The sequence below is a fragment of the Akebia trifoliata genome, chromosome 13 (assembly GCF_017979445.1).
Source record: "Akebia trifoliata isolate Shusen 1 chromosome 13, ASM1797944v1, whole genome shotgun sequence".
Classification (NCBI taxonomy): domain Eukaryota; kingdom Viridiplantae; phylum Streptophyta; class Magnoliopsida; order Ranunculales; family Lardizabalaceae; genus Akebia; species Akebia trifoliata.
Genome location: NC_141387.1, coordinates 10,057,836 through 10,129,924, shown reverse-complemented (window position 1 = coordinate 10,129,924; position 72,089 = coordinate 10,057,836). Strand labels below are relative to the sequence as shown.

The 72,089-nt window shown below is 35.7% G+C and overlaps 3 protein-coding genes across 5 annotated transcripts; 2 read left to right on the top strand and 1 right to left on the bottom strand.

The window, feature by feature from the left end:
• The first annotated feature begins 24,161 nt into the window (after window positions 1-24,161).
• Window positions 24,162-47,197, top strand: LOC147387789 (binding protein). Its single transcript, XM_086420344.1, has 13 exons — window positions 24,162-24,456; window positions 25,180-25,349; window positions 25,426-25,640; window positions 26,211-26,419; window positions 26,558-26,660; window positions 28,144-28,307; window positions 32,736-32,874; window positions 35,455-35,628; window positions 35,721-35,857; window positions 43,201-43,521; window positions 44,588-44,727; window positions 44,922-45,019; window positions 46,500-47,197. The coding sequence occupies exons 1-13, from the start codon at window positions 24,302-24,304 to the stop codon at window positions 46,977-46,979; spliced, it is 2,505 nt and encodes an 834-aa protein (XP_086276470.1). The 5' UTR covers window positions 24,162-24,301; the 3' UTR covers window positions 46,980-47,197.
• Window positions 47,198-51,750: 4,553 nt separating this feature from the next.
• LOC147387788 (O-fucosyltransferase 8-like) lies at window positions 51,751-60,569 on the top strand. 3 transcript variants are annotated; one of them, XM_086420194.1, is made up of 11 exons: window positions 51,751-52,240; window positions 53,765-53,854; window positions 54,473-54,572; window positions 54,975-55,045; window positions 55,505-55,593; window positions 57,475-57,595; window positions 57,683-57,826; window positions 58,956-59,290; window positions 59,480-59,720; window positions 59,824-59,866; window positions 59,974-60,110. In XM_086420194.1, the coding sequence occupies exons 1-10, from the start codon at window positions 51,860-51,862 to the stop codon at window positions 59,827-59,829; spliced, it is 1,578 nt and encodes a 525-aa protein (XP_086276320.1). In that variant the 5' UTR covers window positions 51,751-51,859; the 3' UTR covers window positions 59,830-59,866; window positions 59,974-60,110. The 3 variants fall into 3 exon arrangements, with proteins under 3 accessions (XP_086276320.1, XP_086276319.1, XP_086276318.1); XM_086420193.1 differs by lacking the exon at window positions 59,824-59,866 and having other exon boundaries at window positions 51,755-52,240; window positions 54,978-55,045; window positions 59,974-60,569; XM_086420192.1 differs by lacking the exon at window positions 59,824-59,866 and having other exon boundaries at window positions 51,756-52,240; window positions 59,974-60,569.
• Window positions 60,570-60,810: 241 nt separating this feature from the next.
• LOC147387787 (nucleobase-ascorbate transporter 2) lies at window positions 60,811-67,291 on the bottom strand. The gene is made up of 14 exons (XM_086420195.1): window positions 66,989-67,291; window positions 66,782-66,879; window positions 66,203-66,379; window positions 65,118-65,218; window positions 64,345-64,420; window positions 63,997-64,056; window positions 62,929-63,113; window positions 62,739-62,835; window positions 62,560-62,646; window positions 61,982-62,040; window positions 61,765-61,856; window positions 61,595-61,672; window positions 61,342-61,502; window positions 60,811-61,251 (listed from the first exon to the last, which is right to left on the bottom strand). Exons 1-14 carry the CDS (start codon window positions 67,077-67,079, stop codon window positions 61,039-61,041), a joined length of 1,575 nt encoding a protein of 524 aa, XP_086276321.1. The 5' UTR covers window positions 67,080-67,291; the 3' UTR covers window positions 60,811-61,038.
• Between the last annotated feature and the right edge of the window lie 4,798 nt (window positions 67,292-72,089).

Here is a 72,089-nt window from a genome sequence, read left to right as displayed (position 1 = left end):
GTTCAGTCGTTAGGCCTCCCAAAGTTAAGCCATCTTCAATCGAAAGGAAAGATACGCAACTCCCTGTGTTGATATTAGAGGAAGTAGCCCTCGACATGAAGGATATATAAGAAACACCTACTTATCTACTAGCGTAATATACGAGTAATTGACTAGATTATTGATATAAAGACTAGCGTATCAATTGAACGTCACTTGTCTTTTCACACTTTACAATTATTCTAATACCTATTTTGCAAGTTCTTAAATGATCTTCCAAAAATCTTATTCTTTCTTCGCAAGGCTTCCCAATGGTATAAATAATTTCATTATTCGATTCGTGTCAGTAGTTTCTAACTTTAGCAAGTGTGCAAACTCTTAGTGGAATTATATGATCTGGAGGAACTAGTGTTGAATATAACTCCACTTTTTAATATTATAATTAAAAATCATTACTTCCAAAACTTCGTCGGAGATAGGTACTTTCTCCTAGGTCATAGCTCTTACTTGCACCTGTGATAAAGGACATTCTTTTTTGATATGTCCCACCTGATCAAACGCGTAACAATGTCAATGATTTTGTCTTCGTAGATCTCTGTGGAGTAGGTAGTTGGAAGACTAAGGTCTGTAGGCTCTGAACCTGCTTTGTTGATTCCTTTGGCCCTGTTGGTATCATTGGAGCTTCAACTGCTCTCTAACTCAGTGATGGGAAAACTCTACAACTCAGTAATGGAGGAGTTCTATATTATGAATACCTTGATTCGGAGGAGATTGGCCTTGAATACATCGACCTCTTGGTCATATTTGATTTGGGAGGAAAAGAAGTCTAAGGTCGACTAATTTGTCCTCTAGAGGTCTGTAACTCCATATCTTCTTGTTTTATCCTTTAAGCTCGATTCATCGTATCTCTATAATTGGTAATCTCAATCATTGACCTCTTGGCCCTTAGGTAGGGTTATAATCTTCAAAAAAATCTACGAGCCTTCTGCAAATCTGTCAGGATAAGCTCGGGCGCATATCGTGACAACCTAATGAATATCATATCTTAGTCTCTATAATTGATAGATTACCTTGCATTAATCTCAAAAACTCCTAGTGTTTGACTTCTTGAGAAGTCTCAAATATAAATCAATTAACAAATATCCTCTCGAATTCTACCCACTCAAACGATCCATCTCCCAATATATTCCTCTCAAACGTTACTAATGATTGGCATCCTCGTTCAACTGGAATGTAATCACCGTCACCCATTGATCTCTTGGGTATTACATGGTACTCAAAATCTTTCAGGTCTTCAAAATCCACTCATTGACCTCAATCGGATCAGAAAAACCCCCAAATCTTGGTGGATGTAATCGTTGAAAATTCTACAATCACATTATTGGATTTACCTATCATTTGGGCTGGGGAATTCTCTCATTCTTCAAAGGCACGACCTTGTGGTAATGGTCTCTAAGGTTGAATAGTATTTCTCTTGAGAATAAGTCCAGCGATTCCTCATTTCTTGGATTTAATGGTACACCTTACAATTGTGGTAAGTCTTGTACCATCTCTCACTTCCGATCGCTAGTCTTGTATGTTCGAGATGGCATGAATACGTTATCAACTTTAGTAATTATCTCATACATTGGCTTGTCTAGCATCTTTCGAAGCCACACATCCTTAATCAACTAACATTGACCCAAATATTGTTTTCATTTATGTCCCGATTTGCTACATTCATAACATACCACAACATTTTTCTTTCGATGGATTTAGTAGTATATGTTGTTTCTTATAAAATTCTTCCATCCATTGAGTTGGTATGTCTATAATATCACACCTCACGTATGGTTATTTTTCCTATGAATTTGCTAGTTTCGTAATTATTTGTCTCTAATTAAATATTAATTGCCTTCTTTCCATTTGGCTTCGGGGTGGTGATGGTTGTATTATTCATATTTCCTCTCAAGACTTAACATGAGACTCATCCACCTATCTCATGAATGACATTAGTTATAATATCGGGTTAGATGTCTGATCCAGAACCTATCTTGTCTCTATTGCGTTTTGGCCTCTACCTTGTCCACTCCTCTCGTTTGTGTTTATCCGTAACAAGGCACTTATTAGAATAAGGCCAAAATCACTTTTACGTAATTATGAATTCCTATAATAGCTTGGAACTTAGTAATGGACTCCATTTCCATTACTAATAGAATAAATCAAGAATCATATCCAAGGCTTACTAAGCTCTATAGACTTCTAGACACGGAAGAACTTGTAATTCCAATACGGAACTATTGTTGAGCTCGGATACCGAATTCCTAATGACACTCTATGATTGTCGATCTAATATCTATGGTATCAACAAATTCTCTAAAACATAGCAGATCTGTATCCCATACGGATCTAATGCTATGCTCTGATACCATCTGTGGCGCCCCGCCGAACGCTAACACAAATCCTCATGTCAGATTTCAAGGTACGAGGTGGCACCTCGAAATTTCGGCATGGTCTCCTCTGTTTATGTTAGCATTCCAAGGCTATTCAACCTGCACCTGATAAACGACATACAATCATGCATATAACAAACAAAATATAATACTAGCGGAAGCCTATATACGTCTAATAATGTCCGATAGATCAGAGTGCGGAAGAAGAAAAATTATATACAGGATTATACAAAATTCCTCACTCTAACAGAATTCCTAACACTCAAAACAGAATCCATAAGACTACCTGGAGAAACTGACAACATTAGGGGGTATAGCCTTAGTACTTACCAGGTGACGGACTCTGATTGTCTATCTGACCAACCAGATGATCCTCGTTCATTTTCTACACTTGTTTCGCCAAGCTTCAGATCTGAAACTAAAAAATGGAGAAGGAAAGGGTGAGTAACAATGGTTACCTAGTAGGGAAACAAACAATTTCTGCCAATAACCCTTCCTAACATGAACGAATAAGCATACTGAATCATTTTAAAATAATCAAAGTTTTACAGAAGAAATTACGATTAACTGGTACATATAGTCAGGGATGAGCAACTAAACGTTTTAAAATTCACATTACATTAATCAGCATTACTCACTATAACATTCTCTTTTTATACAAATCTAATTGATCAAATGAAAACATTAAACGTGCATTTCATTTTATATATCAAAATAAGCAACAGATACACAATACACAATTGTGGAGTATTGGAATTAGAGAGTTGGGATTCACGACTGGATCGCTTCCAGTCGGGACATGATGTTACAATTCTTCTCTGGTTTTTAGTTCCTGATTTTGTGGCCGGTCGCTGCACTTACCACGTTTGGTTGACCATTTATCCGACTCAGGCTGGCCGTTTGACGTGACCGTAAGAAATGGGTCTCTTTTCCATATGTCAGAACGTTCGACTACTATAGATTGTTAGTGATCACTGACTAATCATCTTCGTCTATGCCTATCACGCGTGCATGTGATTCCCAAATATACAAACCATTCGTATACGACCACCTTTACATTACAAGTTCACTGGTAAAGATAAAGAGGAATAACCCGGATTCTAGTTGTGACTCCACTTTCATACGCGTCCCATACGACGTATGAGCTTGGTGGTCCCTACCGTACATCCCAGGATAGTACACCACTCCGGATGATATGACGCACTATCCCTTCAGGCATTCTTAGACTCTTTAACAGCTCACAAAATAGCTACATATATAGATTATTTTCATTTGAAAACAAAAGAAAAATTAACAATACAAGGTTGAGAATGGATATCCAGTTTCCTACCATGCAAGTGTGGCCACCCGGCCTAAAATAAATAACAAAACAGAAACGTAAACAGCGCCTCGCGCTAACAGAAATTTAAATAAACATGCAACCAACAATATTATCCCTGGATATCTGTTCACCAACCTGCACACAACACAACAACGTAAAATGCAGACATCACCCCTCGGTGTGACTCAGATATTTTACCGTTTCATACCCTTTTTCCCTTTTTTTTTTTGAATTTTACAATTTTCAATCTCTCAAATAAAATATCCACTTTCTGATATTCATCAACTCAATATGAGTTAATTGAATAATAAATTGTTTTTCTAACTATGAAGTTCATTTTAATCAAAAACCTTGAAAAAATACAAAACTTATATTAAAACGGGGTCCGAGCAGTGCACAGGACCCAACTGATAGAAATAACCCGATAAAATATCCTACCCACGTATAATTTGTTAAAAAATACAATTAAACATATCAAACATGCAATTTCTGGCGTGAATTTTTAAATAACAAAAGAATTCTATATTTTGGAAACTCACCACAAAATTTTAATAAAATTCAAAATGCAATTTTCTCCCTTCTGCGTCAGAAGACGGTTTGACCCCGAAACGGACGAAATCCGAGGTCAAAGTTTCAAATTTTTCGTATACAAATACGGCTGATTTTTGACGATATTGGATGTAAAAGAAAGTGAAATGAAAAAAGGTTGGGTGGATTTTTTAGAGAACGTAGCTGCGGACATTTCTCCCTTCTACGTCGGTCGTCGACGGCGAGCCGTTTGCACAAGTTCTGAGGTGGAAGTTTGAAAGAAAAATATTTTTTTTTCGTATATGTCTCGGCTGTATGACGAGTTGGGGAAGATGAGATATTAAAAAAAAAATTAAAATATTATTTATATGAAATTTGGGACGAATTTGGTATTTCGCCTATTGTTTTGATCGACGATAACTTGGCCATTCGGACTCCAAAACTGACAAATGAATACTCTATTTCGCCTAATTTTTCATTCCGGATCTAATGGTGAAGTCAATTTCTACAAATTATGTCTCTATCAAAATTTTACATTTTTTGCTTGAGGTGACCCCTAAACTTGATGTCGTTTTCATTTTTTAAAGATAATTTGACTTCCTGATCTCAAAAAATGACAAATAAATAGTCCACGTTCAATAATTTTTCGTTACGAATCCAATGGTGTAATCGAATCTTAAAAATTCTTGCTCTAGCAAAAGGTCACTATTTTAGCCCGATCCGACTCGATAATCGAAGATTTACAACTTTTCTATTCGGACTCGCACTTGAGCGTGCTTACAGGCTAAACTATGTTTTATGATCATTTTGAATCCAATGGTGAAGTCAGATTCCATTAAAAATAATCAGAAATATTCTAAAATTTTATCTCTAAGTCCCACTTTCAAGATTTTTCTCAAAATTTCACTATTTATTTCCTCGAGATACAAATCAGAAATTCGAGGTTTTACAATAAGAATTTATGAAAATTTTCCGAATAAAAAAATTATGAATGTGAAATTTCAAAACTGACAATTTATGAAGTTTCTAAATTAGAAATTTAAGAATATATGATAAATTTTCAAATTAAAATTTTATAAAAATAAAATTTTCAAAATAGAAAATTACAAAAAAATTAGAAATTTCTAAATAAGAAACAAAACTCCTAACTTGGAAAATTACAATCAAAAGAAATTCTGAAATTATAAATTGAGGAATATGAATTTTCCAAGATAGAAAATTATGAAATTTTCAAAATAGAAACTTATGAACATGAATTTTCCAAATCAGTAAAATTTTCGAATTAGGAGAATCCGCGGCATGCAAGATTGTCAAATTGATAGAATCTGAATAGAAGTGAACCTTCCAAATCAAGAGAATTTAAATCATGCATAACTGCCAAATGGGTAAAATATGAACATAGAAAATTTCCAAATTGACAGCATATGAAAAGATGTAAAAAATTTACATTAAAAGAATTTCATATGCATCCAACTTCTAAATTAATAGAATGATGATATGCGCATAATTTTCAAATTTCCAAAATAATCATCATCTGAAGCATGCACATTTACCAAGTTATTCAACGATGTATTGCAAGCATAAGAACTTATCAAAACGATATGTTTTTTGTCCAAGCAATAATATTTGTTAAACTAATAAATATATCATATTTTGAAAATTTTAAATTAGAAAATAATATCCTAACATACAAATCGATTCCCAACGTGATAATTAAATCATGAATATTTTTCAATTTGACAAATATAATATCACCTAGAATAATTCTCAAACCGTCAACAAATATGTCACATGTTAGAACCTATTGAATTGAATGTTACTTATTCCTAAACATGAGTAATTGGGAAAGTAGTTCGAGTCACTCTAGTCACCAAAAGAATTTAAACACCTCAATTTCATCATATCAACTTAAGCATTGTGATCATGAATTTCACAAAAATAATACAATTCCTAATTTTATAAAAAAAAATAATGAGAAAGAATGAAAGAACAAAAAAAAACTCTATACTCCAAGTCACATGATGAATATAATTTTAAAATAATAGAAAACACTAATACAATGATCGAAAAAAATGAATATATAAGAATAAAGAATAAAACATGAGGAGAAAGAGAAGAAAAAATAAAAATATAAAATATAACTATATCAAACTTACCTTGATGATGGAATGGTGGCTGTTGTGATTCCTTCAAATAAAACTCAAAATAACGTGAGACGTCGATGAAGGTAGGAAGACAATGGGATGATGGCTGTTGTGGGTGGTTTAAGAGAATTAAAAAAATCATAGACAATGGTTGTTGTAGAAGTTGTTATTGCACTGTCAATCAAGAGGAAAAAAATCGTTAATTGTGTTGTTGTGACGCCTCGCCAAACGCTAACACAAATCCCAAGGCCGCCTCGAGGCACTAGGTGATGCCTCAAAATTTCGGCATGGTCTCCTCTGTTTATGCTAGCGTTTCAAGGAACTCAAACCTGATAAACAAATTCCAAACAATCCTGTATAAAGCAACATATCTACAATGAGTAAAAAATGAAAGATGATAAACTTTATGAACAACAAAAAACAAGGTCAGAGTTGCGCAAAGTTTTCCTCACTCTAACATAGACCTAGCACTCGGTCCCAAAACACTATGTACACCTTCTAGGACGAACAAACTCCTAGTAGGAGTAGTCATGTTGCTCACCGGGTAACGGGCTCTGGTCTTCGATCTGACCGACCAGATGCTCCTCAACGGATGGCCCAACACTCGCCTCCCCAAGCACAGGCTCTGCAACTAAAAAAATGGAAGGAAAGGGTGAGTAACAATGGTTACCCAGTAGGTCCACAAATAATTTCCACTAATAACCTAACCTAACTTGATCGAATAAATCATACTGCATCATTTCAAAACATGTAAGTTTTACAATTGAAGCTACGATTAACTGGTACATATAGCTAGGGATGAGCAACTAAATAGTTTAAAAATTACACATAGCATCAATCATCCATACTCATTATACATTTTCCATTTATACAAATATAGTTGACAACATTGAAATAATAGACATGCTTTTCAATTTATAATTCGAAATATAACGACAGTTACATAATACAAGTGGTGGAGTAATGGAATTTGAGCGTTGTGATTCATGATTGGATCGTTCCCAGTCGGGACATGATGTTACAACATAGATATGGCTTTTAGTTCCTGATTTTGTGGCCGGTCGCTGCGCTTACCACACTGATGACCATTTATCCGGCTCAGGTGGGCCGTTTGACGTGACCGTAAGCAATGGGTCTCTTTTCGATTTGTCAGAACGTTCGACTACTACTAGATTGTTAGTGATCACTGACCAATCATCTTCGTCTATGCCTATCAGGCGTACATGTGATTCCCAAATGACACTCCACTCGTATACGACCACATTTACAATACACGTTCACTGGTAAAGATAAGAAAGGAATGAACCCGGATTCCAGTTGTGACTCCACTCTCATACGCGTCCTATATCACGTATGAGCTTGGTGGTCCCTACCGTACATCCCAGGATAGTGCACCCCTCCGGATGATGTGACGCACTATCCCTTCAGGCATTCACAAACCCTTTAACAGCTCACAAAATAGCTACATATATATCATGTTTTTCATTTAAAACTAAAGAGAAATTAACAGAACAGGGTTGAGAATGGATATCCAGTTCCTACCATGCAACCGTGGTCACCCGGCCTAAAAATAAATAACAGTACTCAGCGCACGCGCTAACATAATCGGAAATAAACATGCAACCATTTCATTAATAACCTGGATATCCTTTCACCAACCTACATACAACATACAATGTAAAATGCAGACGTCACCCCTCGGGTATGACTCTGACATTTTATCGATTCATTCATTTTTCCATTCACTCGACATTCTCAATTTTCGTCTCTGCAAGTCAAACCATTCATTTCCAATCTTTCGAAGTCATTTTCGATCTTTACATCTAAATCCATCAAGTTTTATTCAAAACAAGGTCCCGGCGATGCACGTGACCAAAGCTGTTAAAAACAAGAAAAACTGATGAAAATTTGGCTAAGTGTTGGAAATTCAATTTTTCAAAGTTCTCGAAATTGAAAATGGGTTTTTCGAAATGAAAGTCTCGATCACAAGATTCGACACCATATAGTTTTTGTAATCTAATTCAAAGTAATGTGAAAGTTATTACATTTTGAAAACTTGCCGAAAACGTCGAAATCTACGTTTTCTTCATGAAACTAAAATTTGGATTTTTATCCTTAGAGATTCGGATCTCGAAATCATTTTTATTGTTCTGAAATGGGGGGTAAAACCTTAATTTCATTAAAGAACTTAAAGTAAATGGAAAGTAAAAATTAAAGATGACATTTACTTTAATGTTTTTAATGAAATGAAGGGTGGGAATTCAAGTATAAGCAATGGGGAGGTCAAGAGAAAAGTCAGAACACAGTTCTGAAGAGAACTGTTTCTGTCGGTGGAACCGACAGAATACTCATCGGCAGGTGTCGGTGGGACTGACGGCATCTGCCGACAGAATTAAAATTTCTCGCAGTTCTTGGTTTCATTGGTGGCAGGAACCTCATTCTGTCGGTGGGACCTACAGAATGCCTTCGGCAGGTGTCGGTGGCACCGACCCTTCCCGCCTACAGCCTGAACCTCACTCGAACCTTCGAGTTTTCGATCCCCTTTTCGATTTCTTCTTCCATTCTTCGAATCATTTGACCCATCCCACGAGTTTGTAGTTAAAACTTGATAAAACATCATCAAAACATCTACTTCTACCATGAATTTGAAACCAAACACAAATTTCTACGATTTAAATGCAAACAATAAGTTTTGTTTCGAAACCTAAATGCACATTTCGAAAATCTAAAGTTACCAATAGGAATTGAAAGTCCCCTACTTGATTTGTGGACGTCGAAAGTGATGAACTCGTATAAGGATCAAAGTTGGTGGTGAAAGAGTTGATGTTGAGCTGAGTTTGATGCAAAGAGGACGAGGGTTTGCAACTCCTTCGACAACGACACTCTCCTCCACTTTTACCTTAGAAGACAAGTCTCTACTAACATGGTGAAGTTTCGAGTGTGACGATACCCTAAGTTACTCGCTGATTTCTGATGGAGGGTGAGGAAACGGACGTGAATGGGTTAACAAAGAGGGTGAGGTTGTAACTATCGTCGTAGTCAACAACTTTGTCTTCTTCGTCGGGCTTCAACGGTCATTCCTTCTCAATGAATCTTGAGGTGAAGAGAAGAAACCCTAGGTTGAGGAAAATGGCTAATGTTTTGGTTCTTTAGAGAAGAAGAGAAATGAAATGAAATGAAAGAAAGTCATATTTTTCTTTTATAACAAAGCTGATGGCATACTTGTAATTTCTTTACTATTTCTAGTTTCGACCGTAACTTAGCTATTCGGACTCGAAAAATGACAAACGAGTATACCATTTCGAATAATTTTTCGTTGCGGTCCTAATGGTATGATCGAATCTTTTTGATTTTTGCTCTAACGAAATTCCACTATTTTGGAGTCCCACTTAACACGAAATTCGAGGATTTGTTAACTTTTCTACCCGAACTTGAATTCAAGCTTGCTTACAGGCTAAAGTATATATTTCGATCATTTTGAAACTAATGGCGAAGTTGATTTTTAATAAAAACGAACATAGCATAATCCAGGTACTTTACTCTAAGTTATTCTTTTTAGAATATTCTTTAAATAAATACTATCTGACCTCCTTGAGATACGAGTTAAAAACACGGTGTGTTACAGTTGTTGAGGCGTTGTGAAGTAAAAGAAAAAAATAATGATTGTGATATCGAGGCATTAGGAAGTAAAAGAAGAACAAAAAAGTGGTTGATAGATGTGCTGGTAGGGGCGTTCAAGTAGAAAAAGAAAACAAAGATAATGTACTGGTTTAGGACTTGGTGAAGAGGGAATGGGGCAGAGAAGGGGTTGAGGACGTGTGTGAAAGAGAGAATGAGACTATTGTTGTGGATAGTTGGTGAAGAGAGAATAGGGCCTGTTGCTGTGGAAAGTTAGAGAAGAAGGTGGAGATGTAGAGAGATTGTCTAACAGCCAAAAATGTGGGAGAGATAGAGTGTGTAGGCTGCTGTGTGGAATGAAAATAGGAGTAGAAAAAGGTCCTGTAGGTATTGTAATGGAGTGAAAGAGAGGTCATACATGAGTTGTTATGATGGAGTAAAAGATATGAAAAGAGATGTCATTACGTTAAAAGGATGGACTATGGAGAAGAAGAAAATGATGTTGATGTTGGGGCATTCAAAAGGAGAAAAAGAAAAATGGTTGGGGTTGTGCTGTTGGGGCGTTTAAAAGGAGAAAAAGATTGAGGACATTATTGTGCTGTCGGGTCTTCCTCAATTCCCTTTTTTCTCATCTTCTTTTCTACTTGTTATTTTTTTCTCTTAAGGTTTTCTTCTTACAAGATTAGTTCAACAGAGAAAGAGATAAAAAAAATGTTCCAACCCCCCTTCTCTAGAATAACAAGGATCTGTTATAATTTTTTAGTTGCCCCTTTCTTTTTTCTATTTTATATTTCTACCTATTTTGTTTCCTTTTTTTTTAATTACTTGGAATGTCCAATATAGACGATTTTCTCTTCTTTTTTTTTTCTTTTTCTTCTCATCTCTCTCATGTTTCTCTTAAAAGAATAAGGGTAGGGATCCCATGTTACTCGTACCTTGATAGTTCTCCATTGATTAAATCGTGATTGGTCAATTTAAATTTTATTTTTTGATTCTAAATGGTTGTTTTGATTTTAATTGGAATTTTATTGGTCGATTGAATTTTAATTTGAAATTTTATTGGTTGATTAAATTTTAGTTTTGACTTTTATTGATCAGTCGAATTTTTATTTGATTTTGATTAAATTTTGGTTTGAATTTGAATTTTAATTGGTTGATTAAGTTTTAATTTGATTTTGAATTTTAATTGGTTGATCAACTTTAACTTTATTTTTAATTTGATTAAATTTTAATTTAAAATTTAATTGTTTGATTGATTTTAACTTGAATTTTTAATTAGATTTTGATAAAATTTTAATTTTAATTTGATTTTGTATCTCAATTGGTCGATTAATTTTTAATTTTAATTTGATTTTGATTAGTCAAGAATTTTTCAAATTATAAATTTTTTATCATGTTTTCCTAAGAATCAAGGTCTCTTGGTAAAAAAATCGAACATCGAGAGACATGTCAGTTATTTTTATGATTTATCGTAAATTTCTTCCTTTTTGTCGATTTGGGTCCCATTAGACTCAAAATCATATTCTGAATGTAATGAAGGTACTTTCGAGATTTTTTGGAGGTTCAAGATTCATAAGGGGTATTTTCGTCATTTTATTATTTTCTCTAGTTTTTATGAATTTTGGCGTGAGATTTCTTTCAGTTCTAACATGATTATTTCTATGTTTTGAGGTCATATTTTTCAAGCGTCGTAATGTCTCTAAGTTATCGAAATATGTAGCGAATTTAAGCGTACATACTTGTTAAATTGAGTATGAGGTGTAACGATCTTAAGTGTGCTTAATTTTCTATGTTGAGTCGTAACGAGTAAGAAAAATTGAATGACTAAAAATAGAAAGATTGGGGATAATACTATCAAATCTTCAAGTTCTTTGCGTCCATCATTAGAAGTTCACCACAATCGGGAAACGAATTGTCGAATTAGATATATGCAAAAATAGGGTGTTTACAATACAAAAAAAAAATGGGATGAAATGAGCCCGATGGGTGATATATGCATTTTACATTGTGGTGATATGTGTGAGTTGATAAACAGACATCTAGGGGTAATTTACTTTCTGTTGTCACGAGATGACTTGTATATTTATTTATTTTCTGTTAGCGTGAGGCATTATTTAAATTTATGTACTGTTATTTAATTTAACCTGGGGAACACAGTTACATGGTAAGAAACTGGATATCCATTCTCAACTCTATAATGTTAATTTCTTATTTGTTTTAAAGAAAAAAATGATATGTATATGTAGTTACTTTGTGAATTGTTAAAAAGTTTATGAATACCTAAAGGGATAATCCGTCATATCATCCGGAGTGATATATTATCTTGGGATGTATGGTTGAAACAACCAAACTCATACGTGGTATGAGACACGTATAAGAGTGATGTTACAACTGGAATCCGGGTTTATTTTATTTTTTATCTTTTTTAGTAAATATGCAATGTAAAGGTGATCATACACGAGTGGAGATGTATGATGGGAGTCACATGTACGCCTAATAGGCATAAATGAAGATGGCTAGTTAGTGATCACTAATAGTTTAGTAGTCGAACGTCTTGACACGTCGAGAAGAGACCATCTAGTATGGTCACGTCAAATGATCAACTTGAACCGGATAAATGGTCACCCAAGTGTGATAAGTTGCACCAACCGATCACCAAACTAGGAACTAATGGTGCGATGTCACACTCGTGAATCATTGGAAAATGATGTCCCAACTAGGAGTTATCTAGTCGTAGAATCTCAACTCTCTAATTCCACTACTCCACCATTGTGTATTATGTATCTGTTGTATTATTTTGAATTATAAAATAAAAATAATGTTTACTATTTCAAAATTATCAATTAAAATTATATATAAAAAAATAATATAATATGAGTACTGTTGATTGATGTAATGTGGATTTTAACTGTTTAGTTGCTCATTCATGGCTATATGTACCAGTTAATTGTAGTTTATTTCGTAAAATTTTATATGTATTGAAATGATTACTGTTCATGCTAGGAGAGGTTATTATTCAGAATTGTTTATTTACCTATTGAGTAACCTTTGTTACTCACACTTTCGTTCACATTTTTTAGTTTCAGGTTCTGTACTTGACGAGATTGGTATAGAACATGCTAGTGAGGATTATATGATGGGTCAAATAGATGACCAGAGTCCTTTGACTAGTGAGCACTGTAAAATCTCGAGTTTTTTATTCGTATCTCGAGGAAAAATAAATAATGAAATTTTGAGAAAATCCTAAAAGTGGGACTTAGGGGTAAAACTTTGGGATGTTTCTGATTATTTTTAATGAAATCTAATCTCACCATTTGATTCAAAATGATCAAAAAAACATATTTTACCTATAAACACACTAAAATGTGAGTTCGAATAGAAAAATTACAAAATTCTCAATTACCGAGTCGGATCAAATCAGGCTAAAATAATGACTTTTTGTTCGAGTAAGAATTTTTAAAATTTGATCATACAATTGGGTTCATAACAAAAAATTATTGAACATAAACTATTTATTTGTCATTTTTGGATATCAGAAAGTTGAATTATCATCAAAAATGAAAATGATATCAATTTTAGGGGTCACCTCAGGCTAAAAATGTAAATTTTTGTTAGAGATAGAATTTGTAGAAATTAACCATACCATTAGATCATGAATGAAAAATTAGACGAAATAAAGTATTCATTCGTCATTTTTGAAGTTCGGACAGTCAAGTTATCGTCGATTGAAACAATAGGTAAAATATCGATTTCGTCCCAAGATATATATAAATAATTTTTTTAAAATTTTTCACTATTTACCTTCGTTTTAAACGACCCAAAACCAGCCAACCCATTTAAAAAAAATTCATTTTTTCTTCAATTTTCAACCTCGGATTCGTCACAAATCGCTCGCCGTCAACTTCCGGCATAGAAGGGAGAAATGTCCGCAGCCTCGACATCTACAAAACCCACCCAAGATCTTTTCATTTCGTCTTCTTTTTCACCCGGTATCGTCAAAACTTAGCCGTATATATATACGGGGGTTTCGAAACTTCGACCTCGGATTTTGCCTATTTAGGGGTCAAATTGTCTTACGTCGCAGAAGGGAGAAATGACGATGACATCGAAATCTTCAAAACTATCAGGTCAGATTCAAAAATCAATTACTTTGAAATTCGATCCGTCTTGATTTTTGTGTCGTTCACCTCGATTTTCGCGCAAACGTTTCGATCATCTCACACAAAGATTGTAAGGAACTCTTAATTTCTATTAGTAATCGTAGATTGTGAAAATTGCATTTAGGATTTTATTAAAAATCTGTGGTGTGTTTCAAAAAATGTAGAATTTAATTGATTATTTCAAATTCACGTCAGAACTTGCATATTTGATATGTTTAATTGTATTTTATAACAAGTTATACGTGGGTAGGATATTTCACCGGTTTTATGTTGGCTAGTTGGGTTCTGTGCACTGCTCGAACCCTATGTTGATAAAAGTTTTGTAATTTTTCAAGTTAATTGAAAAAAATGAATTTTGAGATTTGAAAAATGATTTAATATTCAATGAACTCATGTTGAGTTGATGAATATCAGAAAGTAGATATTTTGTTTGAAAGATTCAAAACTGTAAAAATCAAAAAAAGGAAAAAAGGGTATGAAACGGTAAAATGTCAGAGTCACACCCGAGGGGTAATGTCTGTATTTTACATTGTTGTGTTGTGTGTAGGTTGGTGAACGGATATCTAAGGATAATATTACTAGTTGCATGTTTATTTACTTCTATTAGCGTGAGACGCTGTTTACGTTTTCGTTCCGTTATTTATTTTAGGCCGGTTAGCTACAGTTGCATAGTAAGAAACTGGATATCCATTCTCAACCTTGTATTGTTAATTTCTCTTTTGTTTTCAAATGAAAATAATATATGTATGTAGTTATTTTGTGAACTGTTAAAGAGTCTGTGAATGCCTGAAGGGATAATGCATCATATCATCCGGAGTGGTGTATTATCCTGGGATGTACGGTAGGGATCACCAAGCTCATACATGGATGAGACGCGTATGAAAGTGGAGTCACAATTGGAATTCGGGTTTATTCCTTTCTATCTTTACCAGTGAACTTGTAATGTAAAGGTGGTCGTATACGAATGGTTTGTATATTTGGGAATCACATGCACGCCTGATAGGCATAGACGAAAATGATTAATCTATAGTAGTTGAACATTCTGACACATCAAAAAAAGACCAATTACTTACGGTCACGTCAAACGGTTAGCCTGAACTGGATAAATGGTCACACAAGTATGGTAAATAGCGATCAGCCACAAAATCAAGAACTAATACTTTATTAAGAAACATCATGTCCCGATTAGGAGCGATCTAGTCGTAAATCTCAACTCTCTAATTCCACTACTCCGCCATTGTGTATTATGTATATGTTGCCTTATTTTGATATATAAACTGAAACGCATGTTTAATGTTTCCATTTGATCAATTAGATTTGTATAAAAAGATAATGTTATAGTGAGCACTGCTGATCGATGTATTGTGAGTTTTAAAATATTTAGTTGCTAATCCTTGGCTATATGTACTAGTTAATCGTAGTTTCTTCTGTAAAATTTTGTATATTTTAAAATGATTCAGTATGTTCATTCGTTCATGTTAGGAGAAGTTATTGGTAGAAATTGTTTTCTTCCTTACTGGGTAACCATTGTTACTCACCATTTTCTTCTCCATTTTTTTAGTTTTAGATCTGAAGCTTGTCGAGGCAGGTATAGAGCACGAGTGAGAATCATTTGGTGGGTCAGATAGACAGTCAGACTTTGTCACTTGGTGAGTATTAGAGTTATAGCCCCTAGTGGAGTCGATTGTCCAAAAGTAATAGATTTTGTTCTGAGCATTAGGACTTTTGTTAGAGTGAGAAATATTTGTATAATCCTGTATTCTGGTTATTCTTCCGCACTCTGATCTTTTGTACGTTATTAAATGTATACAGGTTTTCGCTAGTATTATATTTTGTATGTATATATGCAGGATTGTATGTTGTTTATTAGGTGTAGGTTGAATCGCTTTGGAATGCCAACATAAACAGAAGAGACAATGCCAAAATTTTGAGGTGCCACCTAGTACCTCGAGATCTAACATGGGGATTTGTGTTAGTGTTTGGCGGGGCACCACAAGCACTAAGACTATACCCACTAGTAAGGTTAGTTCGTCTAGGTTGTATTATAGATTTCAGTTGAACGTTGGGATTTTGTTAAATAAATGAGTTTCTATAAAATCTTGTATATTATTTAGTTTTTCCGCACTCTAATCTATCTTATGTTGTTAGATGTATATAAACTTCCGTTGTTATTCTATTTTTGTATATATATATATGTACTATTTATCAAGTAAAATAAGTATTTGAGTGTCTTGGATTGCTAACATAAACAAAGAAAACCGCCACTTAATACTTCAAGATTTGACATGGGGTTTTGTGTTAATGTTTGGAGGCACCACAATATACGAGCCCGTCTACAAGGATACCCCATTATCAATATATAGAGGTTATAATTACACGTTTACATTATAATTTATAGAGTCGAGAAGATGAAGCCACGAAAATGTGAATAAGCTTTGAACCCTATGTCATTGTAATGAAGTGGAATTAGTAGGTTAAAATAGAGGTGATAATTATTTTTTCAAGGTTTGTGTGCAGCCAACAACTAGTGGTATGCTACTAGTTGGTTCCTTTATTTTAAAGGAGATTTACTCAAGTCATTGTTAAACGATATGACTCAAATAAATTGGAAAATTTGTCTAAGACGACTCGGTCTAGCTTATAGACGTGATGAAATGTTAAAACGAATTTTAATATCATCTTTACAAGTCGAAAGTTGTTTAGACTTCTAATTTGACCATATTTTAAAAAATGATTACTTTGAATCAAGATTTACTACATTGTTGTCTTAAATAATCACATCAAGAATTTTGATATGATTATATGAATTTTTAAATATAGCAAAATATTAGTATACCATATTTCGATGATAAGATTGTAGAATAACTATGGATACATCATATTGACATATACATCTCTAAGTGTTGATAAGGCTATCACGTAATATTGACAAATCTTTTTTTAGGGGTTATAGTATTAGTGATTTTTAATTTTGTCTTGACATAATTTTCAATCGTTAAATTGCTCAAAATATGTTTCAAATATTGTTACTATTTTTTTGGATGAAGGCAAAACAATGTGTACCTCAATAAAATTAGATAGTTCTCAAATCAAGTCACAAAATCGCATTATTGTCAAATTTTTTGATAAATGTGTGTATAGACAAATGTTTTTAGTAACTTTTTCATTTTTGTAGTTTTCGTTACATTTAAAAGTTATTTTATTATTTAAAAAATTAAATGTTTATGCATATCCCAAGAAAATTTGATAGTTCTTAAAGCAAACAACAAGCCACGTTACCCAACAAAAGTCTTGTTAAATGTGTTGAAGTAAAATGCTTTATAGTTACTTTAGAGAGTTACTCTACCACACCAATTTTTATTAGCACTACACCAATTGTGTGCAATTCTTTGGTGGTTTACAGAGGAATTGGTATGGCATTAGTAAAAGTTGGTGTGGCAATAACAACCCCCTTACTTTATGATGGTAACATTGTAAATGTTAGAGGAAGAAAAGGCTTTTATAGACAAATGTTCATTTTGATAACATAGATTTTTTATATTAATTGATTAAATTTATGGATATGGATATGAGTTTAGGCTTAGGTAGCTGTTTGATTTATAATGGACTTTTGTATGTTGGGCTTAGGATTAGTTTATGGTCTAAGTTATATTGCATTGGAGTTGGCTTAGGTTTAGGGTTAGATTAGGTTGAGACATTTTTTAAGAATCGGATGGGTTGGTTGGCTTAGGTTCAGGGTTAGATTAGGTTGAGACATTTTTTAAGAATTGGATGGGTTGGTTGGCTTAGGGGTTTGATAGATTTTTTTCGAGGAAAAATGTTTTTTTTTTTAAATGACCTCATAGGTTCATTGGAACCTTAGAGTTTTTATTTGAATTGAAAAACAACAATTTTAAAGATTTGGACCCTTACGCCCTTTTAGTTTTAAAAACACTAATTTTTTTTTTACCTTTTTGCACAACCACAACTCATCTTCTAAAATCAATCTACTTAACCTCATCATCATTCTAAAAAACTAATCAACTAACACCATGTCATAACATATCCCATCATTTTCTTCAAACCTTCATCACAAATAATCTCCACACCCCTTCTTTTTAATCCCCTCACCTAATCCATTATAAAATTACACATGTCTACCATTTTATAACACATGTTACAATACCCTTCACCCTCCTAAAATCAAAATACCTACCTCCTTACATAACAATTTTTTAACCCAACACCCACACCCCTCAACCTCAATCAATTCTCTATCCAATATATGTATTGTCTAACAAATTCAATTGGATTTTATCTATGGGTTTGAGTCAAAAGCAACCTATCAGGCCCTTTTAACTCACTTACCCCTTTCCAATCCAAAATATCAAATCTTTTAGTTAAAAAATCATGCTATTCTTTTCCATTTTCTACCTTTGACCCTTTTAACCCTAAAAATAACCCCTCAACACCTACAAAAGCTCCCCTTTCTTCACATACTCCCCACGCTTGAATTTTCCCTCTCAAGCTTCATCTCTCCCACCTTTCTTAATTTGTCATCTCTTTCAACCTCTGAAGAAATCTCTTAACTCACTATTTCAAATCACTCAACCCTTAACCTAAAAGTTCAACAACCTTCAAACGCTACAGTATAAACCACTTAAGTTAATACTAAGAAACACTCCAAAAATAAAAAAGAAGAAGAAACAGGAACACATAGAGTAAGGACAAAAAGAAATACATCATCCCCTTTTCTCATCTCCATTTGTTCTTCTATTTCTCCCTTTTTATTTATTATTTATTATTTTTAATTTAGATCAACCCTAAGACGTAGTGTGCACCCTCTCCTATACCCAGTAGATTGGGCTTCGGCTCGATCGAAAGGGTAAGAGTTGAAGACATTTTCAAAATGATTTTTTTTTTAAATCCCTAAACATTTGCACCTAACACAAAACGTTTTTAAGGCTAAGACATTGTGCCAATTTCTTATGAAAATGAGCCATTGACTAATAAATCTACATTTTTCAAAACTTGTATTTTCAAGGCACAGACATAGATAAAGCACTTTCCTCAATAAGGAAGTCCTCATAATCCAAGTCAAAATTAAAGTCTCTCGAACTTGAGGGTACAAAATCAGATTTATCGACTTTCTATTTATTTTCGAAAAATGATCGAATTTAAGGTTATCACCTAAGGTGGAGGAAATAAGGTATTCAATACGTTCCTTATTTTTTAAAATGGATCCTGTTACTTAGATTTTAAGTAGATTAGTATTGAATTCGTACAAGAATCACTACAAAAAAAATATTTTTTTTAAAATTATCTTTTGGGTGCACATTCACACCATTTTCTAAAAAAAATTTGATGGCGACTCCAAATCCACGTAGTTTTGATGTTTCGTACCTGAAAATCGCAGAACTACAACTTATATGTCATAAAGTAATGAAATAATAAATTCAAAAGTGCAGTAAAATATTTTGATAATAAATGAAAATACAGGTAATTATTTAGTAAATTACTGTTTTATTCATTGGGAATTTCCATTCTTAAAAAAGAGAGTTGCCATTGTGTAACGGCCACATCATCTGTCACCTAGAGTTAGATGTAAGCTCGTCCCGGAGCTACCCGGGAGCACTCATGTAACAATATGTAAGGCTCGTTATGAAGCCATGTCAGCCCCCGTACCAGGGCATATCTGTTAGCTTAGGGTACGTGTCAGCCCCGTGCCAGGGCACACTTGTTAGCTTAGTGGCATTTTCGTAATAAGGGAGTATGACCGGCCTCTACTTTTGATGTTTCCTTCTGGAAACCTAGTAAAGACTTAGCATACACTTTGTAGGAAGGGTGTCAGTGCTATCCTAATCCCCGGCCTACACCCACGTTGTTGAAGCCTTGAAGCCCAGCTCCGTGGAAGTCCCGCATGTCATAGGATCATCATTTGCTTGTAACGCATCTATTGCTTTTATATTGTGTTACCCCGTGTAATTACTATTATATCAACAAAGTTGCCTCCGGGCTTTGCCTCGTGTTGCCTCGTTTACTTGTTTGCTAGCTACGTGTGTGTGGTGTACGATCATTTTACAGGCTTGCAAGTGGATTTGACCCCCTTGCGCCGCACGACCCCGCTTCGAAAGAATAGGGCCGTGACAGTTGGTATCAGAGCAGCAGTTGTTTGAGCACAGTTGGTATTCCCCCGAGATTCCATTTAGTTCACGCGAACGATGGTAAGAGGAACTACTAGTACCGCAGATCTACCCGCTCCAAACACACCAGCACCACGTACAAACAAGGAACGCATCGAGGTATTGGAAGAAAAGATAGGTATGCTATCCGGTATTGTTGATGGTATTGCGCGAATAGATGATCGCCAGAGCACGCTGGAGGAAAAATCCGAGACATTAAGAGCTAGAGTGACAGCCCTTGAGGAAGATACCCGAGACAACCTAGCCGTCTTACAGGAACAGATTACAGAACTCACTACGAAAGTAGGTCTCCTGGTCCGTGCCATCAGTAACGAACGGCCTACTAGTAGTGATGCTTCTCCCTCGCGCTTGCGAGTACCCGAGCTACGTACCTTCGATGGTGTTCGCGATGCGAAAGAGCTCGAGAATTTCCTGTTCGACATGGAGCAGTACTTCCGTGCAGCTCGTCCGGATTCCGAAGAGGTAAAAGTAACAACTGCTTCTATGTATCTTGCAGGTGACGCCAAGCTATGGTGGCGGACAAAGTACACCTGATGGAAAGTGGCCAATGTTCCATCGATACATGGGAGGACCTCAAGAAAGAATTGAAGCACCAGTTCTTACCAGAGAACGTGGAGTTCATTGCCCGCAGAAAGTTGAGGCAACTCCAACATACAGGTACAGTTCACGAGTACGTCAAACAGTTTTCCGTCTTGATGCTTGATATCCGTGATATGTCAGAGAAAGACAAGCTGTTCTCATTCCAAGAAGGACTCAAGCCTTGGGTTCAGACAGAACTTCAACGACAACGTGTGGAAGATCTCGCGTCTGCAATTGCAGCAGCCGAGCGGTTGACTGATTATACTCCCGCGGGAGGGAGCCAACAGTATGTACATCCTCAATCGAAGGGTTACTACCAGCAACCTGAGTACACAAAGAAGTCTTCGAATGGTAAGAATGGAAAGCATAGGAAGAGTTCCAGTCCGGGATCATCACGGAACTCCTCTCTTTCACAGAGCAGAAGTACCTCGCCAGTCAAGCGTCGTCACAAGCATGGATGTGTTTTGTGTGGTAGGCCTCACAAGACATTCAAGTGCCCACAACGAGCCAAACTGACTGCACTATTAGCTTCCCAGAGTGACCCTAGTCACGAGAGTACGAGTGGGCGAGATTATGAAGATTCTCCTCACATAGGAGCCTTGCATCTTTTGAATGCAATGAAGCAGACATCTGAGACTCAGAATAGCCAGAAACGGAAGGGTCTTATGTATGTCGATATTGAAGTTGGTGGGAAGACCACCCAGGCAATGGTTGATACCGGAGCTACTCACAGTTTCATTACCCCTGCAGAGGCGAAGCGTCTCAATATCCGGCTCGATAAGGGTTCAAGCCGTATGAAAGCTGTAAACTCCCAAGCCACTCCTATCCAAGGTTCGGCCAAGTCAGTGTCCGTCAAGATAGGTACATGGAAGGGTAAGCTTGATTTACTCGCAGTTCCGGTCGATGAGTTCAGAGTTGTCATTGGGATGGATTTCATGCGACAGAACAGGATTGTACCGATGCCATTCGCCAACACCTTGGGCATGCTAGGTGAATGTCCAAGCTTTGTTCCCGTCTCCACAGGCAAGGAAGAGGGAAATTTAATTTCAGCCATTCAGGTAAAGAAAGGGTTGAAGAAAGGAAAGCAACCGTACATTGCTTCCTTGAGAGTTGAAGCCGAAGAAAAGGACCATAGTTCAACTCCCACACAGGTTTTAGCAGAAATTGATGATGAGATAGCGAATTTGCTTCCGAAGACACTACAGCCACGTAGGTCGAATGATCATCAGAATGAATTGCTACCTGTTGCCACACCTCTTATAGAGAGGCCTTACAGGATGAATCATCCAAGACTAGCTGAGTTGAGCAAGCAGCAGTATGGGTCTTCGAGACGTTGTATCGGTTATCGAGCAGTGAAGAAGATCACCATCAAGAACAAGTATCCTATCCAACAGAGTGCCGACTTGTTTGATAAGCTTGGGACAGCCAAGTGTTTTTCAGAGTTAGGTCAGAGATCAGGTTACTGTAAGATTCAAGTTGCAGAAGAAGCCCCTCAGCCACTTAGTCAGAGTGTCAGCAAGAATTGTGATGTACCTCAAAGTGTTGTCAGCGTCAGAGATTCAAGAGTCACAGGGAAGTTATGGAACGAACCGTGCAGACTACTTAGATTCTAGCTTGATTTTCTAGGCAGTGTACATCATCAATCAGTTTGGCCAACGGAGAGATTCAGTTCTGCGTTGGAGTATTTTAGGCATCTTGCCAATGCCGATCATCAGAATTGGGCGAATTTGTTCAATTCCACCATTCAAAAGAACTCTTCCTCCAACAAGAGCACTTTTGAACTTATATCAGGCCAACAGTGTTTAACTTCTCACACTATTGTTTCAGGCTACAGGAGACACAGTCCAAGGACGTACAGGTTTGCTAAACTCTGGTTACCGTACAGGTTACACAGCATCTACTCTGTCATCCATGCAAGAAGTCTCAAGCTGTACCAAGCAGATCAAGGAGATCCCGCACGCAGCATTCCAACACGTACCACTTCTCATTCAGCTTTTCAGCCAGAGCGTGTTGTCGACAAAGTTCTTGAAGACGTCATTTCAGCAGCAGTTCCATTCAGCAACAGCAGCAGCAGCACGTGGAGTACTTCGTCACACAGGACATGCCAGAATTTGAAGCCACACAGGAGAGTGCAGAGAACCTACAACCTTTCAAGCAGCCGATTGAAGAGTTTACCAGGTCAATGCGACGAGGACGTCTGCAGAATAGGTGGGGGAGACTGTAACAACCACATCATCTGTCACCTAGAGTTAGATGTAAGCTCGCCCCGGAGCTACCCGGGAGCACTCGTGTAACAGTATGTAAGGCTCGTTATGAAGCCATGTCAGCCCCCGTACCAGGGCATATCTGTTAGTTTAGGGTACGTGTCAGCCCCGTGCCAGGGCACACTTGTTAGCTTAGTGGCATTTTCGTAATAAGGGAGTATGACCGGCCTCTACTTTTGATGTTTCCTTCTGGAAACCTAGTAAAGACTTAGCATACACTTTGTAGGAAGGGTGTCAGTGCTATCCCAATCCCCGGCCTACACCCACGTTGTTGAAGCCTTGAAGCCCAGCTCCGTGGAAGTCCCGCGTGTCATAGGATCATCATTTGCTTGTAACGCATCTATTGCTTTTATATTGCGTTACCCCGTGTAATTACTATTATATCAACAAAGTTGCCTCCGGGCTTTGCCTCGTGTTGCCTCGTTTACTTGTTTGCTAGCTACGTGTGTGTGGTGTACGATCATTTTACAGGCTTGCAAGTGGATTTGACCCCCTTGCGCCGCACGACCCCGCTTCGAAAGAATAGGGCCGTGACACATTGGCACCCCAACTTTTACTTATTACACTCCAATTAACTGAATGATTGAGAACAAGTAAATGTTTGACTCCGAATAGAAGCTCTCTCTCTCTTTCTCAAATTTTTTTTTTTGTGTGCTAAATTTCTATTTTTTGTGTTTAAGATTTTGTACAAGCCTAATAAAAAATGTAAACAACTATTGAAATTGTTTTAACAAGTGTTATAATGTTGAGATTATAATTTGCACCAAACTTTTTTAATGTTTGAAGAGTATTTTTTAATCTTTAATTCGGTGTAATAAATAATTTAAGAAATTAGGGTGCAATGAGTAAAAGTTGGGGTGTACTAGCAGCTTTAAAAAAATCGACTCTCCTCGGACTGGTCGATGAGTCGACTCACAATCCTGTTTTAAGTTTCCAAACCATTGGCCTTCCCAAGACTTGTGGGTCTGCTAGACTCGAAGTGTAGTGGCTCACCTGCATAAACCCTAAACCCTAGAAGTAATTTCCAACATTGCTGCTTGCACAAAACCATCACTGTAAACCCTAAAAAACCCAAATCAAAGGATCTGCTCCAGATGGGGAAGAAGAAGAAGATAATTCTCCCGCCTCAGCTTCCACCAGATGTTGCAGAGGACGAAATCGAAGTCTCTGATGAGGATTTGTTGTTTGTCAAGGATAATCGAGACTACGCTGGATTCCTTAAGACTCTTGACACCCAATCGATTACCAAGTATGAAATCTAGAACCCAAATCTCTCTCTCTCGTTGTTCTTGTTCTTCTCATGGTGGCGGTTTTTTTTTTCCTTTGAAACTTATAATCTGTAGTTCAAAATCCAATTTTTTTTAGGGTAACACGAACAAAAAATATGATTTCTCATAATTAGAAAAATCTGAACTTTTAAATTAAGGCTCTTTTGTTATTGTTGGGAAGCCTTTTTTAAAAAAATAAACAAATTATAAACCATAGTTCAAAATCCCTTTTTTAGGGTAACATGATAACAAATAGGATTTTTCATAATTAAAAATTTGAAACTAAAGCATTGTTGTTGTTGTTGGAAAGCATTGAATTTGAGGGTCTGCCAATTTTTGGAAAAAATAAGATATTTTTCAAGCAAATATTTGGAAAAAGGCACTTTTGTTATTGTTGGGAAACCATCTAAAAAAAAAAAAAACACTAATTCATTGTAGTTCAAAATTCCTTTTTAGGGTAACATGACGACAAAAAGGATTTCTCATAATCAAAATTTTAAAGTAAATCATTTTTGCTTATGTTGTTGGAACCGTTGCATTTGAATTTTTGCACCAAATAATAAGATATTTTTTCAAGCAAATATATACTTAATTTGATAACCTTATTTTCTGATCATCAGTTCTCAATCTAATTTGGTTTTAATTTCATTTTTAAGTGGAATTTTATTATAGTTTTAATTTATTGTATCTCTATTTTTATATAGGCAGGTAACTCGTGTGGCTGATCAGAAAGAGGATGCTTTAGAGGCATTGTACGAGAAGCGGAATAAAAAGAAGTCATTGGAGAAAGATCCGGTGAAGAATGGGCTTGAAGTCGATCCTGTAGATGCCCTTCCCGTCAAAACCTTAGATGGCAAACTGTATTACAGAAATGGTACTTTCTCTCTATATCTTTTTCTTTGTTCTGTACTAAAAATTACTGTTTTTGCTGAGAAATTTGATTGATACAGCTTCCCAGGAGTCTAAAAGATCTGAAAATGCATCTAAGGGAAACAAAGGTGTGACGGATGATGATAAAGATGATGGTGTCCATGAGAGTGTTGTGAAGCTTACGAAAGTAGAAAGGAGAGCGAAGCTGAAGAAAAGTAAAAAAGAGGCAAAGAAGCAAGGAAAGGAGCCTGTTGAGACAGAGGAAGTTCAAGGAAATCTTCAAGCGGAAGTGCTGGTATTCTTCATTATATAGTGACAAAAATCTGTGATCTTTTGAAAAAATCGTGATTAAATCACGATTTTTTTTCTTTCAAAAAATCATGCAGTTTTGAAAAAGGTCTTTGATTTTTCAAAAAATCACGATTTATCATGACTTAATAGTTGATTTTTTTTTTAAAATCACAGATTATTTTTAATTTTTAGATTTTTTTAAGTGTTTTTATCATTTAACATATGAAATACATATTTATTATTTTTATTTTTTAATTTACCCATGTTTTCCTGACTTCATCTACTTTTTCTGAAGCTTTCTCTTGCTGAATTATTCCCGAACCCTGACTTTGTACCTGAATACCATTTGTGATTGTCTTCTAGCTTTTTAAATTTTTTTGCTAATATTTAATGCTTCTGAGCAATGAGATTTTAAGGGTGAAGTAGAATCGACTCTGTAGGGTTGGGTTGTATTCTTTGCTGGTCATCCCAACCAGTTTGAGTTAATTAAATTTCTTTTTTTTTTTTCGCTCCACTAATTTCTTATTTAGCTGTAACAGCTTCAGTGACTCTCTTGAGGTTTTGTTGTCTTTAGGCTGAGGTGAAGGAAGACCTTTCAGCTGAAGAAATAGTCGCAAGAAAGAAGAGTAAATTGGCAGATTTGGGAATGACTCTACTTGCTGATCCTGAGTCAAATATTAAATCCCTAAAGGAGATTTTGGAGATTTGTAAAGATGGGGATCATAATATTGTTAAACTTGGGCTGCTGTCTTTGTTGACTGTTTTTAAAGACATAATTCCTGGGTATTTTTCTAGCTTTATCCTGTCATTAGTTTGTTCCGATAGTGCTCGTCCTGACTTCTTGGCACAGGGACTATTTTTTATTTTCATGGGTGGGATACTTTCGTGGTTTCTGATCCTTCTTTTGAATATATGCAACAGTTATCGTATTAGGCTCCCCACGGAAAAGGAGATGGAGATGATCGTTTCTAAGGAAGTTAAAAAAATGCGATTCTACGAGTCTACGCTCCTTTCCTCATACAAGGTTTGACTTGGTTTTTGGTAGAATGAAAAATATTTCAATAGACAAATGAAGTCTTGATGTCAACTAGGTATCAGGAGTCAAATGTGGTTTCGACTATTTCCTGCCATGATATCTGCTTTTACTCTCAAAATTTTCTTTCTATAGTTATTTTTAATATAAATTCTTATTAATTTCAATTCTAGGTGATACAGTTTGTTGACAAATGAAATTAAATATGAAAATTCTGACTACTCACTGTAAAACAGGTGGGCGTTAGGCTAGTAAATAAAAGCATTAAAAGTTGTAATTTTTGGTACTCTTAAGAGCTCTTACAAATAAGTAGGGCTGCAACTCGGATGGGCTGGGGATCAATCCACGCCCAACCCATACTTGACAAACACCAACCCATGCCCACACCCAACCTGACCTTGGGCATGAAATGCTCAACCCAAGTCTGGTTGACTCATACCTCATTAAAACAATATAAAACCTACAATTATTTGTCCCAAAAATATATTTCGAAGTTCACATACATGAAGTTGTAAGCAAATGTTAAGAAAAAGAAGATGATGATTAACTAAAGTTTGAAATGTGAATTGTGAAAGAAAGAAATTAAGATATTTAAAAATATTTTAAAATTATAACCATATTAAGTTCGGGTTCAGGCAAATTGGAAAATTTGATGTCTATTCCCGAACCCATCGAGTTCGGGTTTGGCCCGCCCAAGTTGCAGCCCTACAAATAAGTAATACACTAACTACATGTTAACTTTGGGAAGATGAAAATTGAGGTTTTGAGAGTTTATTTATTTTTATTTAGATAGAAAAGCATGAAAGAAATGATCCGAGAAATAAATTTTGTTTTTTAGACCATGGTAACTCTGTTCCTAATATCAAGTGATGGTCCTGCTGATTCCTTCTTTTCAAGAAAATCTGCTACCTTGTTTGCCTCTCCAAGAACATGATGCACTAAAGATATGTGCTCGAACACGATATTATTGATTTTAATATACAAACATCCGAGAATTGGCACTCTATTGTTTGTTTATGTACCTTGGTCAAGTATTTTCCTCCATGACTGTTAAAGTACAAACTGAATGACTGAATAAGTAGTTGAATAGAAATGCCGGAAAGAAAGAAAAATAAAAATGTGAAAACTTAAATGTTGGGCGTCGTTTGCCCCTCCAAGATTGGTTGCTCATGATAAGTAGAATCATTATAGGTCATTCATCTCGAGCAGAATTCTTTAAGTGTTTGGTTTTACAGTACTTTGCTCACCTCCAGTATGGAGAAATGAGATTGTTCAGCAGATCATGAATTTTTGGGAATAAGCTTTGATTATGACGATGAATGCACTCTCTGAAGTCAAAGTTCATCATTCTCTTTTGCTCAAAGAGTAGTGCTTAGTGTGTTACCATTCTTGGATTTCACGTCTGTTGACTAGGATAATTACTTACTGTATAGGATCACTAATTAACTTCTGTTTCTTGTGTGTATTTTTTCAGGCATACCTGCAGAAGCTTATAGTTTTAGGAAAAAAATCTTCTTTTCAACATGTTTCTGTTCGTTGTATGTGCACTTTGCTAGAAGCAGTTCCCCACTTTAACTTCCGTGAGAGCTTGCTAGCTGCCGTCATCAATAACATAAGCTCCACTGATGATGCCATAAGGTTCTGCAAATGTGTGTGTGTGTGTGTATGTGTGTCTATATCCATATATTATGCCATGCTTTGAAATTGAAAATTTTCTTTGGGAATTGAATAAGACCATTCAGTTGTTGTTGCTAAATGGTCATTTGCTATCTATATATATATATATATATATTCTAATTCTCTACTTATTTTGGCACAACCCTACATGTAGGCCGTATAAGAATGACAGTCTATATATTAAAACGCAACGTTTGTCTTCCCCCAATGTTTATCCCGCATAAAGAGTGGTTTAGATACTATCTCACATGCCTCTCAATGAACAATTTCAACTTTATTCCCTTTTCAACTTTATTGTCTTTTCTCTTGTACCCCTTTTCGAATAATACCCCTCCAATTCCTTCTCTTCATTTTCCTAACTTTATTACCTTTACCCTTCTACTCCTTTTCCAGTAATACCCCTACAACTTTATTGTCTTTCTTACTTTTATCCCCATAACTCCAAAGAGGATGACTGTGCCGTAGGCACCGGATAACTTTGGTTGGAGAACAAACATGCATTATGGAAACAAGCAAAGGGACTATACATATCAAATCACAATCGATGCCGGATTATTATCATTATCATCGGAACCTTATCTCAAAATTGGTGCTGGATTACCAACTTTAATATTTGATTCTCTATAATATTAGTGGGCTTATTCCAACAATTGAACTAGGTTGTCAGTGAAAAATTTAGTCTGGGGAAAGTAGGTTAATCATTTATGGTAAGGGTAGATTGTGGGATCTTATCATTGAGAGAGTTGGGAAGAAACTAAGTACTTGGATTCCAAGAGTGAAAAATTGACTTTTATTGAGAACTCTTTGGCAAGCATCCCTAATTACTTCCTTTATTTGTTCTCCTGTGGAAAAGAAGCTTGACAAAATTTGCAGAGATTTCTTTTGGAACGATAGAGATGAATCGAGAAAATTTCACTTTGTAAGATGGAAGAAAATGTGCAAATAAAAAAACTAGGGTGTTTTGGGTTTCGAAGTTGGGATAGGGTTTGTAATCTATAGTAGTAGTTTTCTTTTGTTTCTGGTGGTGGTTGTTTTGGCGGTTTTTTATTCTTTCGGATTGGGTATCTCGTCGTCCCTTTTGTACATTCTCTCTCTTTAATAAATTGTCTATTTGCCTATAAAAAAGGATTTTAAAGGTCTAAAATTGGGTCTGAGATTTAACTTGCTATAATAGTAGTTTAGGAAATTTTTGATGAAGAAATTTGCACTGGATTGGTTATGAGTAGGATGGTTTAGTCAAACATATTCTAAAAGGAGTGTAGATCTTGTACTCATAGAGTTGGTTTAACATTATTCCACATCTCATTTGCCATGTGCCACACTCTTTTTGGGTCCGATCACTAAGGAGGGATAAAATCCTCTCTTATTTGGACTGTTCATTCCCACCATCAACACACATATCGAGGTAGGCATGTGGAATCGTTTGATGACGACTCTATCTAATTAGGGAAGAATACCAATTTAAGAGGATTCTTCTTTTTTAGACGATTATTAATTTGGATAAATGGTAAAATGATCAATTGTAATTTAACTAAGATTATGATTTATTTTTAGGGTTTTTTTATTTAAGGGCCAAAGGCCATTGGAAAAGGGGGGACCGAGGAGGAGCGGAGGAAGGGGAAGAAGAAGAGGAGAGGTCAAGTAACCGTGAGATTTATAGTGGAACGATTCCTCGAGCTTGTGGACGTAGGCATGTTTGTCGAACCACGTAAAACAACCCTTGTTTCCTTTTCTTTTTCTATACTTTGGTTAGTTTAATGATGGAATTGTGATTGAGGTTGATTTATCACAAAATCAACATCTATAATTGGCGCCATTCGTGGGAACAAAATATGGAACCAGGAGAAACCACATGGGAGTTGGGGGCTACCACCAAAATGGATTTTCGATGAGGTTTTGCTGAGGGACGGATCATGCTTAGATCGGAGGGGACACACATACAATATCAAAAAAAAAAAAAAAAACTCTTACACAACATTGGAAAATCTTAGAGATTCCTGGGTGAGGTTTCAATATATATATAGGGTCGGGATCTAAAGACGCATAAAGCGGCTTACATCTTCACAAACAAGCTCGTTTGTCAGATTAAACTTAGATTCAACGGTTTAGATCTGAACATTTCTAAAAATGAGCACGTGTTCTATGTTCACTTAAAATTATCGGTATTTGGTAATACCTCCCCGCGTGATCAACAACCATAAACAAAAAGAAAAATCCAAATTTGTCTGATGCCCTAAACGAAACCAGATTCATCTTCTCCTTCCTCCATTTTCCTCCTTTCCATCAATCTCACAAGCAGCTGTAGCCGCACCAACATAACAACTAAATTTGTGGGTAGATTGAATTGAACCTCTTGTGTGAGAAAACCTGAAGATCAAGTGGATGATTTCGAAGATACTAAATATGTCGATCGTTGGCCTTTTGTCCACGAGTTCAGTTTGAAGAAGCAAATGAAAAAGAGGATGAAGAAGATGGCTAGCGCATCAAATCGTACCTCTTGTCTAAGAAAACCTAAAGATTGAGTGGCTGATTTCAAAGCTACTAAATATGCCGATTGTTGGCCTTTTGTGCACGAGTTCAGTTTGAAGAGTTAGATGAAGAAGAGGGCTAGGGCATTTACTTTAGGTGTGTTTTATTTGGTTAAGGGAGGTGGAACCAAATAGAATAAATTTGAAGGAGGGTGGACTAAATAAGTCATAATTTTGTCACTTAAACGAAAAATAGATTTAAGCCGTTAGATCGACGTGATCTAATGGTTGAAATCATTTGTGAAGATGTAAGTCGTTTTATGCGTCTTTGGATCCCAACCCTTTATATACATATATAAAAGGAGATCACTCACAAGGTTTAGAAGATCAAACAAAAAGAAGAGAGAAAGATTGTTGTGTTCTAACACAATAAAAAAATCTAAGGGGAGGAGCTCATGAGTCTTTACAGTTGCATAAAAGAGAGATAAAGAAGCGGGGGTGAGGAAACGAAGCCATTAATGGCAGTTTTGGAGTGCTAGTGTGAAGAGGTTACCCGAAGAAGAAGGAACCGTGTTGCACAAGTTGTGCATGTGTGCGGAAAACGTGTACGTTGCGTGAGGAAATAGGAAAGAATAAAAGGGGTTACATTGGGTGCTCAACCGATACATCATACTAGATGTATGATGTAACAACGGTACTGTTAAGGGTGTAACAATAAAGGGGAAGGGAGGAATTGTTGTATTTATGCAGGGTGGGGGGGGGAGGGGTAAAAAACAAATCAAAAGAAAGAGATACCTACCTGGGTAGACCTACTCTTGCAAAAACTCCCTTATTTAATCAAGTTCGTTACACAACAAACTTGGATTGGAGCCCAAATCCTTCAGAAAATAGACCTTACCAAAAGAAAAGAACAAAAGGGTTTTTTACGTTGTTTGGCAAACGTGCCTACATTCACGGGCTCGGGGAGCCGTTCCACTATGAATCTCACGGTTACATGATCTCTCCTCCTCGGTCTTCCCTTCCTCCTCTGCTCCTCGGTCCCTCTTTTTACAATGGCCTTTGACCCTTTAAATAGAAAAATCCTAAAAAGAAATTCTAATCTTAGTTAAATTACAAATGATCCTTTTACCCCTTATCCAAATTAATAATCGTCTAAAAAGGGAAGAATATTCTTAAATGGGGTTTCTTTCCTAATTAAATAGAGTCCTCATCAAATGATGACATGTTCCCACCTCGAGATATGTATTGATGGTGCGAATGAGCAATTTAGATGGGAGACGATTTTATCCCTCCACATGGATCTTAATATCAGTCTTTGTCCTCATAGAAAACTCTTACAGTTGCTAAGGTGAATCAAACATCTTTCCAAAATATTGATGTGCAGTAGAGAATTTTTAATGGAGTTTGACTGCTTGATCAGATGTGCAATAAAGAAAAACCATTTTAATTGGAAAGTCAACTTGTTTATCAAAAAAACAATATAGGAAAGTTGACTAGGTATTTTTTCCCACTTTAAAGTAAACTGATTTAAATTTATTTCGATCTTTAAATATATTGTAAATATTTTATTTTCATATGGGAAGTGCAAGTTTCTTATCTTCTAACTGTAAATAAACATGATAGTTGCACACATGGTCAACATGCAGAGGATGGCAGAAAGAAATGAAATGATCATATTGAAATGGTCTGGTCTGTTACATGTTTTTTGAATATTATGAAATGGGGGAACAATCTTCTAACTTGGTTTATTATTATTTTGGATAGAATTTAGTAGATTTGTGAGTTTTTAGGGTTCATCAAAGGGACACATAATTGAATGACTACTGTTTATAAATTGCAGTTATGAAGGTCTTGAATTATTTAATTTATGTTGAGTGGGGGGTGGGTAGGGTAATTAAGATGCTTCTAATTTTTTTTACAGGAAACTTTGTTGTACAACTATAAAGTCACTCATTACTAATGAGGGAAAACATGGTGGTGAAGTAACTGTGGGGGCTGTTCAATTGATTGCAGATCATGTAAAAATTCACGATTGTCAATTACATCCTGATTCAGTTGAGGTGGGGTCTTGATATTTCATTATTACTCATGGACTGTTCTTTTATTTGCATCTTCCCCATCCTTGGCTAATTTATTTGACATTGCTGGCTTTTGGATGAACATAAATTTAGAGAGCTTCTATTGCCACACCAACTTTTGCTAACACCGTCCCAAGATGTGTGCTAATTCTTTGGTGATTTACATATGAATTGGGGGCTGTGGTAATAGAATCTCTCTGAATTTATTAGAGTACAAACTAGTTTATACTCCGAATTGGAGTTTTTTGAATGAAGGAAGAAAGTTGCAGATTGAAGAGTATACTTCTCATTATAGTTTTAACTTCAACTGTCAAATCATCCAAAGAGAAGCAATCTAACATGAAGTAAGATAACAATAACTGATTGCTGAAGAATGGATAGTGAAAGAGTCTCAAAATATTCCTACAAAAACTATCAATAATAATTTGGAAAAGTTATGATCCTGTTCGGTTGTAGAGATTGTCCTTTTTAATGTTCAGTAGGTACATTTTGATGAATAAAAAAATTGGGAAAACACCACCACTATGCAAGAAAAGGAAATGATGAGAGGTATGAAGAAGACCATCCCTAACTGCACGAGGGTGGCAAAAGTAGGTTCTAAATAGTCATCCCACATACAACTTCTTGGCATTTGAACATAAAGTTTCCAAAGTGTATCCCCTTGTTCTTAAGTCCTGATGACCAGCAAAAGACCATAGTTTTAATCTTCAAGGTGGCTGAATAAAGATCCGGTTTAATGATCTAATAAAGTTTCCTTTCCTTGCCCTCAAATTTACAGTCGCACTGATTGTGCTAACCCAACCATATGTGAAAGGGACACATTATCCAAAGAAATTTCATGGAAGCACATAAGAACAGACTACAGGTAAGAGAAAAACAATAAAGCTTAAGAAACAACACCTAAACTAGCTACACCAATTACAAAATCTGACTTGAATAAAACATACCACTAAATTCTTCGAAGAACTTGCACAGTTGCACTGAAAGAAAAATGATGCCTAAAATACTGATGATGACTTCGTAACCTGATGCTCCTTGTCAAAGACCATTTTGTTCCTCCTTTTCCAAGGCCCCAAATTGGTTTCTATTTTCTCATGTTTTCTTTGTTATGGTTTTTTCATCTTTATTACAGAGACCTCTCACATTCCACTTCTATAATGTAGGGTCCTACTAGGACCCTTCCATTCTTATCTCTTTAAAGTGGACCAGACATGCTGTTAGCAAGCATTAAGCCTATTTGCACAATTGGTGCTCTACGAGACGCAGATAAGCCTTGGTCTCGACTATAGTTTCTGGAACCTTCTACTCTAGTTAGTTTTTGCTACTGGAGCATTCAAGATCTCTAGGTTAAAACCATATGCAATAGCCGTTTGCCCCTCTGATTTCTCTTTTTTACATCCGCTCCTTCATGCAATTAAGGTTCCTACTTAGGTCCATCAATAAAGATGAAAGCCTCAAGAATGTTTCCTTGTCATTTGATCTCATTTCCACTGTAACAACTGAACCTTCTCCCTCAGCTTTCTAATGAACAAGCTTCTAGACTTGCCAGCTTCCTCAAAGACATTATGCAACCAAGAAAAACAACCGCAGGCAGATAAACCGTTGTCCAGAAGCCATCATTCTTATAGATAAAACAACATGGTTCTTTTCTCTTACAAGAGTGAAACTCATATGCTTGATCACCACCGTTCATTGGAGAGCCATGAACTTCACTATATGCAATCATTATCAAATGCTCGGAGATATCCAGATATAGTAATTACATGTGGATTGCAAGAGAATGACAACTTGAAATTTTAATAAGGAAAAAACTTAAAATCTTCAAAATTTCTGTAATCCTCGCTACAATCCATGGATTTTAGAATTAAGAAGCCTTTTTTTTTTGTGGGTAACCTAGATGTGTGCTCGACCTCAAAGTCACATTGCAATATGTCAACCAACCAAACTATTTTACTCACCATTTGAAGGAAATGTAGAGCTATTCACCTCTAATTGCAAAATTCTAACTTCACACTTACAATCTCAATCCTAAAAACTTCACTTCATTGTTTTATTTTTTAAATTATTTTTTGCATGATTTTAAAAGAATTAAGACAAAATGTGTGGCATAAGGAGTTTCAGAGGTTTTGGAGGTGGTTTTAGACAAATGAAAAAGCCGAATTTTGCCTAAAAGCGCGTTGTGACATATAGAAGCACAACCAGTCACACAAATACTATACAAAGGTGATCCTATGTGATTTAGGAATGACACATGGATCTTTGCTCGGTCTCAAGCAAGATCGATGCTTAACGAGCGATACATCTTGGTGTTGTTCAAGAATAAGAACCATTTGTCTGGAAGAACATAGGTATTTATTAGAGAGTTCCTTATGTGGTATCTTGGATTGGTATTTTCACTTCTCAGCCATTCAAAGGCAGGATTAGTGGAGAAGATATTCTTCTTTCAGCAATAACTAATGCAAAATATTACTTGTGTTGTCCTCTTACTCCTTTTTAATATTTTATTTTGTTATTTCTATAAGTAAGATTTATCTTCTTTGTTGTCTGTGTGTGCTCCTTCAGGTTTTCTTGTCCTTGTCTTTTTATGAGGATCTTGGGAAGTCTGAATCGAAGGATGACAAAAGAGTAAAAACCAATGGAAAAAAAAGAAAAAAAAATTCTGAAGAGCCAAATAAATTGCAAGTGAGCGACAAAAAGAGAAGTAGGCGTGATTTGCTGGTAAAGACAAGGGAAGAGGTATGTTTCATCCATAAGAACCTTGCCCTTGATGATGTTGACTCTCCACCTCTTTTGATCTTTGTGACAAGGGTTTTTAATGTTTCTTGTAGGTTGATGCCGATTTGAAAGCTGCTTCCTTTGCCCCAGATGTGTTGGAGCGAAGAAGTATGCAATCGGAGACGCTTTCGGCCGTATTTGAGACATACTTCCGCATATTGAAGCATACCATGCGGTCGACTGCAACCAGGTTTGCTTATACCGAAACATACATTTTTTTTTTCTTCCAAATGTTATGGTCATTGGTTTACCAATATCACTTATGTTGCATTTTTTGTTGGGAAAATGATTGTAAAATTTTCCTGTTCACAGTTCAGATTATCTTGCTATATAAAAGACCTTTTCTCAATATAAAAATCAAAATCATGTATCATTAGATTAAGTTTCCATCTCTCATGAGTAGTCTTACTTCTCAATCTTTCAATTTGTGTGCATTGACACGTATTTCTTGTCATACGGGTTAGGTGATGCTGGTTAACTAGTGAAATTACTCTAATTATTTTTTGGGTAGTGTTTATGGTTTATAAAAACGAACAAAATTATGAGTGCTTTTCCCACCTGTGAATGTGCCTCATTCTTTTGTTAACATCTTACGACTTGATAAATTGTAGGATTTGAATTGTGAATTGAACTTAAATAATAATTTGACTCAAAATTCCTAAGGTTATTATCCAGAGAGATTCCATTCATAAGATTCAAATCATTTGGGTTAATATTTGAATCATACCCTTCAAAATGAGAAAAAACCTTGAAGTAAGGAAGCGCGATCCAATGCCAAGCTTTCTTCGACCTTAAGCCAAAAGATGAGAGTAAGAGGGACGTTTTGCGAGCCGAGCAACTCGAGATGAGGCTCTTTCGCGTAGTCGAATGATCAAATGGTTAGGTGGCTAGTAGATATGTTCGGGTGGCAAGCTAGGCAAGTGGAGTGTCTACTACACGAGCCTTGGAGCCTTCATAGCTTGATTCCACTGGCTTCTAAGTAGAATTGACCAAGAAGAATTTGAGAAGAATAAAGTCAAGTCTCTTTGTGAGAGCTTGACAGGAGTTTATATTAATTAAAAGAGTCAAAAGATAGAAAAGTCCTTACAAATTAGAAATAAATGAAAAACCATCACTAAATAATTATGACTAAAATAACAACTAGATTATTTCTAATACTCACCCTCAAACTGGGGTGAATATATCAATTAAACCCAGCTTGACAAGGTGAACATTAGTGATAGACGGACCAACATACTTCTTAAGTATATTTGCAAGTTGATCTGAAGAAGGAATGAAGACTGTCTGAAAATCACCAGATTAAACTTTTTCCCTGAGAAAGTGAATATCAACCTCAATATGCTTAGTTCTTTTATGAAGAACTGACTTAGAAGCAAGCATAATAGCAAATTTGTTATTACAGAATAAAGTAGAAGAACCAGAAACAGGAAAATTCAACTGTCAGCAAAGATTAAAGCCAAATTAGTTTACATATACCAAGGGCCATAGCACGATACTCAGCTTCAGTAGAAGAATGAGATACTATATTCTGTTTCTTACTTTTCCACGAGATAAGATTATTGTTATAAAAAGTACAAAAATCAGAGGTAAATCTCCTATATGTGAGAGAACCAACATAATCAGCATCTGTAAAACAAAACAAATGCGGTTGAGCAGTGGAAGAGTAGAAAAACCCAAGACTAGGACGTGACTTCAAGTAGCGAAGAATGCAATAAACTGCATCAAAATGAGAAGCACGCGGTGTATGCATAAACTGGCTAACCACACTAATCGCAAATGACAAGTCTGGTCTAGTGTTAGTTAGATTAATCAGACGACCTACAAATCTTTAATAAGAAGGATCCATAAAAGATTGTCAGAATTAGTTTGAAGATGATGATTCTGATCTACAAGAGAGGAAGCATGATGACAACTAAGTATCCTAATGTCCTGAAGAAGATCTAATGTGTATTTACACTGAGATAATGAAATACCACGGCGAAAGCAAGCCACTTTTATCCTCAAGAAGTACTTGAGTGGACCCAAGTCCTTAATTTCAAAAGTACGACTCAATAACGCCTTAATCCTATCAATCTACTGTGCATCATCTCCAGTTACAATGATGTCATTCATATAGATCAAAACAATGGTGCAACTACTATCCATTCCTTGACGAACAAAGCAAGTATGATCTGAGTGACATCTAGAAAATTCCATAGATATAATAATCTAAAAAAATCATTGAAACCAGGCTCGCGAGGATTGCTTCAGTCTATAAAGAGATTTAAGAAAGTGGCATACCTTTCTAGAATACTCCTCATGAAGACGAAACTTGGAGGAGAGTCTATATAAATAATCTTAGTCAAATCACCATTCAGAAAGGCGTTCTTCACATCAAGTTAGTGAAGTGGCCAAGAGTTACACGCAACTAGAGAGATAAGAAGTTGAATAGTAGAGAGTTTGGTGACAAGAGCAAACGTGGCACCAAAGTCTTTTCCTGGGGTCTGTGTAAACCCCTTAGCAACTAAGCGTGTTTTATACTAATCAACAGTACCATCTACGAGGTATTTGACAGTGAAGACCCATTTACAACCAATGGTCTGTTCTCTATATGGAAGAGTAACAAGCTCCTAGGTATTATTGTTTTGTAAAGTATCAATTTTAACAGTCATAACTTTAGTCCACTAAAGGTCCCGCAAAGCCTCTGATACAAATCGAGGAATTTGAATAGAATCAGTGGTTACAAGGTAGGCCTGGTAAGAGGAAGAAAGTCCTTGATAGGAAACAAACTGGGCAATAGGATGATTAGTAACACACCTCCGCTTACCTTTGCGAAGGGCAATAGGTAAGTGAGAGTGAGAAATAGAAGGGATAAGAACATGTATATATGTGGAGGTAAAAAATGGAATATACCTGAATCCAAGAAGGAGGTTGGCAAGGGTGTAGAGGGGTGAGGGCAACGAGTGTAGACCTTAAGTGACGGTGAATATGGAGGAAAAACTGGAGAATATATCACTATAGGAGATGGGTCCTACAAAGTAGATGTGGCATGAAAGTATGGAACATTTTAAAAAAAAGTAACATCAAGAGAGTGGATGACACTTTGAGAAACTGGATTATAACACCGATACCCCTTGGACATAAATGAGTAATCTAAGAAAACGCATCAAATGACTTTGTCATCCCATTTGTACGATTGGGTGTCTTGTCCTGAACAAAGCACGTGCACCCAAAGACTCGAGGTGTAATAGGGAAGAGAATACTATCAAGTTGAAGGACATGAAGAGACACCTGTCCCTCTAAAGTGTGACTCAGAATACGATTAAGAAGAAAAGCTATAGTGAGGATTACCATATTTCAATATGCCTTTAGAATATGCATTCCACTAAGAAAAAAACAGACAATGTTCATAAGGTGGCTATTCTTACGTTCCGCCACTCCGTTCTGCTCAAGAGTATAAGGACAAGTCAACTGGTGAAGTATATCATGCTCATGAAGATGGGAGCGAATCCCATCAGATATATATTCCCCTCATTATCAGACGGAAGGATTTAACAGTTATATTGTACTGAGTCCGAATCATTTTAAGAAAGTTAATACAAATTGGGAGCACCTCAGAGCGAAAACGCATTAGATAAATCCAAGTGCAATGAGAATAGTCATCTATAAATATAACATAATATCGATGACTATAAAAGGTAGTAACAGGGGAAGGCCCTCACACATTAGAATGAACTAAATCAAATATTGCATTAAATTGATGCATACGAAGAATATAAGTCCGTATGTGTTTAGAAAGTTTACACACAGCACTAAAATTTATATCCACTACAGACAGTTTTTAAAGCAATAAATAAAGAACATAAGTGTTGAAAATTGGCATGTCCTAAACGAGCATGCCATAAATCTAAAGTCTGTGATGAAAACGTGTGGCTCTCAGAAGATGGAAGCACAGAAGCCAAAGCAGCAGTAGGCTGAGATCTAAACAAGTACCTCCCATCCCTCTCATATCCCTTGTCAAAATCCTCCTCGAAGTCAGGTATTCAAAAATACAGTGAGTAGGAAAAAAAGGTAATTGAGTAATTATGAGATTTAGTAATACTACTGATAGACAAAAGATTAAGAGATAGGTGAGAGACATGAAATACAAAATCTAGAGAAATCCCAGAGGATAAAGGGATATTGCCCTTGCTGTGGATAGGTGTAAGAGACCCGTCAGCAAGACGAACCTCCCTATGAGTGGTGGAAAAAGTAGAAGTAAAATGACTAGACTCACCAGTCATGTGATTAGAGGCACCAAAATTAATAACCCATGTCAGAGGAGTAGAGCCAAATTGAGCGACATTGAATGCAGAGGATGTACCTGGAGGCGTAATAACTAAGGCCACAATCGAAGAGAGGTGAGTGTGAGCATGAATTTGATCCCGGAAAATAGTGGCAATATGAGTCTATAGTTGTTGCAAGTCAATCGGGCCAAGTGAAGAAGGAGGATCAGTGAGAGGAATAAATGATGACTCTACTATAGCGGCACGAGGAGCAGTCTGTCCCAAGGATGAAGTGGAAGAAGATCATGACATCAGATGAGGATAGAGCTGAAAGCAACGAGCCTTATTATGGCTAGTTTTCCCACAATGATTGCAAGTAAGGCTACTCCCTTTACCACGACCACGGCTACCTTGACCATGATTCCCTGATCTAGGGGTATAAGAGTTGGAGAAACTCGAGTTGGTAGCTAATGCCACCTGATCTGTAGTTGGAGCAGACAGAATACCAGGGACCTGAGTTCGAGGAGGAGCAATGTGGCGACGACGCTCATCACTGTCAATAGTCGTAAATATCTCAAATAAAGAAGGTAAAGGAGTGGTGTTGAGGATCTGTGTCCGAAGTGCCTCAAACTTTAGACGTAAACCCATAAGAAACCGGTAGGTCTGATGTCAAGCAATCTTCTTAACCACAAAGACTCATAATGAGAAAGTTACTCCCAACGCGACTGAAGGTATCCAAAGTAATTGGCTACACTCTGAGTCCCTTGGGTAACCTGGGCAACGTCTCAATAATGCTTATAAAGCCTTGAGTCATTCCTGGCATGTGCATATGTCTAAGTAAGTGCGGACCACAAAGATGAGACAGTCTCATGGTATAGATGCGCTACTCCATGGAGTTGAATGGTCACCCAAGGATAGTGCAGTTGTCAATCTCCCATGATTCAAATTTGGGATCAGTAAGCTGTGGTTTAGTAACGATGCCAGAGAGTCATCTAGATTTCCCTCTACTACCTAGATAAAAACGTACACATCGAGACCATGATTGAAAGTTCCGGCCATCGAGAAGGGCAGTGCTAATACGATGGGTTGAAGAATTAGACCCAAGAATTGTGGTGGAAGTCGTAATTATTTGTTCCGAAGTCATTGTTTTGGTTTGAAGGGAGGTCTAAGGAAGAAACTCACAGTACCAAGAAACACAGAACTTCATGGGCACCTTAGGTGCTGTCGCAAGCCTTCTTAGGCTATACAGATGCTGCCCCAGGCCTTCAAAGACACCTATAGGTGCTGTTGGACCTAGGTGCTGAGGTCGCAAGCCTCCCTAGGCTGTGCTCTTACTGCCGTTGGTTTCCAAAGGCACGTACAGGTGTTGCTGTCGCAAGCCTCCCTAGGCTTTGTAGCTGTAGCAGGTTCCCAGAGGCACCCTAGGTGCTGCCATAGACTTTTAAAGGGATCAACAGGGCTGCTGCTGCAAGCTTCCACAGGCTTTGTAGCTACTGTAGTAGGTTTCCAAAGGCACCGTAGGTACTGTTCCAAGATCTTATAGTCCCTGTAGTTGCTGTTGCAACTCTTTAAAGACAAAAAACGATGGGGAAAAATCCTAACGGAGGGCAAAGAACATTAAGAAAGCCTATAAAAGGCAAAAACACTATCGTAGGGTAAGAGACAAAACGCAAAAATGCAGCATGTGATCAAATCCCTATCACAACATGTGATGAAGGGAATAATAAACAAAACGAAACAAAAAAGGCCCCCAAAGGGGAGAAGATCGAATGAGGCTGACTCTAAGTTAAGGTTTAGTGAATCAAGAGAATAAGGAGAGGAACCAAGGAGGAGGAGGAGGAGGAGGAGGAGGAGGGGGGGGGGGGGGGAGTAAAATTCCTTGGTTCTGATACCAAGAAGAATTTGAGAAGAATAAAGTCAAGTCTCTTTGTGAGAGTTTGGCAGGAATTTATATTAATTAAAGAGTCAAAGGACAGAAAAGCCCTTACAAATAAGAAATAAATAAAAAACTATCACTACTAAATAATTATGACTAAAATAGCAACTAGATTATTTCCAATAGACCAGTTCCTCTTTCGAATCTATCCTTTCGCTAAAGCCCTTGAGTGGAGTCCGTGCCCTCTCCCGGCTGGTATAGTCGAGTGGCCGAGTGTCTAAAGTGTATCTTTTTCCCGCTCCTTCTCAGTCGACTAAAGCTCCTCCCCTGCCAGACTGATTGATTTGTTCTATGGTCCTAATCTCACTATCACTAGGGATAAAGCACTCGACCGACAGGGATAGGGGGGAAAGGGCAGAGAAAGAGGAGTTGACCCCCTGAATTATTTATTATCATCAGGATATAGGCTTCTCCCCAACTAGGAATGAGAGCTTCCTAATAGGTTCGATCCATGGATTCTATACTGTAAGTATTCTCAGAGTGGATTTGATCTAAGCTAAGTCCTTTTGTAATGACTAGTAAATCCCTGCAGTACCTATGAGCCGATCAAAGCTGGCACTTTGGAGCTAAAGCCTATTGATCCCGTTTCTCAATCTCTTGTTCAATTGGAGCTTCTCATGGCTGCCTCTCAATTTCAATCCCTTCTCTTGCTTGGCTTCAATTCCCTCGATCAATGCCTATGTAAAGGCGGTCGGTATCAGAGTAAATAAGTCAGTCATTTGAATCAGTTGATAGTTTAGGAGACTCGGTCTTCAATCTCCTGTGTTCGCCTCTACACAGATGCAATATGTCTTTGCTGTTAGTCCACAGTTTCAGTCTCCTTCTGTGCCTTCTACTACCATATCCAATCAAAGGATTGCCAAATATTTTTAAGTTTTCTTGTTGTCAAAAAATCTGTATTGTTCTATTAAACCATTACCTTGGGTAAAACTTTTTATTTGGTTAAATATTGGAATGGATTGATTTTGGAGATGATGATCACCATTGTGAGGATTGACCCACTATATGGTTTTTTTGTCCAACACTATGTAAGGAGGACGCGACACTTTTAAGATTTTTGCTGCATTGTGCACGTAGCACACCCCGACATACCATGACACACATCCTAACACTTAGGGGGTAGTATTACCCTATATTATTCTGATTTATTTATAAAACATGACTTTTGGTAGATATAATTTTTGTTAATAATCAGATGGTATATACAAATGTTTTGTTCAGATCTCCATTTTTCTGCATCACTAGGAGTAAGATTATTGCCTAGTATCCGCAAAGTGATTAGGTCTATAGGATCTCAGAATCATGCAAACTTTTATCTGTGTAGTTTTCTGTTATTTATTTTGTTGCTTTCAGGTCTGCAGTGAACGGTAGTACTTTATCGGGTCAATTTGGGGCACATCCACTACTTTCTCCATGCTTGAATGGATTGGCGAAGTTCTCCCATCTGATTGACTTGGATTTTATGGGTGATCTTATGAATTCCCTCAAAAAGCTTGCTTGTGGTGGTAGCAACTCTGAAAGTTCTCCTGAAAATTGTTTGACCGTTTCTGAACGTCTCCGATGCTGCATTGTTGCATTCAAAGTGATGAGGAGCAATCTTGATGCCTTAAACGTCGATCTAAATGAGTTTTATGTTCAACTTTATAATTTGCTACTCGAGTACAGACCTGGCAGGTTTGTACCAAAAACCTTCCTCGTCTTTTGCCTTATTTCCTCATCTTTTTTTTTTTCCTCTGACATTGTGAACCTCAAGAAATATTGACCTAAATTTAGGGCTTAAAATGAGTCGGGTTCGGGACTGATCTGAGTATATCCAGATCCAATTTTTTATTCGGACTTGGATCCATATCCAACTCTGTTGCTATTAGCTAAAACCATATCCAAACCATTTTGCTTTAACCATACTCGTATATGTATTCGACCTGACCCGACCGAATTACTTTATTTTGGTCGGATAATTTTTGATTATTCAACATTTTTTTTTGTGATATTTCTTTTCAAATTTCTACACTATTCTATTTTACCATGATAATTCGCTTATTTTATAAGAATTCGTGTTATATTAAAGTAGAAGAAAAAATATATCTTGAAAAACATAAAAGTATGCTTATGAGAAAAAAAAAAAATTCTTAAAAATATAATTTTCAAAGAAATATATCATTCGGATCCTAGGCAGATATAGGGATGGATCTATATCCGACTTGGGTCAAGGGACGCCAACCCATATCCGACCCATTTTTATTCGTATATGTTCCAAAGAACCAAACCGGCTAAATTCGGATAACTCGGATTTTGGATAAAATCCGACCCATTTTATGCCCTACCTAAATTTGTAAAATCTGTACTCTTTATTTAAACCATTATTTTTGGTCAACTTTTTGTATAGTTATAATGATAGTATGGACTATCTTGGTGACAATAGTCAATATGTTGAGAATTATTCATTCTACGGTTTAGATCGTCCAACTTATATCATATGGGTCCTACAAGCTGGCTTACAAATAGGTAACAATCATTCAAAACTCTTTATAGAAATGAACATCTTCCATTCTACAATATCACACTGAAACTCAATTATATTCCTAGTTTACCATAATATATTCTTCCCACCAAAATTCTGAATGTTTGTCAGTACTTTTTTAACTTCTATTTTTCCTGTTGTTATTCCAGTTGAACCATGGGTCTTATATTTTGTAACCGAAAAAAATATTGATCTGTAATTGCTTTGTATGGTAAGCAGAGATCAGGGGGAAGTGTTGGCTGAAGCTTTAAAGACTATGTTATGTGAAGGAAGGCAGCATGATATGCAAAGGGCAGCGGCATTCATAAAACGCCTGGCTACTTCTTCCTTGTGCTTTGGATCTGCAGAGGCCATGGCAGGTAAATCTTGTTCATTTATTAAATATAAGCTATGCAGTCACCTCATGGTTTTGTATGACGTATATGTGTCTTCGGAAATGTTTGTAGCTTTGTTCATTTGTACAACATAAACCATGTAGACATTAGTACATCTTCTTTATGATTTTGTATGATGGGTTATTTGGGTTATTTGATTATTTTAAAATTGTTTGTAGCTTTGGTTGCATTAAGGGATCTACTTCTGAAGAATGTCAAATGCCGGAATCTGTTAGAAAATGATGCTGGTGGTGGTTCGCTTTCTGGTTCAGTTGCGGTAAGCTGTCCTAATTTACTGATTTTTTATGAATGAGAATGAAAAAGTCACAATAGCATTTAAGGAAGCGACATAGAAGTCATAAATCTGGAAATGTAGGAACAGTTTCCTATTGTGGACTATTGGGGCATTGACAAGTGTCTCACAATCGTTAGTAGGGCATATTTCTAATTTAGGGCTTAAAATGGGTCCGGTTTGGACCGGTCTGAGTATGTCCGTATTCAAATCCAATTTTTTATCCAGATCCGAATCTGTATCCTAATCCAACTCGGATCCTATTCGCTAAAACCATATCCAAATCATTTTGCTTTCACTAAATCCAGATCCAACCAACCGGATTGCTTGATTCAGGTCAGTCGGATAATTCCAGACTGTTCAACAATTTTTTGTTGTTGCTATATTTCTTTTTTATTTTTATATTATTCTATTTTACCATTATAGATCTTTATTTTATAAGAATTCATGTTATATTAAAGTAGTAGAAAAAGGATATTTTGAAAAATATAATAATATAATTTTCAACACAATGTGTCATTCAGATCTAGGTGGATATAAGGATGAATCTGTATCTGACCTGGATCCGACTCATCAATGGACGTCAACCCATTTTTTTAATTCAGATCTACTCCAAGGGGTCAAACCCACTAAATTCGAACTTCGAATCCCGATTCACTTGGATTTTATCCAAAATCCAACCCATTTATGCCCTAAGTTTTGTTTTCCTTTCTATTTATGGAGACAACTTCAATAGGTCACAATTCACACTTTCTTTTCGGACAATCCAGTCAAGTCCTGTTTTGACCATATTAATGAAAATGTATCAAACATCATCCACAAAACAGGTTCATTCACACTACATTTGGCATTCCCAAGCCTGAATACTTAAGGTTACATAAGGTAGGTGGATGGTGTAAAAGTTTGGGGTAATTTCGACCCCCCCCATGTTTTGGTGAATATTTGAGGTACCCCCTATTTTTCTGAAAAGGATGGCATGCCTCCCTTGACCTCACTCTTCTCTTATTGACTAATGAAAAAAAATGACCGAAATGCCCTCATCTTCATTCTCTAACTGATTTTTCTTCCCAAGATCAGTCATTTCCAAATATGCCAACCATCCGATAAACAGGTTCATTAATTGGATTCTTGGGAACACCGTTACACCACATTGCCATTCCCAAGCTTGAATAAGTTAGGATTATGTCAGGTTGGCAGACAGTGGAAAATTTTGTTACCCATCCAATAAAACAGGTTCATTAATTGGATTCTTAGGTACTCTGTTACACCACATTGCCGTTCCCAAGCCCTGATAAAGTAGGGGTTATGTCAAGTTGGCAGACAGTGTAAAAATTCGCTACCTCCCAACATGAATCCTGACCATACATTTCATTCAGTAGAATTGAATTGAGGAACAAGGATTCGTCGACCCAATTTTCGTGATAAGTCTCGCTCTCCTCTCTCATATCTGACATGATTTTTGCAGAGATATCAACCTTGTGCCTCGGACCCAAACCAAAGTGGGGCTCTTGCTTCTGTTCTTTGGGAGCTGAGCCTACTATCCAAGCACTATCATCCTACAATATCAACGGCAGCTTCCAGCATTTTAAGCATCACAACTGCTCACAATCAGGTCTATTTGTCCACTACCACTCCTCAACAAGCTTTTGCGGACTTATCCATTGAACAGGAGTCGTTCAACCCAAAGATCAATCTCCCCAAATCAAGCCGCAAGAGAAGAAATACAAGTGGATCTTCCACATCGAGTACTAATGGGGTGACCCAATATCCGGTAGACGAAGAGGATGTGAAAAAGAGATTCTCTGAGCATTTCATGCTGCTTAGAGACATCACAGAGAATGAGAGATTGAGAAAAGAGTTGAATCATACAGTATCATCTATAAGACTGTATGAAGAGTACAAGAAGCAAAAGAAGAAACAAAAAGTGGGTTCAAAGAAGAGGTGAAAAATAGTTGTTCTTTGGCTTTTAAAATCAAGCAAGTTCAGTCCATTTTTGCAGGTTTTGGATTTTTCTTTTTTTGACATAAAATATTTCTTAAGAGTTCATTTTTTGTAATTTATGCCTTTGAAGAGCTTTTGATTGTTTTCTCAATGGCTTGTTATATTGCTGGTAACCAAGATTGTCTGAATACTCATAATTTATTATATAATTTATCTTTTAAATATCTGTGAATAAATTTATTTAATTTTATCTTTTAAATATCTGTGAATAAATTATTAATATAATTATGATTGGTTTAATATGTTTAAAGTACCTGGGATTAGATTATCTATAAATGGTAACCATAATTGATTTCTAGTAATATGTAAATACTAGTAATTAACAAAACCTTTTTTACAAATAATTTTGAATGTTGCCATTCTAAAATATTTTTCAAACTTTTTGAATAAAAAATGAGAGCTGCTATTCCAACTTTTACTCATTATTACACTCCAATTCTTAAATTATTTATTGCACTCCCAATTAAAGATTAAAACACACCATTTAAACATCAGAGGTTTGGCTCAAGTTATTATCTCAGTAGTACAAAACTTTAGAACACTCCTTCAAACAATTTCATTAGTTGTTTACAATTAGGCTCAATCCAAAATTTAAACAATAGAAGTAACCCAAAAGAGCTAAAAATATGAGAGAACTTGTAAAGGCACCCCAACTTTTACTAATTATACCCCAATTAAGTATTTTAAAAAATAAATTGATGGATGGGAATAAGTAAAAGTTGGGGTGTCAATAGCAGCCCTAAAATTTGGTTGTATTTATTGAAATATTTTATGAAATGACTTGATTTTCAATTAAGATTTATACAGAAAGAAACTGGAAGTTGAAGTTTGAAAATAAGTTATTTGATGTTTTTTTATAAGAATATGTCGATGTTTTGACCGGTATACATTCTAGAAATGGGATTAATGTTTCATTCAGACCTCATTCGAAATTGAAATGTCTAGAATTGTGAAAAAAGTCAAAGTACCAAAGACAACATAAACGCACAAAACACAAGGATTTATGTGGTTCCGTAGTGTGCTTACGTCTATGAAACACTATTTTCTCATAAGTTTTACAGTATAATACCGAAAGTTATCCAAACATGTAAAACTCTCCAAAATAGAAACCCCCAAAAAATAGAAAATCCTGAAGAAAAAAATATTACATGATTACCCATTTCATACCCCTTAGAAAATTTGGGCCGGGGACTGAGCCCCCATACCCTTAGGAGGGGGTGTTTCCCCCTGCACCTTCATAGCTCTACCCAACGCAACAAAATACAAGACATTTACACATCAAGAATGAAACATTGTGAAAATGGCACGAAACTTAGATTAATAGATATATCTAGATGAGAGGAACTATAAGACTTGGAACAAATTTGTGATGGGAAGGGGATGTAAAGTTTTTTGGTTATCGAACTTTTTTCGTTTTAGGATCAACTCTAGTTTTATCCTTCAAGTATCATAAATTATTGGAATCAAAGTCAAAAGATCGTAAACCATCAAATTCATATTATTAATCTCCAACCATTAAAGTCACGATTACATGTCATACATACTTAATACCATGCAACTAGCTATAATATACATTTTCTCTAGACAAAGTCAACCTTTATATATATATATATTATTTTTATCCTGTAAGCAAAGTAAAGAATACTAAGTCAAAGTCCAAAAAAACAATTAAATTAGACCAGAGCCCAAATCAGTAATCAAAATTTTCTGTATATTTGATCCAAAAGCTATTAGAATCGAAATGTAAGCAAGAGTTGCAGAGAAAGGAAATGGTGAGAGTTGGGATATTTTCTTTTGGGATCACTCTGCTTGCCTTTGTATTCTTGTCTCATATTTATGTGGAGAAGCTCAATTTCTTACGGGCCTCACCAATTCTTCAAATTACTAAGGTACCCCCTCTTTTTTTTTGTTCTTAAAAAAATCTCCCTCAATTTAATTGCCTGGTTTTTAATTTGATGATTTTGTTTCTGTCTCTAGATCTTTAGATCTAGTTGAGATTAAAGAACAGAACAGAAAAGAAAATTGGATTTCTCTCTCTCCATCTTTTTTGATCCTTTTGATTTGGTTTCACTGGATCTTGTTTAGTGGGCTGTGAGCCCAGGGTGACTTTACTTATAATTTTAATATACTGGGCCCAAGATTCGGCCTAGTAATCATGATTTGGCCCACAACTGGGTGAAAAACCTTTAGTCTTGTACACCAAAACAATCTTTCTATCTCTCTCCATTTTTTTGACCGTTTTGATTCACTGGATCTTTTGTAATTGGCTGTGGGCCCATGTATTTAATTTTATTTTAATATACTTGGGCCCAAATTCGGTTCAATAATCATGAATTTGGCCCACAATTGGGTGAACAACCTATATACAAAAACAAAGTATTATTTGTGATTGTAATTAGGGTTTTCATAGAGAATATATAGTGAGATGGATAACTACTTTCTCAATGCGATAAGATGATTTAATAAAAAAATGACTCTGACTTCTACTTAAACCAAGTCTATGATCGTTTGATTGTTATGACATCAAACTACTCTTTGCAACCTCTCTGCTCTATGTTGAGATATATTATCAGGCTGATTAATTGATCAAGAATCGACTAAATTTAGTAGAATTTTTCGTTAGGTCAGTATCCTCAAGGTTAGCAATGGTGGTTCAATTGTTGCTTAATCATCTACAAAGGGTGTCATCAAGTCGTTGACCATGTCAAGTGTTTGGATGACCTCTCTTCTATTGTCTCAACTAGACCACCTAACACTTGGGTCTAGAGGGAAGTCACCGTCATGATGGTGAATGACGTCGTGCCTTGGTAGGGCCTTCATGGGTATGCTAAACCTTCACATCAAATTTTATCTTGTTTTTTTCCCTTTTGGCAAAGGCCCCCCGGGCTCGTCAATGGATTGGGTCCAAGTTAGATTTGGGTCAATTTGGAATCAATTCGATAAGGGTCAGATACTATGATCAAATCCAAAATGAATCCATATGATAATCGTTGGATCAGATCCTTGTAAGATTGAATTTTAATCGAATCTCAATATTGGGCTTCAAATCTAATCCAATTGTAGGCATAAAATTTTTAAAAAGACCTTGTAAATCTCTAAATTATCGAAATGTTCATAAAATCAAAGGTAAGCCTCAAATCTAAATTAAGACCCACTGATTGGACGGACCTCATGTAGTTTGGATTTGAGTTTTCATATATAAAGCCCATGATCTAAATAAAATCAAGTGATCCATATATTAAGTATTAGGTTCTACACTTAAATAAATGAGTTTGCCCACTAACAATCCACAAAATTCTTAAAATTAGATTTGGACAAACTTAACTTAGACGAGCCAATCAAAGCTCCTTAAGTCGGGGGATAATTGGAAAATTAAATGTCTTGAAGTTTATAAATACCTAAGCATCCCTCATTTGAAGGGAATCTGGATCACTTTCTATCAGAAGACAGAAGCTCTCAAGCATTCATTGAAAATAAATCAAAGTTCTTCAAGAGACCTGGACTTCGATTAAAAAGAAAATCAAGCTTAAAGCCCTTTTTCGGAAGTTAAGATATCTTTTTCAACCAATCAAGCACTAAGTACAGAAAAAATAAATTCACACAAAGACCCTACAAAAGATCAATTACAACAAAACCACATTTTTAGTTGATCAAGCACAAAACCTAGAGAAGAAAAAGCTACACACCGTTTTCACTGTATTTGACTATTAATCAGAGGAGAACACTTACTTAATCGAGTGTACTAAGATTTATATCACCTTTTCATCAAAATCAATAAAAATATCATTTGTGATCTCTTTTCACAAATCTCGACGTAGATCATGAAATTTGTTGTTGACATCAATAACAACTAGATCCGGATTAAATCAATCCTGATTTAGTATACAAAATCTAAATAAACTTCATTATTTAAACAGGGTGTATGATATAATTGATGTACTTTCTCATAATTTTTTCGAATTAGGTCGTAACATATCGGGACATGATTGATCTAGATCAAATTCAATAAATTATCATATCAAAACCTCATTGGTGATTCCTATCCGTCGGATCATTTTTTTTCTTCATTTTAATCAAAGCCCATTTCGGAAAGAATGTTCAAATCGAACAGGTAAATATAAATAATTAAACTGATCTTTAGGCACATATATATATATATATCTTGATGAAACAAAAATCCTTGAGTTCGGTTGGGCCCACCACTGGAGAGACCGACAGTTGATTAGCAAACTAACTCCCGGGAGTACAACTACATGTATACCCTACAACGGTTATTATAGTTCAAAAGCACTCACTTCTCTCCTCAACTGCCAATGACCGCCAAATTGCTTCGTTTCGAAGTGTATTACATCTCTCTCTCTCTAATGGTGGATTCTAGGGTTTACTTCTTTGTACTTCTCTTGCACTCCAATTGGAAACGAAGGAATGATGGATGAAAAGCTAGGGTTTGGTGGAAAGTAGTTGTTAAGATTCTTTCGGAAGGTAAGTTTTTTATCTCTCGTTTTTTTTTTTTTTTTTCTTTCTTCCGATCTCGCTTATATTTCACTCTTACACTGATTAAACCTAATTCTTAGCTTCCCTTTGAATTCAAACCCAAACATTCACTTTCTATGAAAATCAATCTCTGCCACCAAACTTGAATTCTGTTAGTTTCGTGGATCTCTCTGTCTTTTCTGAAAATTTCCATAGGGGAAGGTTTGATTCTAGGTATTTTCTTTTTCTGAGTTTAATGCCTTTAATAGAGGATTGAAGATTGATGCAAATATATCAAGAAGTTCTTTTACTTCAAATGCATGTTTAAGTAAACAGATTGGTATTGTGTTAATGGGAAAGAATAGGTACTGGAAAATTCCACGATCTCCAGAAGTTATCCAGAATTTTGGGATGAAAAACTACCAGAATAGATGCTTAGAAAATCTATCTGGTTGTGATTCTTCTCTGGGGAGGAGAGTGTTAGGGGGAGTTGTGTTATGGAACAAAAATGTGTGGTTTCATGGGTTGAAGAATGATGATTCACAATTTAGTGGTTCTAAGGGGGTAAGTGGAAAAAAGCAAATGTGGCATCGTAAGCATGTTTGGTTGATTGGTTTTGTTTTTGGGTTCATGGGTTTTCTTTTTCTGCTTGATTCCCTCATGTTCTCCATAATTAGTTTCGTAAATCTTCAGAATGGTCGGCCACCTTGGAAAAGTTTAAGTGGGTCACAGGTATGAATTTACGGTTAATCCATATTGTTTCTGCCTGTGTTACATAATGACTTTGTTAAAAGTCAATTATTAGCTATAATGTATCTATTGTGGTGAAGAGCGACCGGATCATATTGGAGTTTTTAGATTCCTCTCTAAATGTTTTTGCTTAATTGTCCTTGTTCTCATTTCTTAGTGATTACTGAGAGCCTCTTTCATTCATTCAATTTTCTTTCCATATTTGAGTTCTGTGAAACAATTCCACCTATTGAGGAAGAGGATGAGGGAGTCCATCTCAGCACATGACACAACTAGCTCTTATCATTTGTTAAAACCTGATTTTCCTCTAAAACTTTGGGGGGGACTTGCAGTGTGGTGAGTTTCCTCTAAAACTTGATTTCCTTATATATATATATATATATATATCTTAGCTCTATTATATCTTAAGAAGTTTTCGTTCAGTGCATAGCTATAGATCAGGGGCGAATCACTTGGAACCTAAGGCATGTGGAGAAATCTAATAACTGGGAGATTGGTGCCATGGATTCTGGTATTTAGAGAATCAGCGGTGATCCCATTTCTCCTTGGTGGAAGGTGAAAGGGGGTTTCAGAAATGGTATTCTGGTGGAAATTTTTGGTTAGTTTTTTTTTCTAGTGGGATCTTTTGCTGGAGAAATCAGATTCCATTTTAGCTAAAACTGATCTTTCTAGTGTGATGATCTCTTTTTCCTCCCAAGGTAGAATTCTTTGTGAGGATAGCCATGCTAGATAAGGTTTTAACCCAGTAGAGGCCTTCATTTGTTTGAGCGGGCATGCTCTGTGCAAGTCCATTCACACATATATTTAAATGGTTGAGATCTCTAAGGGTACAAGTGTCAGAATCTGAAACAATTAGGGAGTTTCGATTCTACAAAGCAAAGAAAATAGGATTATCAGACCCAAAATTATATTTTAAATAATTTAGAACAAAGTAATTATTGTTATATAATAATAAAGATAAACGATGGTTCGTTCTATAGGATATCTTAGGATATGTATGATAAATACATATACGAATAGAAAAAAGAATTGATCATCAGAATCTGGCACGTGTCTGGCATGGGAACTTCAGCCTTAGAAGGATCCATGCAATGTAGTTTGGGATTCTAGTAATGAATGAAATCACAAGTTTGCTTTTGGGAGAAATTGAACTTGTTTTCGATATCTTTATATCTTCAACATTGCTGTGATGCCAATACTAAATATTTCTATGGCTCCTTTTATGCTAGTCTATTGATACTTATCATGAGAAGTATTTGTGTAGATTTTGGTGATGCTTTTGGCCATTATCTGTGTTGTGCAGTTGCATGTTTGTGTGTGTGAACATTTTTTGTGAACGTGTAGTTGGCCATGCATGTTTCATTCTGTTCTACATCAAGTAGTGTACCAATTTTCTTGAGTTCTGTAATATATACTATTTCTTGTGATATTAACAATGGGTGAGTAGTTCATTTTTTGAGGCATTAACTTAATTGGGCTTTATATTTGTTGCATGTATCCCCAAAGGATGACAGGAGTGGTTATATTAATGAAGAAAAGACACCAATAGTGTTATATGGCCGACTTCTCAATTTGGCTTCAAGTGCTCTAGCAGAGGTTTGCAAATACACAACTTGGATCCCTCCATGCATCCATTGGATAGACCTATGTAGCAAAGACACTTACACATCAGTCTCTGACATAAGTATGACGTGTCAGACACAATGACCCCCACAAACCTGATCTGACAGTATCTCTGTATAATTTGTTTCATATGTTGAGAGACATTGTTTATGGATACTTAACTTCATGTTAACAATGCAATTTAGAAAGAATGTATTTGAATAAGCTGATATACACCAAAATCATATAAAAAATGTAAGAATAATAGTTGAAAATATTATATGCAAGTAAATTAAAGATTTCTTTGCTAAAATGAGTCGGCATGTGTCTGACATGTGGTACAACACACTGTTCAGCTTTGCAAATTCTTAGAAAATGTCTTTGCCATCAACACGACTCTTAGGATTTGAGGAGAAACATATAATTCCTCAAGATCAGTTCCAATCTTCTAGGGATAATACACTTTTTCCTAGGGATACATTTTTCTTGGGAATCCCTGCCATCCCAACGGTCATATTGATGGAGAGCCTCAACCCATTGGTGAGGCTAGCATTTTCCTTTATATGAGAACTTGATCGAGTTTTTATGCTATATGGTACCTTAATGCAACAGAAAAAGTTCAAACTTGATTCATCTACACCGTGGGAGGAGCCGTATAAGCAGGCATCTGCATGGAAACCTTGTGCAGATAAACATAATCCAATGCCTCAAGGTAAGCTTGACACTCTTGTTGGACTTCTGCTGATATACAAACAACGTCAATTATTTCATGTTCCTCCATTCAATTCTGTTTAAAGATATGTCTATTATTAATTCAAGTGTGTTCATATCACTCTCTCTACCTCAATCCATGTCTTTTCTTGTATTCTTCTCGCTCTTTTAGAACCTTCAACTTGCACGTTCCTACTAATTGGGTTATTTGTCTGTAGCACAAGACTTTCCCTCCTACATTGTCACATTTCCATCCATTTCTATTTCTATCTTTCTCATCTATTCGGCACCAGCATCTCTAGCTTCTTAACATTAGCTTATTAAGTGTCTAGAAGTTGGTTGGTAACTTTTTTTGTGATAATATTCATCAGATTATGCTTTAGTTAGATTTATTTTTGGACAGGAGAGCCCACCAAAAGTACTGGTTTTATATTGGTGAGCGCAAATGGTGGTCTCAATCAACAACGAGTTGCTGTAAGGCTCTTAATTGCTTAATTATCTTTGCTGCAGCATATAACAAACTTTTCAATTGTGAGTCAATTATTAATCTTGTCTTTGGTATTCCTAGTTGCACAATCAAAAAAATCAATTTAGCCCTAAAGAGCTAAAAGTATACATTTGTGGACTAGTTGTAGTGTGTGTCTGTAGAGATTGGTGGGCTAGTGTGCTTGTTTGAGATCTGTTCAACATGTTTTCTTTTCTTTCTTTCTTTTTTCCTGAAAATAGCAGTGGTGTTGTTACCACTATCACATTTTTAAAGGATCAATGAAAGATTACGCAGCAATAACTTGTTTGGCTGATATTATGCATCTGATTTTACTTTGATTTTAACTTAGGATATAGAAGTAGACACTAAATCCCTTTATTTACCACTATCAGATTTTTCTTGTTCAAATAAGCATCATTGATTAGGTGAAATACTGATGCCTCCAGGTGTGCAATGCTGTTGTTGTCGCATCGTTACTTAATGCAACTCTGATTCTTCCCAAGTTCCTTTATAGCAATGTATGGAGGGATCCCAGGTTTGGTATTTTTTATTTTATTTTATATTAAACATAGTTGTTTTTTATCAATTTTTTGTTGATAAACATGCTGATGCCATAATAATTCAAGGTGTAACCTAACTATATGACTAGTAACATTTCTTTTCCTTCATTTTCTCTTTTATTACTCCCAATTCCACTTAGATCAGTGGTTCAAATCAATATAACAATGTCAGGCGTTTTTGTCAAATAGACAACACAACACAACACAATTGTCATAGACAATTCAAGGTGTAACCCTTCTATCATGGGTTGTGCATTTGTGTGATCACACGACACAATTCTTTTTTCTTTTTAAAAATAGAAGAAAAATCTAAAATTGTTGCACCTATTACAATCACTTTTGGAAGACTATTTTGTTTGTGTCGAAAAGGTATGGATGGTCTGCGTTCAGTTCATCAAGTAAGATGGGATCATAGAATCCTGACTTTTCTCACCTATCTAGGATCGTCTACACAACCTTTAGTTGTACTGGATGAGTGTCAAGTCATTTATCTTTCTTTGCTCAAGTTGATTCATCTTCTAGGTTTGAATGTATTTAATATTTGAAAATTCAAAATATGGACATTTTTTTTTCTCAAATTTAAATAATTTTTATGTTTAATACAATGTGTAACAATCTATTTTGTATTATCTTGAACATACTCTAGTTGCATTCGCATCTCAATGAAGAAGGTGTGAGGCCAATAATTCTTATGTTCACCCTCTTCAGACTAGTATCTTTTGTATGTGCATCCACTCGATAAGCCCAAGCCCAACAGTCAGCAGTATTATATTGCAGAATATTTTGGACTTTGAAATAAAATATTTATTGTAATAGATTATATTATACTTGGGAATTTCCTATCTCTATGCTGAATGAGAATTTCTCTTTTGAAGATTCCCTTGCACTTCTTGAAGTGGTCCAATTAGGAGGATATCTTGTTTTGCTCTCCCTTATCGGGGAGCCATTCTTTCCAAAAATAAAAAAATCCAACCTCGTGCATATAATCCGCCTCATCCTTATTGGCGGAATTGAAGTATACCAAAGGATTAAAGATTTAGGCAGCCAGATGCAAAGGAGATGACATTTGGCTACCCCATCTTTTATCTATTGCATAAAAAATAGGCCGATAATGTTTTTCTTTTTCTAAACTATTTTCCATTTTTTTTTAATTTACCTTTCTTCTTGTAGTCGTAATGTATCCCATTGGTGGCTTCTCATCACCATCTACCAGTCTCAATACAATTACAAAGGTTGTAAACTCCTTAATATCCATGACAAACCGCTCCAAAATGATTTTGAAAGGATAATTTGGGCGACCAACTTCCCTTAAGCCTTCTTTGACCAAGGCTTGTTATTCCAATTGGCCAAAAACTATAAAACTTCTAATTCCTGTTTTTATGCATACAAGGTTTTTAGTGTCAAAAAATTCGTTTCAAATCTAGTGAGGGACCATGTATATGTTTTCTCATTCTTTGGAGTAGCAGGGATTTTTTATGCATAAATAAATGCTACAATTTTTGTACCCCTGGCCCTAATAATAACTTTAATATGTAACCTACCAATGTCCTCTAACATTAAATCTATATAGTTTGTTGTGCATGGTGATCAATACAAATGGGATTATGTTGCCATAAGAAGGTAATCAACAGCCATGTAAATGTGAAGATGTTTGAGAGACTAAGTTTTGTTATTCCGCAGTTGGTCAAAACCAGGCACAATTGCTGCAGTGAATGATGTTTGGTGCATATATGTTCTGTTCTCACTTTCTTTTTGCCCATGCATGAAACCCTGTTCATATTTTATTTGTGCCAGCTTGTGCAACCGGGTTATTCATCAGTAGAAAATTCATACCATGCTTCATTTATGGATTGCAGCCAGTTCGGTGATATTTATCAAGAGGACTATTTCATGAATTTTTTGAAAGATGAAGTGGATATTGTCAAGGAGTTCCCTTCACATCTGCAATCTTTGGACATTGAAGCAATTGGTAGTCTAGTATGTCCATTTCTCGGTGTGACATTCTTTAACAGATTGGCAAGTTTGTTCATCACATCGTCTTAATCATCTTTCCTTTCTGCTCAGATTACCGATGCAGATATTGTGAAGGAGGCAAAACCCATTGATTTTGTTAGAGTTGTACTTCCTCTTCTACTGCGAAATGGAATTGTTCACTTCCTTGGATTTGGCAACCGACTTGGCTTTGATCCATTGCCTTTAAAGCTTCAGGTTGTATACATCCCTTTGGAGTTCAAGTATGTCATGACAGATATTACTATTGTGGATGTCAACTTTCACATTCACCAAATGTGTGTCTGGAACAAATGATGCTTAGTTTCATGCCTAAAATCATTAATGTACATATACATACATACATATATACACAAATACACACAGGGTTGGAATCCATTGACTCATGAAGAATGACTCATGAGAAAACACATGATCTCAACCATGTAAACATGAATCCAACGGTTAGGATTTATATATATCTGAATAGCACAAATCTCGAGGATACTTATCATGAGGATAAATCTCAACTGTTGGATTTTGTATTTAAACAGTTGGGATCTTGTGTTTTTTCCATGTATGTATGTATGTGTGTATATATATAATAAAACATAATTATAGGCCCCACTCTGGCTACAGTTATGGGGCATAAACACAGTGGGGTCCACACTACTCACCCTATTCCTTAAGCCCCTTCAACTTTATTGTATTTCCTCTCCTTTTCCCCCATCCTTTTCAATAATATCCCTCCAATTTCACTATCTTTCCTCTTTTTCCCCTTTTTTTGAATTTTATTTTTTTTATCTTTTACCCCTTCAACTTTATTGTCTTTCCTCTTCCCTCCTCTTTTACTTCTTTTGCAATAATATCCCTCTAACTTTACTATCATTCCTCTTTTACCCCTTTGACCCACTTTATTGTCTTTCCTCTTCGTTTCCTTTCTTAAGAATACCTGTCCAACATTATTATTTTTCCTCTTTTACACCCCTTAACCTCAAATACCCCTCCAACTTTATTATCTTTTCCCTTTTATCCCTTAACCCAAAGAGGAAGCCCGTTCCGTAGGCATGGGAGAGCTCTAGTATATATATATATATATATATATAGGTCAGGATCCAATGATTCGTGAAGAATGACTCACGGAAAAAACACATGATCCCAACATCGTTTAAACACAAAATCCCGGTTAAGATTTATCCTTGATATAAGTATCATTGAGATGTGTGTTATCAGGATACATATAAATCTCAACTGTTGGATTTTGTGTTTAAACAGTCGGGATCATGTGTTTTTGCATGTGTGTGGATCGGAGTCTTCATTATTGAGACATTTTTGAATTTTTTTGCAGAGATTAAGATGCAAATGTAACTTTCACGCTTTAAAGTATGTACCCAAGATTCAACAAGCTGGCTCATTATTGGTTAAAAGAATACGAAAATATAATGTTGCCCGGAGTCCACTAGACAAGCAGCTATTCGAAGACTTTATGCCCAATAGTCACTTGAAAGGTCATGATTCTCCAAGCGGTTTATCCAAATATCTTGCTTTGCACTTGAGATTTGAAATCGATATGGTGGCATACTCATTATGTGAATTTGGAGGAGGAGAGATTGAAAAAAAAGAGCTCCTATCTTACAGGAAAATCTACTTTCCCATCCTTGTTGAGCGGTTAAAAACCATTGAGTACGTTTGACGTTTTCTTGGAACTTATTCAGGTGTGACCTATTTAATAAGGCCAATGATGTCTTAGCCTTGGTGATGATGTCCCATCACTATACTCATTGAGGATATGACATCACTGTTCATTTAATAGAATCAGGAGCACCATTTTATTTTTGTTGCCCTTTCTCCTTCTATTGACAACGGTTGCAGATCTGTTTCTCCAGCAGAGTTAAGGAAGTTGGGTAGATGTCCATTGACACCTGAAGAAGCGGGACTTGTTCTCTCCAGCCTTGGTTTTGAGCGTGGTACTTACATATATCTTGCTGGGTCTCAAATATATGGGGGACAATCCAGAATGCACCCATTCGCTAGCCTTTACCCCAATTTGGTCACAAAGGAAGATCTTCTCACCCCAAGTGAGCTTGGACCATTCAGAAATTTCTCTTCTCAGGTAAAACTGTGGTATATAGTGGCTACATCATTGTTAATACATCTTTCTCACTATCTTGTACTATGCATTGATATCCTACTGTCATCTGTTTTGTCTTCCATAGGACTAACTTTCTCACCAATTTGATTGTTGCTTCCTCTCATGATGTGGGTGTTCATCATTTTCTGTACCATCCTCTTTTTTACATTCCTTTTTCTCTACAATCATTTACCATTTCTTAAAAGGAAAAATGAAATAAAATTTGTGGATGCAGCTGGCAGCTCTTGACTTCATCGCATGCGCGACTGCTGACGTGTTTGCTATGACTGATTCGGGGAGTCAGCTCGCATCCCTTGTGTCTGGATATCGAATTTACTACGGTGGTGGTCATGCTCCAACCTTGCGGCCCAACAAGAAGAGGCTTGCGGCAATTTTATCAAAGAATGGAACTATAGGATGGAATGAGTTTAAAGATAGAGTAAGGAGAATGATTGATGAAGGTCAAAGGGTGCGTGTGAGGGGTGTTGATCGAAGCATTTATGGGCAGCCTAGGTGCCCGGAATGCATGTGCAAAGGCCATTAGCAAGCCCTCACATGAAAGCAATATATTATATTTTAAAGGTTATAATTCAATTGCATACAGAGGAACACCCATGATCCGATCAGTTGGGTTGCGGTCCAAGAAGTCAAGGTCAAAGACATGTATTATGCCCATCTCCAACCAAGCCGAAGGTTGTGTTGATATTTTTTGGCTGTAAGAGAGGTATGTTTTTTTCTTTTCCCCATTTTGTGTTGGTGGGGGTTTATATTTGTTAGAATACATAATCACCATACATTACCTATTTTTTTTATGATTATAAATAAATAAATAAAAAGCAATGTTCTTCCGTTTAATTCTGTTCTTGCCGTTCTTCCTTTTATTTGTACTTTTATATCAATCCATGGTTACAGGCAAGGCACGAGCACAAGCAACTGTACACTTCATACAAAACCTTATAATTTGAACTCATAGTTTGAACAATTCTTTGGATTGTTTGTGCCATTTAAGTGAATGAGATTTTAATGTTGTTAGTCAAAGTTTGTCGAATTGTGAAAGCTACACCTAAAATCATAAAGAGCGAAAATTAATTAGTTTTATTGGATTAAACCTGAATAACCCGACTCAGATATAAATACAAATTTAGCGGGGAAAAAAGAAGCAAGACACAATCTGCTTGCTCACTCTTTCTTCTTCATTGGATTGTGATCATTGTAATCCTCACTTGATGATCATTTGTACTCCTCACTTTGCAACTGAAGAGGACTTCTCCACTTTTCTTCAATCATTGCCACCACTGTGTCACGCTGGAGGGAAGAAACGGTTAAGATTGAAAGGGAGGGTGTAGAACTCCTCATTCCGGCTATCTCCTTTGAACGTTCGAAATTTAGCCCACCATGGCATCCCCCTGTCTCTGACACTCTCCTTGTATTCAAGCGTGTTGTCAAGGAAAACGGCGACAATAAGTGCGACAGTTGGGGATGAGAAGAAGATGGTGTTGAGGAAATCATTGAACTACACCACACAACATCAAAACCAACTCAATTCATAACTGAACTTGAATGGATATCGCCATAAGCTTAGGTGAGGTTGAAAAACACGTACCCATCCAGCTCCAGTGTGAGCAGGACCATGAAAAGCAGTGGCAGTGTATTCCCGGAAGTATTGGGGAACAGATAGACCCAAGAATAGTGAGACACCCGTAATGAACAAGTTTCTCATTGAGTTCATGTTTGTGAACTGTAAAAATGAGAGCCCCACCGACGCTGACAGCAACAATAGAACATAAATATAGTTAGTCATCACTAGAACAGAAAACTGAGTTTGGTAAAGGATGGTTCGGTTCGTATTCACATACCAACAAGTCCAAACAAAACACAGTAGATGGCAGCAAAAATGGGGAAGGGTATTGATGCGAATAATGCTCCAAATTTCCCTGTTGGAAAAGCGAATGAATTAAATTAAAGACAAAAAATGAGGTGAATTGAGGTAGTGAGAGTTGAATATGAACAGAAGACATTCACTCACCTAAGATAGAGAAGAATATCATAAAACCAGCAGAGATTTGAATAACCCTTCGACTCCCGACTCGAGTGGATCCGAGAAGACCCACATTCTCTCTGTCATTTTTTTTTTTGCACAATTTATTTAGCCCAGAGTCACAACCATAGAAACTTACGTTAAAGAAGGAATGAACGGAAGAATGAAGAACTGGAGTGAGTTGGCGAGATGTAGTACTACTTACACAGAGACAGTAGAGCCCGTTCCTGTTCCGAATAGTCCATCCAATAGAATCCCAATTCCCTGTTTATGATGAATCCCATATTAGTCTGTACATCAAATCATCGGATTCTTCTAACAATCTTATTAAGGGGGGACTTTCTTATGTCGACAGTTTCCCATAATTTAAGAGATCTTATATTGCCACACCAACTATTTTTATAGCATATCAGCTAATGAAACTATGTATAAACACACTAAATAAAGATAAGACACTAAAAGTAAGAAAAGTAAGACCAATATTGCTTACTCTTGATTACTCTCTTATTCATAGCAGTCCCGCTTAGAACTAGAATTAGTTTTCTCTCGCACATGTAGTTAGGCAAATTAAAGAGCTTCTTTAGATAAGATGGAATGGAAAAGAGTGTGGTCATATTTTTATATATATAGGGAAATGTTTAACACCCTATATATATATAATAGTTATTTGCACCACCATGTGTTCATAAAAAAAAGTTGGCGTGGCAATATAAGTAAGCTCTCTAATTTAATAAGAAAAATATATTCAGCCTAAACATGGTTCATGTACGAGAGTTTGCAGACCTGCCAGCCGATTCCACGGCTAAGAACATGAGCTGGAGGCGGTGTAGCACTCGCAAGCCTGGATGCAGCCTTGTATGCTCCAGTTGACTGCCAAAAACAAACATCAACATTAACCCATCATTCATGAAACATCAGTTTCTATATTTCTTTGTAGCTACACAATGCAGTTTAAGTATTACCTCTATCAAGGAGACTAAAACCGCAGCCATCATTCCAAAAGCATGACCAGCATCGAATGTAGGTGCACCCCACTGAAGTGGGTACGGGATCTTTATCCTGCATTCGACAAAAGGTGCGGTTTTTTATATATATTAAAATTAGTGATAAACTCAGTGTGCCAAGAACAATTTAATGGGTGTCGATACAAACCAAGGTGCAGAGGAAATGAGATTGGCCTTGTCAGTTCGACAGTGGATTTGGGTCTTTTCTGGGCGATGTTTATATGCGCCGCTGGCCATCAATAGGTGTGCATATGCCCATATCACTGTGACCGATATTATGAGAGCAAATCGCTCCAATATAGGCAAATGCCTTGTCTGAAAATGTTTTAAGTACTGTGTACAACAAACACAGATGTGAGAGAATTATCATCTACTCTATCTTTAACGTTATAACAATCTTTCAATCAATTGTGGAATTATGTTACAGAGGATGAGTTTTCTTCCATTTTTTTCTTTAAAATTAGTACCTGCCATTTTGTTAGAAAATAGGGATTGGTCACAATCAATGGCAAACTATAAGAGAAATTATATCGAAACAATCACAACAGGCACAAATGTAAGTACTCATTTCATACAATTTTAGAGGTACAAAAGGAACAACAGGAATGAATAAATTATATTTGGATCGGCCTGGTTGTCTTGAATTCTATTATTGTAACCTTCCCCGCTCACATTAGGTTATGACTCACCTGCCCAACAAACTCCCATAAATCACAGCCAATATTTGCGGTTGCTCCTCCTCCCTAAACTAATTGCATTGCAATTTTTTCTTCATCCCCCACAAATTCTCTCAAGTGTCCCACATTCCATTGCGGCACACCTTGTTCTGCAAACGACCGCACCTATTAGTATGATCTTTTTGTCCCGAGGACCCCTTTTTACCACCAATCATTGATACACCCCCTTAAAGGAATAAGAAGTCACTGGATGGCCCTCGATCAAACGATTAGAAAATGATAGAATGTCTATTCCTACTAGAATGAAAATGTAACTCAAATCCATATGGATCTCTTAAGTCCAGAATTTGATCAATTTAAATCAGCAGTAGCTGCATTTTGGATACTTCGGTAACTATATAATCTGTTAACTAGAATTATTTGTTTTCCGTAGAGCAGGAAAAAGAATACAACAAAGGGAAGATGTAAGTGGCATGAAAATTTAAGATTAATAGGTGAAACTGATTAACGATGTTTGTAGAAGAAGAATAGTGAGTTACCTGGGAGAAGGCTACGAATAGGATAAGCATGGGAATCCCAATTTCAACACAAGATCCGACCTGATAACAACCGAAATCATAATATGAGTCAAAAAATTATATAGAAGAATGGCACGAGGAAAAAAGTAGCCAAAATGCCGAACGCCACAAAGGGACCATTTTCATTATTTGTAGTAGAATTCTTTTAATGTGGCCAATTAGTTATATTAGTACTTCTAAGAAAATTACAGATAATCGGTGGCTAAGATCAAACAATTGGGTCATTTTCATGTCACATGGCACCCCCTATGCAATTGAGTTGTCGAAGAAACGGAAAAAAAAAAAAAAAAGTACTCAATTTTAACATACCAAAGGGAAGGCTCTATCAAACAGCCCCAAACCCACAAGCGTGATTACTGGAACCATTCCAAGCGGGCTGAAAAATCTGCCAAGACGAACATATTCTTAAATGGTGATCCATCATATCTCATCTAATAGAAACAACAACAACAACAACAACAATAATGTTTCTATGAGCCGTAGCTAAATAATCAGGCAATAGGCTCAATGAACCCGAATGAGTGGTGCCACAATACCAATGAATTCCATTGGACCCATAAATAAGATACATTGGAAGAATCTTTTGGGTCTTCCTATATAAATCATGATTTCAAATCTCATTCGAGACTCCCGAGTCATCTCGGTATCATTCACTAATTAAACGGATTTAACACGTCTCAGGCATCACACCATCTCATGAGAAAAATGAGGTGACTCGGACCATTTTTTAAAAGTCTCAGCTGAATCAGTAAAACTTGGTCCACTCAACCTAGGATTTTATATATATATTTTTTATGATTTAATATTTATTATTTAAATAAAAAATGATCTTGTGATTAATGATCTTACAATCTACTTTATTTCATGAGAACAATATAAATAATTGTAAACCGAGTTAAATGGTTTATCTCGTCCGAGATGAGATGCCTCGTCTGAGATAAACTCCATGAACGATACATGACTACTATCGAGTTAAGTTATATTTTGCATAACAAGAGCTTTCTTATATGAAAAATATTATAGAATACAATTTAAAGGAGAAAACAAAAACCAAATTCTTTGAATTAGGAATTACTAAATACCTGGAGCAAATCCCCCATAACTGGCTGAAACCAAGAATAATTTGCACACTTGATGCAACTATTAGAGCACCTTGGATTGCTCTCATTGTTTGGAGAAATCTCTGTAACAAAAATAAACAAATCCATTAAAACAACATCTAAGGCACAGGTCGTAAATGCATTACAGGCGCAATTGTAGAAAAAAAAAATGCTTAGCAATATTACATGCCATTTATAACGTTCATGTGATGGTAGTATTGTATAGTCATGTACCTACTTTTTACTATTTATTTATTTTTACCAAACTGGGTACCCATGACCACATTTGTGATTTTACTTTATTATTAGCTTTCCTTGGCTTCTTCTTGCAAATCTCACTAGCAATATTACATATATTTATTTATTTATTTTTACCAAACTGGGTACCCATGATCACATTTGTGTACTTTTTTAGCCTTCTTGTGAATCTCACATAAAAGACCATCTTGTTTTACAAGATTATGAAAAAGCCAGAACTATATTCAGTTAAATGGGAAACCTTTTTTTTTTTTTAATAAAAAAAAAAATCAGTTTATTGGTATGAATTTTAAAAAATAGGGTATAAAGGTAAATTCAATTTATTGTAATGTCCTTACAGCATATGCGCATTTTGTTAATATATATACCATAATGGGCATATGATCCTCTTTGGTAAAACACCCATTTTATAACTTTTTTCCAATATATATATATATATGTGGTCCACACTCCACACTGAATCTAATTAATGGGGCTATATATATATATATATAGTTGGAGGAGGGTGGGGGGCACCATCCCCAATGCTCCTGGTATGTATAAGATCATATCCTTAATACCAAACTCGACCGAATCACATGGTCAAAATTCTAAAGTCAAATTTTTGGACTTATTTGTCACTCTTATGAGCTAGATTTGAATAAAATTATAAAAAAGAAAATTAAAGTAAATTGTACAAGTGTCCCAAGATCAATGCCGTTGGCCATGGCCCTGTGCGCACGTTAGCAAGTAAAAGACAACTTTAGCTAAAGCAAAATAGAGAGAGAGAGGAAATGTTAAGTCTTAGTAGAGAAGGAAGAAGAACTAACCACATGGGGATCTGCAATTTCCATCAAAGATGAATCATGGATGATGGACATGATTGGCACAATGAACGCATGAGATCCTCCAATCACAGTAGGCAATCGAGTTCCAAATAACGTCTGTAACATCGTATTTATTCCTCCAACAAAAAGCAGAGTTTGAATCACTCTTACTTTATCTCCCTGATTAAGATATATTAAAAGATAGAAAAAAAAAAAAACCCATCAAAAAACATAACCCAGTCATAAAATCTACAACAAAACAAACCCATTAAAGTATTTCGATCAAAAAACATTAGTTAGGTCTCTTCTGGCAATTTGGTCTGACTCCCCTGTTTTCTTCTATGTTATTTCAGTAAATTTTAAAACATGAAAAAAAAAAACTATCAAAAACCCAAACCCAAAAATAAAATCTTCAAAGAAACAAACCCATTAAAGCATTTCGATAAAAAAGCATTAGTTATGGCTCTTCTGGTGATCTGGTTTGCTTCCACTGTTTTCTTTTGTGTGTTTTTTTTTTCCTGTAAAATTTAACTACTAATACGAGAGAAAGCAAAAACAGATTGGAGTGGAGTTTCTGCTCACATCTGATCCTCCCATTAAAGGAACAAGTACAGAAGGAATCATCACTGTTGTTCCTAAAGCCAAGATGTAGTGCTGAAATCCCAAAGCAATGGCTTCCCCTGAAAAACAACAAAACAGAGTAAGATGAGAAATTTGGGGAGCTTTGAATCTTTCTTCTTCTTCTTCTTTTCAATTATATGGAGAGTTAAAAAAAAAAGAAATTATTACCCCATGAAGGGTTGGAGTCGATACAGTATTCAAATCCTTGAAGTTGATCCATTGGTAGGTGAGTTATTTCTTCTGGTTTTGGAGGCTCCATGGATGATACCCAATTGATTGAACTTTTAAATTCTTCTTCTCCTTCCAATGGGTGTCTCTCGAAATAAACCCAGAGAGAAAGAGTGAGAGAGAGATCTTATTTGGGATCTTATTAGAAGGATATCTGGAGATCAAGAATCAGAGAGAGAGAGAGAGAGAAATAAAAGGTGAAGAATTATTAAAAGTTGAAAAGATGCAAAAGAGAGACGGTGAGATAGAAAGCTAAAGGGGAGAGAGAGAGACAGAGAGTCACAGTTGGTGCCCACTCGTCTCTTCATTTTTATCTTTTTCTTCTGTTCTCGAGTTTCGATTACAAATGTTCCGTTAAGTTTTTTTTTCCGAAATTGCCCATAGGAGAACCCAAAGTTACCGTTGCTTCACTTTGTAATATTAAATTTTCATTTTTCAGATAATTTTTCTTACCATAAAAAGTTAAATAATTTTAACCCCCCTTTTTGAACTGTTTATTAGAAGCTTCAATCTTTTTACAACTTTTGTATTTCTCTTCTTTTAAGGAGACGAGGAAAAGAAAGATTTGAGAATTTTTTAATTTTTAATTTTTCGAAAGATAAGGGGATTAATTATGAAAATGAAACATCTTGATTATTTTTAGAGGTCGACTAGCCTTACTAAGATAGCGAGGAAAAAAGAGCTTACTAAAGCTCATCCACCGTCAAAATGACCTTGAGATGCACAAAAAATCACAAGGTCAAGTTTTATTTTTGATAGTGGCTAGGGCTTAGTAAACCCTTTTTCCTCCCAATCTATGGAATCCCTGAATAATTTGCTTCAACAGTATAACTATTGAAAGGATCTTTTTACAAATATTTGTGTGCTCGAGTAGATTTTCTCTAAAATAAATGAGTCGTGGTAATTTGACGCTCGCCTACACCCCATCATAGTACCGTAGATCATTTACCCTAGGATACACAAGAAAAAGATTCATGGTTTTGCATATCTCGATGCAAATGATCTATGGTTCTGTGATGGGGGCTTTTATCAGAGGGGGCGTCAGAAAATCATTTAATATCAACAATTTTGAACTAGTATAGACCTGGGGCTTTTGATAGTTGGCCCAATAAATTGGACTAAACAATATGCCAAGGTTTTGGGTTTGGTAGACATGGGTGAATCTAGAACTTGAGTTATGGATCGATAGGTTTTGGGTTAGGCCGAACATTGGGATTTGGCTTTGACATACATGGTGAATTTATCAAATGACAGAGGACATGATTTCAAAGAAAGTGGAATGGCAGAACAAGATTCATTTAATCATTAGAACAAGGCTCTGATGATGATGACAATGACATAAGAGTGAATCTAGGACTTGATTTGTGTGACGAAATTCAGGTCTTTGCCTAGATTTTTTTGTGGTTAGTTGTCAACGTGAAGGTGGGGTCAATAAGATTTGAACCTAAGTCCCGCAATCAAGATTGCATATGCATTTACCAACTTAGCTAAGTTGGCACCTTCAAAATTATTTAATGGATGGTTAGGTCAGAGGTCTCTTTTCCAATGGTATAGAGCTTGTCTCCATCGATGTTTTGTTTAAAAAGAAAAATCAAGGATTGAGATCTTACTATTGAAAATGTGGTGGTTAGACTAAAGCATTCACAATACAAAAAACAAGTTTGAAATCAAATAGATGGCATAAGGAGGTATCGCCTTGTTAGATTTGCTTGACAGACAGGTAGTTTTGACGTACAAGATAGTTTATTTTCTAGATTTCCGCACTAGATAGCTGATGTGTTTTAAAGAAAGTAAAATGATCGCATAAATAATACGCTAAACTCCTAATTTGATACGGCTTCCAACAACAACAATAATAACAACAAAGTATTATCTTAAATATTTGATATTTGTTAAATGAATCATGTTCCTCTATTCCACTTTGTCTGGAATTGATACATTTGCTATCAGCATCTCTCTTTACCTTTTATGTTTTGGTCTTTCTCTTATTCTTTTATGACCTTCAACTTGAATATTTCTTTTACTTAAAATTATAATCGACTTTCGTTGGATATACTCAAATTATTTTGATTGACTTTTTTCTTAGTTGCTTATTGGAGATAGCTTATACATTTTTTTCAAATGCGATTGTTTCTAGTTTTACCTATCAACACCCTCATCTTTATCATGATCAATTTATTAACATGATACTTCTTATTATTGTTTTATAATTTTTCTTATTAATTCAATTGATATTTGTTTGTCAAAGAGCACCCTGAAGCTCGTTGAGCTAATTCTATTAATCATTAAACTTGTTAATATTTAAGTCTATTATAATAAATAAAATAAAATAAAAACAATTGCTAAGAAGTATAGTGAAACTAATCTTGAGGGGATTGGCTCAGTGGTAAAACTAACGATAGTGATTTGCTCATTGTAGTAGTGTGTTCGAAATTGGGTGGCTTCTTGATTTACTTTGTTACATGTTGGGAAACTTTCGTGTGGTGGTTGTGTGCAACCATAGGGACTAGTCCTATCCCAAAAGAAATGTGAGATAACCTATGTTAAATACATTTTTTTTTTTAAAAGAAAAAAATATATAATGAAACTATATAGCGTAAGGGTGCACATTGGATTGGGTAAATCCGAGAACCGAACCAATCCGAAGCCTTTTGGATTGGATTGGTTCGGATTGAATACAGTTTGGTTCGGGTGTGAATTGTAAAAAAAAAAATTCCGATTGATTTGGTTCGATTTCGGATTAGGGGTATAATAGAACCAAACCAATCCGAGAACCGAATCAATCCGAAATATTTATTAATATATATATGTAAATAAAACCCTTTCTTAGTTTTATTATCTTATTCTCTATTTCTCTCTTCTTCCAAGTTTGAAGAAAGTTTAGTCGTTGTTCGTCTCCCTCACCTCGCCACCTTGTCGAAAAATGAAGAGGTAACCTCTCTCTCAACTGTGTTAATATGTTACGAAGAAATAACTCATCAAAGTCTTCACCTTCATATTTTCTGTTTTTTTCTAACAAAAACTTATAAAAAATGTATACAAATCTCTCTCTCAACTCTCAAATGGATCTACCCATTTATGAAAAATTTTCTCAAAGAATTTGATTTTTTATTTTTTTACGATAACTTTTATGCCGTGTTTGTTAGATGAAATATACTATACGAATCTAGACTTGGATTCGTTAATGTACCATTTATGGATTAATTTCCTCACTAATCCATCCAAAATATCAATTTTAAAATTATAATTTTTTTTAGTCTCATTGAGCTTCCTTTAATTTTTAATTTATACATATTTCAGTCAAAATTTAATCATAAAATCATTTTTATTTTTAAAATAGGTATTATTTATGATTTGATCTAAAGAGTTCCTCTTTTGAAATAAAAAATACTAGTTTTTCTATTTTGAAAGTGTAAGAACCGGGAACCGATCCGAACCAAGGTTGGTTTGGATTGATTCAGTTCTATAGGATAATTGGATTGGTTCGATTCCAAATTTGTAGAACCGATCATGTTTGGTTCGGTTCCAATTTTGTCAAAATCTAAACAAAACCAAACCATGTGTACCCTGAATATAATGTACCTTATCTTAATAAAATTATAATGATTGCTACTCTAACTAAAATTAAGAAAGGATATAAGGATTAAAAGAGACAAGAAATTTGAAGGAAAATAAGAAGGAAGAAATAACAAACCGTGTCAATGAGTGGGTTTGATTATATGTATTTGAGCTATCCTTGAATTTTGGTTTAATATAACTAGTAAATCAAAAAAATATTTTTCCTTAATTAGTGGCATATTTCCTAAATAGCATCATTTAATACTATTTTAGGTTTTAAAATATATCTAAGTATTTTTTTATACATGTTTTGATATTTGTACTTATTATTTTAAAATGTAAATCACTTGATTGGACTCAAATGTCTTTTAAAATACTATGATTTTTACATATTTTTATATTATTGAATCATCAATGTACTAAAAAATTGGAATTGATTGGGCATGGAAGAGTATATAAAGTCTATTTAAAATGAGTGCTGATTTTGTAACTCAACTTGACAGGGTAACTCAAAAATTCACTAACGTGGTTAGTGCAAGAATCGTAGATTTTCCTCGAGATACACAACTACACATGTTTGATAGGGATATGCAGTAGTGTATCCTGCTGGAAAAGATCTATGATTCTTGTAAGGTACAAGTTAGTTGAGTTTTTGAGTCACCCTATCAAGTTGAGTTATAAAATCATTCCACATATAAAATAAAAAAGTCACTTTAAGAAGAATTACTATATACGTTAGTTGGAATTCGAATAATTCTAAGGTCCAATTCAAATGAGGTATTCTATATTTGTGATCGAAATCTATTATATACCACTAAAGCAAATAATCTAAAAATTGAAATACACAATCAGATATTAATCAACATTTGTAACAAATGATCTATGGATTAGTTCATGATTTGGTGTGTCAATGTGGGCCCATACAAACCTTAATTTCAATTGCATGATCTTACCAAGTCAATCTAAACCTAATCAACATTTATCGAAAGCGAGGGCTGTCAATAAGTTGGGTCAGGCTATATATATTCCAATTATTATTAGATCTCAAAAATCCTAATTCAAGCCCAACCCCTCTAGTGATCAAATCGAATAAAAAACACTTATGTCCAATCCTGACCATGCCCACAAGAATTCAGAATTATTTATAAATCGGACCGGACTTGATTTAAACATTTTTGTTCTTATATATTAATGCGAAACGATAAAGTTTTAATATATTATAAATAAAATAATTTTTGCCAAGTCAAGCTAGGACACTTGATGATAAGCCCAGCTAGAGTATCAAACAAGCATTGTTATATTATGGGCTTAACCCATCAACAACCCTAGGGGTGTCAATGGGCCGGTTGAGATACTTGTCGATTTCGAGTTCGATTCTAAAATAAATAGAACCGGAATCGAAATCGCCAAAAATCACAGGTACCCATCGATTCCGATTCTTAAGAATTGAATGAGAAAAATAGTATTTCAAATCAAAATTTCC

Excerpts from the sequence above, each read along its gene's own strand:
- LOC147387789 (XM_086420344.1), top strand. The coding sequence starts at position 24,302 with ATGGGGAAGAAGAAGAAGATAATTCTCCCGCCTCAGCTTCCACCAGAT. Across the intron at positions 32,875-35,454 it reads TACATCCTGATTCAGTTGAG|GTTTTCTTGTCCTTGTCTTT; the intron begins GTGGGGTCTTGA and ends GTGCTCCTTCAG. Across the intron at positions 43,522-44,587 it reads CTCGAGTACAGACCTGGCAG|AGATCAGGGGGAAGTGTTGG; the intron begins GTTTGTACCAAA and ends TATGGTAAGCAG.
- LOC147387788 (XM_086420192.1), top strand. The coding sequence starts at position 51,860 with ATGGGAAAGAATAGGTACTGGAAAATTCCACGATCTCCAGAAGTTATC. Across the intron at positions 52,241-53,764 it reads AAAGTTTAAGTGGGTCACAG|GATGACAGGAGTGGTTATAT; the intron begins GTATGAATTTAC and ends GTATCCCCAAAG. Across the intron at positions 59,291-59,479 it reads GAGCGGTTAAAAACCATTGA|ATCTGTTTCTCCAGCAGAGT; the intron begins GTACGTTTGACG and ends CAACGGTTGCAG.
- LOC147387787 (XM_086420195.1), bottom strand. The coding sequence starts at position 67,079 with ATGGAGCCTCCAAAACCAGAAGAAATAACTCACCTACCAATGGATCAA. Across the intron at positions 65,219-66,202 it reads AAATTGCAGATCCCCATGTG|AGATTTCTCCAAACAATGAG; the intron begins GTTAGTTCTTCT and ends TTTTTGTTACAG. Across the intron at positions 62,041-62,559 it reads GCCGTGGAATCGGCTGGCAG|GGAATTGGGATTCTATTGGA; the intron begins GTCTGCAAACTC and ends CATCATAAACAG.